At 40.4% G+C, this 68,750-nt stretch overlaps 1 protein-coding gene and 1 long non-coding RNA gene across 4 annotated transcripts in view; one reads left to right on the plus strand and one right to left on the minus strand.

Annotated features, from left to right (window-relative positions):
* Positions 1-32,397: 32,397 nt before the first annotated feature.
* Positions 32,398-60,512, plus strand: LOC111259384 (uncharacterized). The gene is made up of 4 exons (XR_002679612.2): positions 32,398-32,623; positions 57,875-58,016; positions 59,036-59,156; positions 59,715-60,512. It is a non-coding gene; the product is annotated as an uncharacterized LOC111259384 (long non-coding RNA).
* A 2,757-nt stretch (positions 60,513-63,269) lies between these two features.
* LOC111259386 (uncharacterized) overlaps positions 63,270-68,750 on the minus strand; it is a 38,511-nt gene continuing 33,030 nt past the window's right edge. For all 3 annotated transcript variants that reach the window (XM_022831351.2, XM_022831353.2, XM_022831354.2), the window contains exons 4-7: positions 66,019-66,146; positions 65,613-65,856; positions 64,743-64,936; positions 63,270-64,540 (exon numbers count right to left, since the gene is read on the minus strand). In XM_022831351.2, coding sequence (XP_022687086.1) covers positions 64,782-64,936; positions 65,613-65,856; positions 66,019-66,146 — 527 coding nt within the window. In that variant the 3' untranslated portion in view covers positions 63,270-64,540; positions 64,743-64,781. The remainder of the gene's footprint in view (positions 64,541-64,742; positions 64,937-65,612; positions 65,857-66,018; positions 66,147-68,750) is intronic.

The following is a 68,750-nucleotide window of genomic DNA, read 5'->3' on the forward strand; positions in this document are numbered from 1 at the left end:
AAAGACTACTGCCTCATATCTGTTGCGTTAACTCATTCAGCCCTTTTTTGCCTAGTTGTGTTCGTGTCTCTCCAAAAGTAACACTGTCAACAGATCGCCATCTTTCATTTCTCTTGGCAGGCTACGCAGCGAAACAGACACCTACTTCGGTAGAAAATCTCTGAAGCTGCGAGACGACTGCCGAAACGACCAGGATGTCAACGGACACTTGAGAGAAGGAAAACGCTCGTTTTCAGAAGCAGCTACAATGGCTGCCTTGACGATTCACACTTTGAAAAGCCCTACAGAAAGAGAAATATATTGTCGCGATAGTGCACTGGCAGCCGGTTTGCTCGACATCGCGACGTATGATATGGTCTAGATTCGAATCTGGAGATAGGCACACTAATTCCTCAGTAAAAACCCGTACAGCTCATGTTATATCGTCCTAATTTATACTTAGCTTCTATTTTGATATATCTTTGAAATAGTGCAATGGTACCGGTACGCATCGCCGAAGAAAGATAGCTGAAAATCAGCTGTGCGGGACTTTTTTACACCTTTCAGAACGTATATTACACGCTTGAAGATACAGATAAGGGTCTAGATACAGGTTTTAGTCCGGCATGCCATAGGCAGAGTGCGATCTTCATCTGTGACAAACTGGATGACTGCCCTTTGCTCTTTAGAATTAATTGGATAGTCGTCTTTTTTGCTAAAATGTCACACGGTTGTCAGAGTCGAAGCGTCAGCATTCGTACCAGCACCGCTTGAGAGCCAGTAGCGGAGGCGGCAGCGGTTGATTGCAGTTGAATCAAAAAACCTATGCGTTGGCACGCTTAAAGTTAGATAAGGTAGCCGAGCCAAGGCCAAACAATTTTGAAAAGTGCCGCGGCCAGCGGGCCGGGCTCACCAGGTCAAGAAGCAAATAGGCACGACTAGCGGTATATAGTTGACATTGCTTTGAATAGCGAACTGGCTGACTGACTGGAAACTGCTAGACTGACACGCAAGCCGCCGTCGGTCGGAAAGTCGCTTCTTGCATTTGCTGCTGCTACTGTTCCTACGGTAAGTCTGTTAGTATTTGGCCGTAGTCTCATGAGTTACCCTTTCTGCCTTTCTTTTCGCTCGCCCGCTGCTACCTTCCCCAGAAAGCCATGAGAACTTATCTTGATGACACTGTCCTTCCTATCAAGGATTAAAAGCTCACCACTGAGATGATCTCGAAAGGAGGACTCCGGAAAATGGGACAAGGCAAAACGTAGGGATACTAAAGGGCGCCCAGTGATGGGGAAACGTAGCGGGATATTTCGCTTAGGCACCGATCCTTGGACCGGATCGAAGGCGGCTAGGAAACAGCGTCAAATGCGGTACCCTTCTCTTTCATGAACCCTTTCTCCTTCCGATATCATCCTCTTGTGTTCCTACCTAGATAATGGCATGGGTTAACTAAAAACGGGGAAGGGAGCAGGCGGCAGTTCCTTTGCTTTTGTTTCTCCTAATTGGCTGTGAGAGGGGTGTACTGGGTGTGTGAGCATGGTGGTCATGTATGGATTTATGGAAGTAAAAGTAATCCGAGCTTGATGGCTGCAAGAAGCTCGCTTGCCCGTCGAGGGCAGGCCTATCCGACAGGAGCAAACGAGCAGGGGCAAATCTCTTTCACGCGCCCAGCGGTCTGCTTGCAACATTCATATCTATGAGTCGAAAAACGAAGCGAAAGCTATAGCCTTGGGTCGGACGAAATACGAACGAGGCACTCAAGAGAAAAGACTAGCGCTTGCGATCTTCACACGACGCATACTTAGTGCATCACTAGCCAAAATCTAATAGAGTGAGAACCACCGCGTCGCAGTTAGGCTCTCGCGTATTACAGAGAAAAAAATAAATTACAACCAAATAGATTGACTAAATGCACTAGTCGGGATGCCAGTATTAACAGTAGATAGGTTAGTGTTATTAAGTACGGCAAACGCCAACACCTGTCGGGATATAATTGGCTGACAATAACAATCGAATTTTAATTGTTTGCCACATTTACCGTCATAATCCTCCTATGAGACCGTACCCTCGTAGAAACATTGTTGTGTAATACTAAGACACGTTTCCGCTAGATGACTAAAGTGCTGTTCCTACACAGGAAAAAATAACTCGGAAACCGGGCTATAACAGCCCATTTAGACAAGCAAATTTGGTAATGTTACTTCGAAAATTTGGTCGGGTATAGGTTTAACAACTCGAGCAAATATAAATAGATGTGAATTTGATTGCGAAGTTCAATCGCTTTTTTGTGTGTAGGTTTGTGTACAGTCAAACATCTCCGTCGAGAAAATATATATAATTACAAACACTAAATATAAAAAAACGTATATACCAGCATAACGTCCCTAAGATCCACGGGGTAGTATCAGAGCGAAGTCGACCAAAAGCGTGAGAGGACATTTATGAAACTGACGGTAGAGCAATGGCTTGCGTGGAATCGTGTGCAGCAATCCGCTACATTTACATGCTACTTACTGCGAAACTGACTCATCACATAAATCAGGTGGCAAAACCTGTGTCCCGCAGTAACAGTTTGACTGGTTCGTATACTATGGCACCTGTTTCAAAAAAGTCAGGATCCACATCTGCCACATTATTTTACAAGCGGGTTATTACGATGACATAATCTCTGATTTAGTTCTTCTAAAAAATGCTGTATCGTATACTAGGTAAATCAATCAATCTGGCGCAGCGATGTGCAGTCTTTGACCTCATCTGTAAAAGCTTGGATATTTCAGAACTCGAAAAGTGTCGCTGCCGCTGACCTTCTACTGGGCTGTAATATTACTCCCATATAAGCGAAAGAACTTACGAAGGTGAGGTTTTGCTTCCTAACCACAGTGTATCTACGGCTTACTTCAACTGAACTTCATTGGTTACGTTCTTCGCGAATTCACTTCCAGTCGAGGCAAAGCTATAGCAAATTTAATCAGCACTAATGGAACAGTGCATCAAGTTGCGACTGTCAACTCTTAATCATCGGTGGTAGATCACTAATTGCTGCGGAGGAACGAATTGGGCTAGGACTGTACCCCATGCAACTTTTGCCGACAGATTGGAAGACTTCAGCGCTGGAACATTAGCGTGAATAGTCATCTGGCTACGGGATTCAAGGCCCTATACAAACTCAGACTCAGAATGGCATTTATAAGCTCCTGTCTGTATGCTCCGTTTGAGTTTTTCATTAAGGGTGTACGTCTCTTGATTTCGTATTGACCAATACAGCGAAGGGGAACCGCTTTCAAAATGTTGCGTCAATGCTAACAGTTTAAGCTGGCACGCGTCCCTTTATGCCGTAGCTGCCACTGCGTCTCTGACATGCTTGGATCTTCGAATGATTTGTTTAGTTGTATGCCCAGAGCACACTGGAGCCAGCTTTTCGTAGATGTCTTGATTATTGAGAAATGGGCTATATATTGCGATACGGTATAATAACGTTCATTCATATAGAATGTATGCTGTCAAAGCACCCATTCTATACCCCGTTCGCAAAAGAGCACCTTTTGAACCTAAAAATGCCGTAACTTGTACGCTGTATGAACTAATGGAAATCTATGGACAACGGCGCTGAAGTCGTGCCTAAACGACGGAGCTCACCAGAGCTTGGAGCGTAATCATCGATATTGACCTCATGCTAAATAAGGAAGCTGAGTTGTTAAATAAAGGGAAGCATCTAGATTTCGGGAAGTGAGATTTAGAAGCACGCATTTAACAAAAATAGGTTTCGTTTGGACGAATGTGTAAAAATTGAATTTTACTTTGTTGTCATTCTTGGTATTGTTTGCGGCAGACGCGCGGGTGGCTGACTAAATGAGACGACAGCCAAATACGGGGCAGCTGCGTTGTTAATTTGCAGTATTGAAGATCGTGGAGGAGTCCTGCAAGGTCATTGAATAATACATATTTGTTGACTTATTCTTGCGTTCACACCATCTGCAAATAGCGTGAATGTTCATCAGTATGATGTTCAGAGAAGGTATTACTTTTTTTGACCAGGAGCGCCTTACCTCATCCGCTGGCCCTAAAAGACAGACGTTCTACAACTAAATCGCTTTGTCCATGTGGATCTGTTGGAGAACGCTATAAAACCTTTCTAACTTAAACGATGTAGTGACCCCTGTTTTTATCAATATTGGTACATTAACGTTCTTAAATTCTTCTTTTTGTATTGCTTGCGCTTCAGGCGTACTTTAAGTTAGACTGATGAGCTTTACCTTTACGAAAGGAACAATGCGGCGAATGATAACAAGATGGCCTTTCTGGCAATAAAACCCTTGTAGTTATACCGCATCCCGTGTAGGCCTTTGCCTTGCGCGAAGGTGAGGAGCAAATAGGCAAGGTCAGCTTTCTCTTGGCGAGCCTTTAGAGTATCATTTATCTTCTAGCGCTATTCGTTAAACAACGGCGAAGAGATAATGCCCTGCGGGTTGTCAGCCCGTGCTCATTTCATATCCGCCTAGAAATCAAATAACGATCTGAAAAACCTTCTCTCGACCTTCTCGAACACTCAGCACATTCTCTAGATAGATTCTCCGCGTAGATAAAACTACCAGATGGTTTAATGACTACACAGATGAGATTCTAGATATCTGACCTCGAGTAGGTACCAGGTGTCATAGAAGTTTTATGTAGCGATGGTGATCTGAGTACAACTCTTAGAGTATAGATAGGTTTGTTGCGTATTCCGCTAGAACGCGGAAAAGATGCTCTAACATTGTCTGTCTTTTGCATTTACTGATCCGGCATAGCTAGATAAGACGCACGTTCCTTTCTCAAAGAATCTACTTGCTTTTCAGGGTTTAGAAAACTAAAAGAGGAGGAACACCATATGGTTGAAGGGCTCCTTTTTGAGTGGAAATGATAAAAGATGTAGTATCTGTTGTCAGAGTGAACTAGATATGGTATGGCCGATGGCGATTCACCATCCGAATGAATTGGACAGCTCCGAGTACCAGACTTCTAAGTCTAAGAGTAAGGACTTCTACCTAACTTCAAGGAACATATTTAAAGCGTGAGTTCCACCTACGACAAATTGATTTTTTTTTTCACTTCGCATTTTTCCGAGCTGTTCTAATAATTCATATAATCTGGTTACGTTCGAAAGAAGTTTTGTTAGACCACTGAGAATTTTCTTCACGGATATGAACCCTATTTAGCAGAAAGGCAGTTAACGTGAGAAGCGCGCGTATCGATAAGATGACCCGACGTAGCGAAGTCGTTGTAGAACATGTCTTGCGTATCGTTTAATGGCTGTAATAAATCGAATTGCTTTTTTTATTATTTATGGCCGCCATTTGCGAACAGACATTGGTGCAGTCATCTTATATTAGATTTAAAAGGCTAGCTAGCCGCTTCGCCGTACCTATTACTGGCCAATAAAAAGGCGTAATCATTTGTTAAGAAAGTTTGTTGGTATGTGTTTTTAGGTCCTTACTACCAAATACGATATATAAAAAAGACGAGAAAAATAAAGACACAATTGAATATGTCGCACATTTCGACGCTGTTTTCCTTTTTGTCCTTGCTGCCTTTACTCAAAAACTCATATGTTTGATAAATACCTAACATGTACTGCTCCAAAAGTTTGAAAACTAAATAAGCCATACCACTAATATAAAGCTATCATACCTCGCTTATCTACCCATATTAGGCGATACTTAGATTTGGCATGGTATAACAAGAAGAGACAATTAAAGTTTAACCTTAACGAGTGAAATGGCCACGATGATGAACAGAACAAAATGCACCACGACAAGCAAAAGTTATTGATGTAAGGCATAGAAGTTAGGTTTATTATTGGGGTCTTTTTTTGATGCAGTTGGGAAATCTCTTTAGAGACTGTATAACGCATCCACCTGTGGGGCTATTATTAAATCCCCCCCCACCTCAACTAGGAGAGGTTATTAAGGGTCCGTCAGGCAAAGAGCAGCTATTCACTCGTTAGACTTAAACGATGAGTTATACGATTGTTTTGAAACCTGGAAGGGGACTTTATCGTTCGAAGATAAGGGAAGAACAGCGGATGGCATCAATGTACCGCTGCCGTTAGAAGAAACTCAATGGCATCGAAAAACGTAGCACTTATGTCAATGCTCAATCAATTTAGAGTGAGTGTTAGACCAAGCAAACACAGGACGGCGCGAAAATGCGTTGATGATGCGTTACAAACTCGATCGTTGTGGGGACCATCGGACCGATACGCAGAAAGATTGAGCAGTTGTAGGTGATACGGCTAGAGGTACCGATGGGGGATCTACCACTTCTGTTTTGAGTTTTACGTCCGGTATCGCCGTTAGTCATTCTGTCAAATGGCTGGCTCCCAGTACGAAACAAACCGTGTTTGAACCTAGATCACGACATGTCCCCGAGATAAGCAGGCAAATACGTCACCTATTTAGCTATCACGGAACGAAGGATGGAAGATTTGTGTGATCGAAAGTGTCTTCGACAACTGGGAGGGTTGACATGAAACCCAGAAACAACAATTCGCAAATAATCAAAACGACCAAGAACGGAAACGAGACAGTTGGACAGAAGGTTAGAGACACGCTTACACGCCTTACTACTGTTGTTATAACGAACTACGACAGTTATAGAAACATATCAGCTATATAACTGCCTTCTGTAAGAATTGAAATCTTCACAACCGATTGCCCCAAATTTTTCACGTCTTACTTTTTAATTAGGACCAATTTTAGTAAGTCGTTGGTAGAAACCTTAATGATAGTAAAAATGATAATAATATAAATTACGTTACAATTATTAGTACAAAATTAGGCAGAAACAAGTCTGATCGAGGTACGTTAAACCTACATTATATACTATACTTAGCATTGCTATGACCGCTTTGTAGTTCATCATCAGCTCTAAGAATTTAGCGATCCTTCGTCTAGGGATTTTGGGGTATCACGTTAATTGACATGGGGCGACGGGTTAACGGTACCACAATGACAGTATAAGAATAATATATTTAGGTCAGAGTTATGGGACACCTACTTTAAGGCTACAGATTCATTAGGAGTAAATATAGGGTGGTTAAGAAATTGAAGCAAAGTGCTCGCATTTCTAACAAAGGCTAGAGCTGCAATGAGAGAACTGAAATAAAGTTTAGTTGATATAATAAGAAAACGGCAGTGGCGCAATAGAACGACGAAGCAATTGCAAAAGTTAGAATAAAGAACTCGACGTCTGACCCAGCGGGTTTGGACTGGCATTGAGAAAAGTACCTGGTTAGCCGTGGATAATGTGTTGTGTTTTCGAGAAGAATAAATCTCAATATTTTTAGGAAAAGGAGAGCGGAAGTTCCCTCGATGTTAGCGGTTAAAGCACTACTTAGTTCTAATATTGTAGATTACTTCATATTAGGTAAGGCGCAATATAAAGCGTACAAGATCTAACCCAAAAAATCCGTTTATACCTGACGATCATGAGGCCGTCGTAACACGTGCGCTACTGCAATAAATACACGATTCTTTTAGCTCAATAATGACATACAACAATGGCTAGATTTTTAAAATCAAGGGCCGACAAATTAAGAGAATGGACTCGTTCATGTAAAAAAATAAATGATAGAGTTACCGAATTTTTCCTTGTGCTAAAAGTAATAGTGTACCTAAACCTTATCCTAGAAACCTAAAGATTATCTCGCTATTGCAGGCTTTGTGGTAATATTATATGTTGAAATTGACTTCGGCCGATTCGTGCGGAAACCACGCGCAGGTTTGTCTAAATGTTCTCTATTTTAGTGAATTATAAACGCAGACCATAGAGAAGCATTCAGAGAACTCAGAAGATATGTCTGCATAAATGAAAAATATTCTGAACGAAAGGTTCAGATGATGATGATGATAGACGTAAATAAACATTTTTATGACTCAACAAATGAGCTAAGGCTAATGATAATGTTTGCAATCTTTCTATGAATATTTAGGATAACACTTGCTATATTCTATACTCGTTTTAAAGACAATGAACACATCATAAGATTTAGTCCAAAACACACTAGTTAAAAGATATAAAAACGACTCAAGGAACTTAAAGCAAAAACTAAAGTAAACATTTTGAAAAACGAGCGTTTGAAGGCTAGCATACGCCAGTCTACACCTAACATGGACACGATTGAACTGTTCAAAACTTTTAACTAGACAACTTTTGTGAGTCCTTTTAATGATGAAAACGTCGATCATTTATGAAGTCCTCACACGTGAGTTAGCGTTGACATTGGTTGGCCCAAGTAGTTCCTTAAACATTTATTTTTCACTAATTTTACTTTATATAGAAAACAATGCATATGTTTACCGATATTTGTAAATTTAAACGAGGGTACCCGTTTTACTCCCAAAGGACCCGGTGATATTGAATACGCATTAGACAACAGGACCTTCGAATTTGCTGTGTGGCGATTTAGCGAAGCGCATCTACAAAGCTACTGGTTTCCTCGGCTTCTACTGCGAGCCAAACAGAAAGATGCATTTGACCGCTATGCACACGCGTGTACAAAGAAGTGCTATGGGTGACTTAAGCACAACGTACATACACTTACTATTATGCTAGAATTAAATGATTGCTTATCTGTTTAGTCGGACTTCATTCACAGGTCGAACTTAGCAAGCGAAATATAATAAATACGCGAACACATTGGCTATTATTACCACAGATGAATTAAGTGTTCACGCGGTCATATCGTTCAGTGCTGAAGTTCGTGTTTCTCGAAGGTGAGCGCACTGCTAGAATCTGCCGAGTACTGGTAGACGATCATATTCGCTGTTACTACCAGTTGGACAGCGTCCCAGAAGGAACCGATCAATGTCGTCAGGTATCTTAAATTTCCGAAGAGTCTTATGTACATCGCGCAGTGTGGTTACGCGACGACAATGCACCACCTTATCGCCAAGCTTGATCTACAACCTGGACCGACACAAGCAAATCGGCTTCCTTGTTTCTCGATGAATGGAGGCATAGCGTACCGTCAATTTTTCTAAATAAGCCCGACATTAATACAAATCGCTAGTGCTGAGAAGCAGTAGATTACTTGTTTTACCCCGTAAACAATAACGAGCATAACAGATGGCGTTGTTCGACCTTCTATGATTTCGACGCTGAATAACCTTCAACATTTCAGGTCCACAAAATAGCCCAGTCTGGTGAATTCATCTTCACTCCAAATAAACATCGTATTACAAAGCTAAAAGGATCGATTTCTACTTCTATGAACAGTTTAAATCAGAATCCCTATATGCGAATGCAAGTTGATCCGGTGTGCGAAAGAGTTTATTGAAACTAGAAGTAAAGACCACAACATCGGTAAAATGTCAAAAGCCAGACTTCGATTCTATCTTATTAATCACCAAATAAAAAGTTGCCGATCGCGTCAGATATGTGATTCCATTAGACGGGAAATTGTTAGTTAAATTTCTAGATTTGATCCAAACGCATAAAATTGTTGGTGATACCGTATTGCGGGACGTCATCTATTAGTTACGACGACAAGTCATCAACATCTATTTTTGGGTTTAACCTCGCAACGTTCGCTTGATTTTTTTTCCCTGATATACAATCATTCCTGTTTCCTATGTCAAGAAACTCGTATCGGAGAATGAAAACTACTGAAAAATACAAACAGCAACCTTAATAGAAAATAAGTTTCCGTGTCACCCCTACAAAATGATTTAACCAGCTCACGTCTGCTTTTCTCAATTTGATCGTATTCTATTATTAATCTCTATTACGACATCGAAATTTAACACCATTGAATGTATGCCATATATGAATAGGTTTGTTAAAAGGGCGGCAACGTCATCAGCTTTCTCGCCGTTGATCTCGATGAAAAATTTTCGTTTTTTATCCATGTATCCTCCTCTGTTCGAAGAACAGTAACTGTAGAAGCAGTGTTTGCATTATGTTAGTAACTGTTCTTGGCGGGTCATCATGTTGCTCTATAACTACGAAATCAAAGCGACGACGGAGCTCGGCATGGCGTCTCGGTCCTCTCTGCACCACCACGCCCAGGCCGAGGCCGAGGCCTCATCACTGCCCCCATGCTCAGCACCATTATTGCTCCTGAATATCAGTCTTTTCCTACTGCCCCTGCAATCACTGCGCTTTCTTATAGCTACGTCGTTCTTTCTTATACTGCCAATCTTTCTACTCTTTCGTGTGTCCTGGGACTGAACTCGTGCTCGCCCCTTCCTTGGTCTGGCGAACTCCTTCCGTCTATCGAACGGAATTAAGTTGCTCTTCTTTGCTCGGCGTGTTTCATGCTATGGACGATACGACATTGGGGAGAATGAGGGAGAAAAGGCAAAGAAGATGATAAGCAAAAGACGCAACGAAGCAGACGCATTGTTAGCAGTGGCGGCAGTTTCAGCAAGAGTAGCAACGGCAAAAAGAGATTTAAGATGATCCTCGCGATTGTGTGAGGCTAAATTATCGGGAAACATGAAGAGGCCTATGGTATCCATGGGATGGCTGTCGAGTGGGGCAGCACCGGCAAAGCTCAGCGTTCGAGCGCGAAAAGGGCAACGTAGACACAAACGGGGTACCAACTGCCTCGGTGACAGCGATCGACGATCGTAGTGGAGAAGCATTCAACTGGAGTGTGTTCTAATCATAATGAAGCAGGCAAAAGCGACAGCGGACTAGAAGACGCGCGGGCGACTAAGCGCTACGGCTCGACAATAGAGCGGTCCAGGGAGTGTCCAAAGTATCAGAAAGGGGGCGAATGAAGCCATTGGTTCACCCTTCCTTCGCCGCGCAACGTATTTATATACAGACGAAATCACGTAGACGAGCTGACGTTATCTGGTTTTAAGGATCTGTAGATGCATACATTCAGTCATACCATCATGTTAGTTCTGATCTTCCAGTTGATGGCTGGTGTACGGCTAAATCATTCACAACAAGACAGCGAGCCGTTATTGTCAGTTAGCGTGCTATCTGAAAAACATCACAGTGATGAAATAAGGTTCGAGTGTGCCGGACGTGCGAAGCGAATGAGACGTGCCGTACATGTGTTTACATAATCAACGGGTCCATATATGTAGCGGCACACTCACTAGCTAGCGTACTATATATATATATATATATATATATATATATATATATAGCCTAGAAGAACACGCTCGATGAAGTGCTTTCCAGTGATGTGGCACATCGCTTAATCAAAGCTTTTGTAAAAACATATGCGAAAAAGGCAAAAACTGTAAAACAAAAAAAGACGGTAAAAATGGTACCAAAATCACAGTAACTGCTACATATAGATGTCATTCAGTTTATATTCAGTTTAACGTATACTTATAAAGTGGAGAATCTTTATACATATGTGCACTTAATGGAAAAATAAATTACGGAATTCTCTTTTGCAATCAAGGTGAATAAGCGTCTATATACACTCATTTGATATTACAACGATAACATAATCATGATATTATCGGGACGCGCGTGTAGCATGCCACATTAAGAAGCTAGGGCCTTAAAGATAATTCAACAAATGTTTGGAAATGTGTCCCTCATTATTTACCCGGCATACATCTATTTACACAGACCTTGCAGTCGGCCCACCGTATCGTCGGTTCCTGTCGCGGCTATTTACAGTAACCAAGGCAGATCTAAAACATGAGGCGTCGTGTAAACAGTTTATTTGTTAATGATTTTTTAGCCTATTCGCACGTTTATATAAATAGCAGAAGCTTTAATGCAAGACATCTCAGGCAAGACACAGAAAAAGTGTCGTCTTACTTAATTTGCAAGAAGACAGTAGAACTCCTTGCCGCTTGAAACGTTCCTCTTCGAGACAGGGGATCCATTTGTGCGATCCGAGGTTGCCTGACGGCATGCCCTTCTAAACCCATCACAGCTCCCCTGAGCGTTTGAGTAAAAATCACGCGAATTTTACTTAATTAGCATAGGAACGCTACTGTTTCGGAACTTTTCGAATTTTTCGTCAGCCAGTTCCTACCGCTTTTAGTAGGCCAACATAGAATGCGATTATTCCATTGTTGATGGTACGAACTTTGATACTGAAATAGGACTGCCGTCTACACGCATACTCGGGCGGAAAGACGCGATTAATGTGTAGTCAGCTGAAATAGTCAAAAATATAATTTAAACAAATTTATTTAACTTTATTACTCAAAGTAAGCAAATATACGCTCCGCTCAAGTCTCAATCACACGTTTCAGCTATGATGATTATGCAAGAACTAGCTCAATCTGTATCGAGCTTCGATAGTAATGCACAGCTTGAACTCAAATAAATTCCAAAACTTTGACAGGAATTTCAAAACAGATTTAATACACAAACTAATTAAAGCCTTTTTAGGGTGACGGCATTTCAAAAAGCAGTAATATAACATAAATCCCAGTTACTGATAGGTGCTGTTACAAAATTATCTTTTGCGGAAAAATTGCGGAAATCGGCGGTACTGGGGTGACGGCGTTTGTGCCTGTTTGAGTTTAAGGTACCTTGGGTGAATCTTGGATTGGGATCTTGAGGTAGACTACTTTTTTCCTCGTCGAGGTCGGCTTCGAATGCAATGCTAACAAAATCCCGGACGCAGCCTTGAAATATTTATTATTTTTTTTTAGATTTCTCTCAATCCTCTCAAAGCATTACTTTCCTTACGAATTCCGTTCTTAGATATTTTAGGTTACTTTCTTTTGAGAGAGATGCAGGGTTTTAGAGAGAAATAGATTTTCACATTATGGCACAGCTTCACACTACAGGTTTTATAGAAACATTGTCTATACTGTACAATAGATGTGGGTCTTTCTAATTCTTGGCGCGAGCCACATGCGTGAGTCATTTTGGCAATTTCGGTATAATTGTAATGCTATAGAGCATTACATGAGAGATAAGTTTCTATCAAATAGGGTTCATAAAATGCGATCTGCCGTCAGTGCGTATTACGCACTATGTGTAACTGAAAAAAGAACGTGTTAGGGGTAATACGAAGCTGCCTCGCGCGTTTAACCCAATGCAATCTGTAGTTGAAATGTTTGTCAAATAATGCGCGCAAGATCATGCGTATCACAAAGAAGACGCGTGGCTTTGTCAGGAACTGTTTTGATAATAGGAACTGACAGACAAACTGTTTATTAGAATGGAAGCAACATACGTATATTTGACGTAAAGTCGACGCGCGCGCCCAAAAATACTGAAATCAAAATATTATACTATTCACAAACACAGAGACTAAAATTTCCTATCATACGATACCGAAACGTTGTCAATACTATAGATATCCATCTATTACATTGTAAACCTGTGCCACTTCCGTAAAATATTAAGACTCCTCCTATTATACTAGACACGTTGCTTAGACTTAAGAATTGTTCGCTCAGGTACCACAAGAACGGAAAGGTAAATCCCATATTTCAATTCGCAGGTGGTCTTGAGCGATTAAAACGATACGCTACGCGTGCAGAGTAGTCTCACTAGATATTTCTTCGAACACCTCTAGACATTGCTCGAATACCTTATAGCTTTCAGAGCGTTGCTAGTAGTAAATGAAGACCGTAATACCTAAAATCATGCGCGAATACAGGCACCTAATCGATGATGATCTTCCATCAGAAAACTGAAACCGCTCGTTACTCAGCACGGTGCACTGATTAATTACAACCGGCTGTCTCTCTCGATATTGGCATCATGTCGTCTCCAGCGCTGACAAATGTCAGCCATCCTCGATTAAAACTTGCATTAAAATTAGAGGAAATCTATATGATGCCAGCCGCTTTGGAACCCCACGCCAATGTGTGCAGCACCGAACAGGACTACGTAGATGTGGGAAATCGAAGGCGGAGAAGACTGGTCTGCGCTTCCTTTTTTTTTCTTTTTACTTAGACTGGAATTGCCTGCTTAATCACGCGAAACATCCCTGTGAAATTTAATGCCCCCTAGATAGGTGCCCCTTCGAATGGGCTGCAGGGGTGCCGTGCTCTGCTAGATATAGGCCGAACTTGTAGTAAAAAACGGGTTTCTTAAAGAATTTTGCCGCTCTCCTAGGAATCGGATGAACCACTAGCATGGAACAAAGAAACTAGAACACATTTGCTCATTCAGTTAGGGATCCATATTACCAGCGCTATTTGGAGGGGGCCGACTTACCAATCATGCTGTTAGAATGCCGCGTTTAAGCTGCCTGGTTATAGAAGTAAGCTGTCTACAACAGGAAACAGTTTGCTAATAGATGGTAGGGACAACGTTTGTTGCCAATGCTTCAATTTTCATTTTGTCTCTGTCACTAGTTTTTTGGCCGCGCTTTCCTAATTTTCCCGGTGATACATACTGATACAGTAGACACGGGTTCTACCTTTCCGTGAAAACCGAAGCTAACTTATGGCCCCCCTTTCGTAAGATAAAAAACCCGATGAAAGGTGCTTAGTAAATAATTTCGGCTCTACTACTTAATTAGAATTCGACGTATCTTATTAACCCCGTCGTGTTCCATCATGCTCTTATTACGTCGGGTGTGATACGCCAATCTCTACATAGGCAATCAGCACTTTAGCGTTCGAAAAAGGGTGAACGAAGGGATTTGGTTAACTAAAGGCTGATTTTTACGCCTTATTTCTAAGCAAATTATGTGAGCGTTACCTGATTGTTTGTCAGTACGAATTTGCGGAGTCCGCCATCGTTCTCAGTATACTTCCCACGTTGAAGTTGGCCCCGAGCGGACCTTAGCAAGTTACGTGCAGTTGAAACTTCCTCTTCAACCTATAGGTTTGACGCAATCTTATGTGGCCGTTCCTAACCGGACCTATCAAAAAGCAAATAATCAAGCCGTACTGGCGGCAATGTTCCGGACCCGGGCCGCGTAAACATAGCTAAATAGAAATTCATAGACAATGTGTCGACAATGTTTTTGTTGTTATCGGATATAGGTCTTTCGCAATGATGGCAATCATGGCCGCTCACTGTCCGGTACTGAATTTCAAATTTTTCGTGTTTAGCCTATAGTCATTTTTGCAGAAGCATGTGTATCGTCGTAATGTATAAACTGCAGTTCCTACCAGTTTTCTAATTAGTTCACTGGTAAAGTTTGCGCTGCGATGGAAGAGGCTTGAAATACCACAGAACAGATTATCAGCGAGCTGCAACGGCACTTATCGTTAGTCCGCCGTCTATTAGATTTTAGTCTCACATGAAGACTCATTGTCTTTTTAAGCCATTAGCAATAGACGGGTAATGCTATTTAGACATTCTGAACCGGCGGAAGCGCTGGTTTCGAAATAACTCTCGAGTGCTTGGCACACGAAAATGATTGAACCACTATTTTTTGCCACTTCTTATTCCCAATAGCGTAAAGAATTAACATTTGTATGATGATATCATATTTACAACGCTCTCCCGCTAGAACCGAACGATAACCCTAATCATGGATGCATTCAAAAATTAATTCTACGGCGGCTAGTCTCTAGATACCGTAAAGGATAGGCTAATAGGAGGCATGACATGGGCAAGGGTAAGCAACTATGTATCGACTGATACCCCCCAAAATCTGATCATTTACCATTATATTATCTACTATACTATAATACTAATAGTATTAGTACGATGAGAAAATACATAAGGTGCGCTCTTCGGTTTTGAATTTTCATGCGATTTATTTTATACGCCGCAGTTTTCCACGAACTTAAAGATTACGGTTTTGACCTCTATAATATTAATACAGCATCGCTTAACTTACCGCGTTTATTCATGTCTATATATAATTTATTTGTCCGCATATAGCGGCTTCCAATGTGACGTATGTATCGCAGACTTTTTTTAACTGTTGTTCAGGGATTTGGAATACAATTGAAGATTTGGATAGTAATATATTGTTTTGTAGTCGTTTTTCCCTTGTAAATGAATCTGAAACTCGCGATTTGCTTGTGCCTTACTTGACACCTTATAATCCTTCCCCGAAATAATCTCAATAGCTTTTCATTGTGTCCTTCAGACGGTGTCTACGTAGCTGAAGGTCATACCTTGTGTAAAATACAAATTACCTATAGTTACTCATACCTCGACGTGGACTGCCGCTGGTACGAGAATCATTAGGTGGTCTTGCTAAAGTCTTAACACAGTTCTTTTCGAACGACTTAAATATCTTATATACTTGTCTATCAGACAACTTCGTCTGAAAAATTTACAACGGAGGAGAACGAATCGAGAACATCGACTGGCTATAATGCGGTATCAAGTAATTATAGACAGGGCAGCTTACGTTTGAGCGAAACAACTATACCGTTAAAACCGATGGCCATTTAGCATACAGAAAAATTGCTTTACCTGTATATTTTTGTGCCAATTTTACTATGTATATGTTAGTACTATATATTTTGTGATATAAGTATTGTCGCATAAGGTTTGTCTTGACTGACAACCCAATTCGTTTGTAAATCACACAAGTACGGTGATCAGTTACTGGCCTATTCGAGGCACTTTAGCGCGGCGAACTCGTTGGCGCTACCTTCAAAACATGATAAACAAATTAGACGACTCAACTAGATTCACGTGTATCGTCTAGATGTCGATCGAAAACCTACTTAAAGCACGCAAGTCCCAGAAACACAGTTAACACACACGTCTATAAATATCGGCCAGTGTTTGTCTGGGGCAAAAGCCGATTCGAACCCGGAAAGGAAAATATTATTGTTATTAGTGATGCAAGAACAGTGATTGGTCCTTCATATTTCGTTTTTATTCTTAAGCCTTTTTAAGGGCTATACTTGCTGGTTGACAGTTCCATCTGGCAGACGCTTATGTGATGTTTAGGTGTTTTGAAGTTGTACATAGGTTCATATTTGTCATTCGGCGTCGTGTAATGAGCTCCACGGTTTTTTAATAAATATAAGGACGAGCATTGGGGTCTAGCATTAAGCACAGTCGAATATCCGAAAACAATTGCTAAATTGATTCTAAAGTTTGTTAGTACTGATGAGAAAGTCAAGGTACCCGAGCTTATTTGAACGCCGATCGCGCAGAAGTATACACAGCAATCGGTGAACGGGATGGTCGTAAAATAGAATGGAGGACCGATCGTATGGGCGATATTGTAGCAGAAAGTGGTTGCCCTCGTATAACGAGAGAATACATTGCCACAAGTGAATGCACGAAAACACCAGTTTGACTGAAACTGCCCCTTGGGGAGCTCCTCGGCGAAATGGTTCTCACTGATCAGATGGATAACAAGTCGGGAATCCGTCTCATTAGAAATTCTAAGTTTCATAAAAGGACAAAGCATATAGAAGGGCAATAGCATTACATTAGGGGACGGTTTGGAGTAGGAGACGCAAACTTCAAATACGTACTCAATGGAGGACAATTGGCAGACTTGTTCACTAAGCCAAGATTTGTTTATGATAGTGTTTCCGTATACTGAGGAACAGGATCTGCGTAATAGAAGTCGGTGATAGATTTAGGGCGCTGGTGGGGGGAAGCTTTGATCTGGTCACGGATAACGGCAGCGATTGTTGTTGCGATGGCGCATCGTGTTTGGAATCAATAAAAAGCCCACCGACACTAAAGATTAGGTCCTGTCTGGCAATTCGCTATGCGTTCCCACAGCTGATCATCATGGGCTCTAGGGCACCACATTATTTTGATTATGACCGTTATTGCTACCCGTCATTCGTTGTCTATAGCTGCCATATCGCTAAAATAGTTGATGGCTCTCTGAGATCGTGCGATCGTTGTATGAAACTAACGACGTGTAGGGAGGCACGCCTTTGGTCTGAATACCTCGTATACTAAGATAAGGACATTGGAGCGACTGCTAGTTCTGACCTGACTTGCCTGACAGGCCAGTAGATATGGAGCTGTTCGCTGGCGTCGTTGTCATAACGGTGATTCTGTTCATGAGCTGTTGCTTTTAGCTGAAGCAGATCCCTGATATATCGGAAGATTCGAGGGGACTTGAAAGACGTATCTAGCGATACGTACATACCGGATCTGATCGATGGCTAACAGTTAGCCACTGCGGTCAGATTAGGGAGGGATCTACTAGATGTTATGGTGAATTCGGACCCGGTCTAATAAACCGGTTGTGATTCGCGAAGCCTGGAAACAACAAGATTGTACCATGGAGAGAGCGGTCAGGTGGCGGAATCGAACTCGGTCCTCTTTCACACTTGCGTGCGGAAAAGGACAGTACTCTGCTTCCAGGCCAAGAGCATGCAATTCATACTGGAACTGGTAGACGCAGTTTGTATTCCGTTTTCTGTTGGGCGCGTTAAGTAAACTAATACGCTAGGTTGAACCGTAGTTTACTTACAATAGTTAAAAAAACCCGATCTTCGATTCCTTCTGATAGTGCATTAGCAAGACAAATACCTATCTGTCCTGTGTTGAAATCGAAATAGTAGCACGATTGTTGGGTATCTCTGGTCCGTGCGTGCCCGCATATTAGAGCTTGATACGCGGAATACAATCAACCTATAACACGCTTTGTATGAGAGTTTGTCAGCATTTGCGCTTTATATTTTCACTGCGGCGAAACCATTATATCGTGAGATGTTAGCACATATAGTCAGGAATTGACTTTATATGAAACGAAACTCTTCCGACAGTGATGACAATGGAATAAGAGCTCTTCGAATATCCCAACTATCCTAGAGCATACATAACTCGCATCAAAATCCTAATAAAGCCAATAATGACAAAACCTAGCAGTGTTATTTTTGTTACTGGCTACAGTCTATATTTGAATATATACATAGAACTGAAATGATTTTTTAAAGCCTGACCACTCGTTATAAGAAAAGTTCTCTTCTTTTTGCCAGATATTACTTTTCTGGAGTTTAAGTTAAGTTGAAGCACAAAAAGTCGGGCAATTAGACTCATAAACATTAGAGATTTTTATGCGGCACATATGAGAAACGGAACTGCAGTTGAGAAACTAAATTGCGACCCGATAGGAAAACGAAGGACGGCAAGGACCGAATTACTCTGTGAACCAATATAACATTCTGCCAATGCGTCCACTAAAAATTCACTTTGAAACATAATGCACTGAAATAACCGTATGGTAATGACTGTTGCGGCGATGAAACATCCCCTCTCGTTTTCTACTTAGATTTAATGTCTGAATATTGTAACATAACGCATTTTTCCACTTTGGGGTTTGGAAAGGGTTTCGCGTACTTTGTTTAATGCTGGCACGCTCTATAGAAGATGTTTAATTGTTTACTACTTTGAGTTTGTTTTACACTGGCTGGCCTATATACCTATACTGTCCTATAGCTACGCTACTTCTAGATACTCGAACAATAAAATCACGCCTTGATTGGTAAGGTTCGAGTGAAAATAACGAAGTAATAGCCGAATTCTTACTCGTGCGTTGCACCATTTTGATAGCGTTTTTACGCATGAGCTACCGCTACCGGCCAGGCACAAACTGGTTTATTGATTCTGTTCCAGACATCGTATGACACTCGAATGAATGTCAATCTCCTCTAACGCGTCTGTGTCAAACTCGAAACGCTCAAACAGAGATCACTGATTAAAATTGTAGAGCTGATAGTGAAAGCCTCACGTTTCTGCGCCAATACGGTTTGCTAATACAGATAGCACATAGCTTCTATTGATATGTTGGTTTTCTATTTGTGTTATATGGTAGGTTTCAGCATCTGTACGAGTTGGACAAAAGCATATGTAGGCGTCAAGCGAAACGTACCACATAGTTTAAAAGGTCGATCCGATTTCCGCTGAGCTAAGAGTCAATAGGTTGTCGCTTGCTATTAACGTAAAACATTTAAATGTGCGTTGAGTAAAACTGACTGAAGAAGCTGTCGTACGAAAACAAACTTATCGTTTTGACATGCTTGTCGCATAGCCAATTTACTGTAAAGTTATTGATTTACTTCAATAACTTGATTCACCCTCTTTGTCGACCTTCTCACAGTTAAGTAACGTTTAGAATATATATGGATCATTAATCACTGATAACTTTTGTCACCAATAGAGCGAATTGAAGAGTTTCGAGTCTTTGCTATCGAGTCAGCTGAAGCAAAGGATAAGGCCCTTTCTCACTGCTTTCGAGCTATGAACAAGCTGAAACAACGGCATGATGAAAACAGACGTGTCGCAAGGACCTATGCCCGTAGAAATGCTGCAACCATGAATGAGGCCACCTTTAAAAACATCCAAAGACTGTGTGGGATCCTAGATTCAAGTAGTGTTCATATTTATATCGCTATTAGTATTGGCGACACATGGCAGGTTATAGATTCTGAAAATACCTACATAGCACATTTGTCAATCACTAAAACTTCTTGTCGATAGGATAACTGCACAGCTGGTGCATATTAGTGTATAACTGAGAACCATTTATATGTTCGACATCGTATTCCATAATATCTCTTCACGGTCCTTCCAGGTGTCGGTTACTTTTTCAAGCTAGTCTGTCATACAAAGGTGAAAGGACTAATTGTCTATCTAGCCACTTGTAATCACAGTGAGGAGAGACTACAAAAACACTGGGCGTTTTAAGTATCGTAGTGAGCGCCCGCCAAGATTGCAATCGCGTATATTGCAGCTGCCAGCTCCGGCTTGTGGCTAAGCAGCATATCTTCAAGCAGACAAAAGGAGAGGATGTTTCCAATATGCTCACGTCTCGCCGAATGCTTGTATTTGACAAGGTAGTTAGCGTCCACATGTTGTCATCACCCTTACAGACGCCTACATAGGATCTTCTCGCTGATTTAAAGTTGTCAGTGAGATCTCGTAGTGCTTGTTCACAAGTGATGCGCGTAGCCATCTTGCTGTTCGTTGTGCTTCACTGTCCTCTGCCATATTGCTTGTAAGCTCTCTTCATCAGGACGGGGTTCGAAAGGTTTCAGCGTTTCGAAAAGAAGCCGGATATCGTTGTAATGTAGGAGGAGACTGAACAGAAGAATAAAGTTGATAAGGTCATGAAGAGTCACGGAAATCATCGGCGAACGGGTGGTCCGTCGGGCTGATCCCATATAAACACGGACGGGATAGGATTATCGCGGTTTACCAGTTCCACTGTTAATCTGTCGCGCTTATATTTGTGCATTGATGTTGTTCCCCTCTATTCTATAGCGGTATAATGGAAAGGCCGTGCGAACAGATACATGTTAGTCTTGGGGCTTTTGCATATTACTCTGGCAATTCGCTAGAATTATTATAGACTTATCGTGTCGTATATTCTTCGATTAAGAATTGTTCAACTTTCCCTGCATTGCATGTAAACAGAATGAAAACGTCCAGTTAAAGTTCCTTTGGGAAAAGGAGTACGCTCACATGCAACAATACGGTATCTGCAAGTATTACTTATTGGAATGTGTATAAAAATGCGTTCATTATCCCATCTGATTATGTCGACTGACAATACTAATTCATGGTTACGTAAACGGCCGTAAATATTAACGTTGATCTGTTCGTATCATTGAGCTATGCATGTCGCTTTTTTGGCGAACGTAGTATATAGTTGTAGGCTTATATAGGTGTGTAGCAATTGAAGTTGAGCCTTTTAGACGTGCTAGTTTACGCGGTTATAGTCGAATACATAAGCAATTTTGGTTTTTCTCCTGAAGATTGCGATGGCTGTGAAGTCCACGCCTTATCGAACCAGGTGTGAGCACAACGATGTAGAACTAAGAACAGTCGTCTTTGAACAAAGCCAAATGTAATCGTTCGACATGCGTATCCGCTTTGCGTAATGTTCCGTGCCTTAACGAGGTAGTCGTCGTTGATGTACGTTATTTTATGCATGGTTTTGTTTTTGTCTTACACTCGTTGCCATAGTAGCGGTGACCAAATTAGTTAGGGATCGTTGACACACCCGTTATCGATATTCTAGCTATGGTAAGAAGTGTTTCGCGCTTCACCCTCGATATTTTATAAAGTGGCCGATCCGATCTGTTTTTTTGTTAGACTTCTTATCCTGCGTTACTTAGTTTATTGTGTTGATCCTTCGAAATAATCATGTCATTTCACCTACATTTGCTAGTATTGTTTTTTTCAGCTATTTCTACGATTCTCAGTGAGGTTGTACCCGGACTCGTGTACATCGTATGCTTTGCAGGTCAGGTGAAACGCAAGATGTTGGGCACACAATATCTAGATGCCCTGCGCTAAATTAGAAAAAAATACGATCTTTGTAGACGAAATTGGCAGGAGGAAACAGATGTTATGAGTGACATGTTAACGTCAGAAAAGGAACGGCACAAAGGATCAACTTTCTTCGACGGAATAATGAGGAAGCTAAGGAAGATAGAAGACAAAAGGAAACGAAAGCTGGCGCAGGATCTGGCAGTTTTTTACGTGGTGGGAGAACAACAAATGTTCAAAGAAAAACAGTTCCCAGTACAAGTCCCTTAAGTGGTAGTAAGCCATACAAGGAGCGTTGCCGGGTTTTACAAGGATTTAAATGGAAAATTGTGGTTCTAGTAAATAATTCCCCAGATATTCCAAATTCGGTGATCTCCTGTTAGACGGATGATAGAAAAACAACCTAACACTTAGGCCTCTATCATATCTCACTATCTCATTGACACGTTGTCTCGAGGAGTTCGTACAGCGCTGAAAATATTTGATTTACGCTTTGCTAAAAAAGCTGCTTAGCTATTCTAATTTTATCTTAATATGCCTGACTTTGAACTTCCCGTGGGAACTCTCAGGGCAGTTCGTATGATTTAATCTTTAGATTTTCGTGATAATGAAGAGTATTCATTCAGGTATACTTATTACGTTTCCATCGGCGTCGGTTATTTTTAAAATGCAGAATTTTTATTTGAAAAATAGCTCCATCGATGTCTAAAGCGTTTGTAGATGTCTCCCATTTCTTGCATTTTTTTAGACACAAGAGCTTCTTTCAAGAGATTTTTAGTTAAATAAGATTTGTAGTGTGTTGGTCTTATCAGCTTTGGTCGTTTTCTCAACTGGTTAATATCACTTGCGCATAGAATCTTGTACTGCTTGAGTGTTCTGTTTTTTAGTCAATCATCTAATTTTGGAAATCCTAATGGTAGGTGAGCTCTCTTGGTCTTTGTTGCTTGGTCCCTTATTCAACTTGTTCGTGTTTCGTTTCATAAACGCCGCCAATGATTTTTAGTCTCGATTATGAGTTCGCTCGAGCTCATACTGATCTGAGAGCCTGACAAGATATCCGATGAATGCATATGATCCGGCTAAAGTACTTTGTCCTGTGTAGATATGTCATAGTACCCAGCCTGATGAATTTTTGCGCACAAGTAGGTAGGACATTGCTCACGTACTTGATATTTTCTCCGTTGAAGAACTTGATGAATTTTTGGTTATTAATGTAACGGAGGGCCTGGTATTGCAAGCTTACAGTAGGAGCTTTCATAGTTGTGAAGGTGTTGCATTGGATGGCTTCGTTGTCGATATTGACAAACCGAAGTTTAAAAATGTTTCCATGCGGTTAATTGTACGAAGCTCGATGTCTAGTTTGAGTGAAAGTACTTTCGTCTACCACGATCTACCAACTTCGGCCTATAAATTGTGCAGATGATAAGAAGTTGCAACACATGGAATGCACATAGAACGCTTTCTCTACCTCTCAACACACTGCGCCATACAGGGTTAATTAGATCCGAAAGCTTAGAGTCTTCGTTTCCCTTCCAGTTGCATCGGGAGCAGTTTAATGAACTACCTATAACTCGAGAAAGTGCTGGTAATAAGACAAACGGCTGCGGTGTCCTTTACCCGGCACTTTCCGACTTTCTATGAAATGTACCTTTGTCCTATGACTTACAGGAGTTTCTCCATTGTTGGACCGACTTCTTTTCGGAGGCATCGCTTTCGCCCATATGCCGCTTGCATTGTTCTACAATCTTGCTGTTTGTTGGTCCTCATTTTAGGGTTCGATCATTTGAATCAAGATCATAATTTGTGCTCACGATTGCCTGCATAAGCATGATAGTCACCTACTGTCACTGGTTTTTGAATTCTAGTCTATTTTTCGACGTCTATTTTTTAATAACTTGTGTTTTCTTATCCCGATATTGCTAGGTGATGATTAGAAACAGTTATCCTAGAAGGCTCGAAGTAACTGAAGCAGCTAATCGGGCATGATAACATTGTCGATAATCACCCTACTTACACAGCGGTTCAGGGTGCTATCATATCTATTAAGATTTTTATTGCAAATTTCCTTGAATTATATTTTAAGCTTATCCACTGATTGAATAAATAGTTTTTTTTTTTTTTATTTCTTCATCCTTGTATGCCAATTGCTGAGACGTTCCTCACGTAAGCAAGGTGATAGCAGAATTCTGGGCTCAACATCCTCAGATACTCTGTGAATAGTCTGCATTTCAACAAGTTTGCAATGATCCTGCTGTGCTGAGATGTTCACTTTATTGAAATAACAATTTTTCTTCTCGTTTACCAATTTATCTAGCAGTCGGACATCTTTTTTTTTTTTTATTTGTATTTCTGACAAATGTTATTTTTCTTTGTGCTTTGTGATTAGCTTTGTGGCTACCTTCCTGGGTCGGGTGCATCTTAGCAGGATCTACTTCTATAGAAGTTGGGATCATTATAAGGTCGAACTCTTCGTTTGACTTGATGAAGCCCATTTCCTTACTTCCACAACTGTCGCTTTTCACTTCTGACGGATATTTGTTGACCGTGTTGATTTGACGGGCCTGTTGACTTTTGGGAGCTGGCATTGCTTCTTACCGGTCATCCAGTTAGTTCACTGCATCACCTTTCACAAATTGTTACGAATCGCTATCTCGTCTCGCTTGATTCTTCCTTTCCCTGCTAAGCTCACGCTCAGGACTGTGGCCTACTATCCTATACTATCTAATCGACTATACAATCTTCAATCGTCTCAAAAAGGTTAACGGATCGAAAGCTTACTATACGTTTAAAAACGTATAATGAGCTGAGTATGTTGAGATTCAGCGTCTATATGAAGGACGATCCTGATAGTAACTAGCGTCTGTACATATTCGTACTTTACGTGTAGTACTACTAAGCCGTTAGGCGTGATTACGGGACCTATGATGGAGCAGCGGGTAATGTGTTTGCCTACTAAACTTAAAGACATGTAGGTCTAAATTCAAATCCAGGAGTAGACACGTTTTGTTTCGTTTCGTTCTGAGAACCGATCATCTAAAGCTTCCTCCGTTAGAACTACTATAAGGTCTTGAAATGCGCCAGGATTTATCGCCAGCTTCATAATCAAGTAATGCTTCCGCCTTATTTTACTGTATGACAAATATGTCACGGCTTGCTTAAGCATGTTCATCGGCGCTTATAGGCGTATAAGTGAGTTAAACGCCCGTACGTCGACAGTGTTGTTTGGAGTATGAATATAAGTAAGCTTTTTTGCATTGGCTGTTCAATAATTAAATTGCCGGGATTTCTCGTTGACTGCCCACCCTTTCAGCATGTGGCCCTTTCACAGAAAGGCGCATGGTAGGATTAAGTAACAAAGTTTGAAAGTCCTGTTTCGCGGAATCTGCTAAATCCCCTAGTGGCGTAAACTGGAACGATCTTATCAATGTGATCATAACTGGAGTAATAACTAGTGCTATGCCTAACTTGAATCGCAAAATATACGATCGCGCTAATATAAGAGAGAGTTATAACTTAATTTTATGTGGCGGAGGCCGAATCATAACAGTTCTCTAAAAACTATTATAAACTATGATACAATAGAGAACGATATATATATTGGCTTCGTTCCGACCATGAATAGACCAAAGTACCTGAATTTACGTTAATAGGGTTTACCGTCTAGCCGTTTCGTTATCCGAAATATGTAATGAAGTTAATGTAACTATTGTAAAAGCAACGAATGGGGCCGTTGCTCCCTTTGAGCTGCCAGTGACAGCTTGCCGTACTAACGACGGCACAAACGTATAACCCGTAGTCTATTCGTACTCCAGTTGTTACGTCTACGCATTGTGATTTAAGAAAATGGCACGAGGATGTAGATGAAATAGGGAAAGCATCGCTCGTTAACGGACTATTTGTGTTAGATGCAATAGTTGCATTCGTTTTCAGCTTTACTTAGCCTTAATCGATTGGATATAAAGACACAATCTCATATTTTACCCTTTTGACTCAATGCCAATGTATAATACAATAACCAAAGAAAAATTTTCTGTTAAGTGCATAACGGTTGTCGTTACCGCAACAATTAAAGATGCACCTTATTAACATATAGCTACCAAACGTTCCTTAGATAACATGTGCCTAACAAACCCGTAACGATTCAAAGCGATCATCACACTCGTATGTCAGACAGACCTAAGGGTGGGCGATACAATTTTATAAATTGTATTCACCTACAAAGATGTAGCAAAACTCAACATTCGGATATATATATATCCCTTTATGTGAACGCCAGTATATCATAACATAGGGGCATATAGATCCAAGTGGTTCTTCTTCACCTTACGACGATACGTACCGGGCTTAAAGACAGATGTTTCATATCAGTCCGTTTACGTTTTCCAACTCCGCATCGGGATTCGAACTTTGGCTGGACATATATGTGTGATGTCCCAACAAAAAGCGGCCAAATTACACAATCCCGCTTAAGCATCGGCCCATTACACAGTGCTGCATGTTAAATCACTACGAAGATGTATTTGTTGCAATACTACAACTGGATAAGACAAATACACTATGTTTGCGTGGGGGCGCCGAAAGGAGGAAAGCTACACGTTTACCGCTCGGCTGTAGATAGCCGAAATCCAAGAAGTTCGCTGAAGTTACTCAGGTGAAGGACTACGCTTTTTCACAATTGCTCTGCTGGAATTGTAACAGTGAAATATGGAAAGAGGTTGTGTATTTTTCGTTCCTGACGAAGTGAGCCCCTGAGAACATTCTAAACACTGCGAGTCAGGGAGAATATATGACCTCAATGTTTCGATAAATTACAATCGATGACAAATAATCCCACAAACGGAGTAACCTGGAAGACGGCCGAGAAAAGATGTAGATATTTTTTTATTTAATATGCTTTTATGGTGTGCAGCCAAGATCGAAGGATGACAATATCGCTATTTGGCTACCACTATTAAGAATTTAAACAGTAAAACTTCAAGTTACTTAAATATCTTTAATAGATTTTCGATCTATAAATACTTTCGAATGTATAACAATACGTTGATAGCACTATATACGTTCGTAGTTGACAGCAAACAATGAACTATCTGCCGAGATATTTCCATTTGCTCAAACCTCATTATTGATAACATAGAATTAAAGATTTCCCGTCTGTAAAGAGCTTTGAAAAATTCAGGCAAACTCTGCCCGGATTAATGTCTTGCGCTTTACAGTAGTGTCGCTGACTGCTGTCAAAAACACTAACAAAGATTACGGATTTTCTAATAGTGCTCTATTCGTCCTACACCGTTTCGCTCCAATCCACTAATCAGCACGCATCGAAAAGCTTTCTCATTTACTCTTATAAATTTTCAATTTAAAAATTGATTTCTAAAAATTTCATAGCTTGACTTATACACACCAGCAATTCGGATATGTATTTAATACTAATAATATTAATAAACGTACACACGCAGATTTCCTCTCGTTTATTGCTGTCAGCCTTCGTTCGTGTCTGCTTACTGCGGCCATTTTAAATTCACGTCACCTCTCCATTATTCCGTTCAGTTGATGTATCGCGAACGCTTGTTACGGCTAGCTCTGGGCAGCTGTGCCAAATGTGTACACATCAGCCATACTTTTATGTTTGCACGCGCATGCATGGTCACGCTCGTTCAAGTTCAGGACCATTTCATGGACTGTTCCGCTTGGCCAAATGGCCCTCCTTTCTGGGAATACAATCACTGACGGCCACCAGCATAGATCAATTAACTGTAAGCCCCTAGAAGAAGGCTAAACGCTTTCCACAAAAAAATGCTAGTTCTGGAGATATTGCCAATAAGGTAACAGAGTGTATGATTGTAAGTGAAGAATCAACTCCATTAGACCTTAACCTTTCCTCTCGAAGGTTGAATGATATAAACGCCGCAAACAGAATCGCAAATACGGACTGAGTTTAGCATTTGTGCCTACTGTTTAATTACTAATTAGTTTAGTTCTGCGGGCAAACGTTTGGCCGAAAATGATTCTGTAGCCCTAGTGGCAATGTGTACTGTGATTTTTAATAGTTCAAGTCATAACAGCTTTTGCAGCGTACTATCAGATTTATTGCTATCTATCGGCTATATAAATATGTTCTGAAAATTCTGCCGGTACTTTTTTTTACGACCTTTTTGTTCATTCTATATGTGTTTGTGTATTTCTGTCAACCGAACGATGACGGCCCGCTAAAATCATACCAAAAAAGCACCAATAAATATATAGTTTTATTATTGGTTGTTACAAAGTCTCGAGTTCATTCAAATTGTAACGCAGATAATGTTTTTTTTTTTTTATCATATGTGCTAGCGATTGATTAGAGTGGGTTTCGAAAAAGGCGGTAACAGCTACCGGTTCAGCCGGTAAGCTAAGCAGTTCAGCCGATGAATCGGCGGCGAAGGCCCAGCACTGATAATGGAAACAGCACGCACGTTAACTTGTTTGTGAATGGAAAAGATTTCTTGTAGCAATTATGGCTGACTATGCTCGTAGCTTTCTGGGTGAAGCCGAGTCAATAAATCAATCTCGCTGTAAATGTGAGCTATATCGAATTGGAAAATTATATACAGTACCATGGCGTCGCCAGCTGCGAGCTGACAGTCCCGCCAGTGATTCTCCCTGGAACGACAGAGCAAGTGGAATAGGAACATTTACTGTGACACACTAGCTCGTGTGTGCAAAAGGCTGAGTCTTCACCCGTTGCGAGATTACCCGTCCCTGAAGCGCAGGTCATACGAAGCTGCTTTACCTATATCTTGACGCACTGATTTATTAATTTTTAACTTTTATATTACTGACCAGCTGAAACAATCCATCCAAATACGAACATGCAGCTCTAAGCGTTATTCGAATATTCTATTAATCAACTAATATAATTAATTTTATTAACTGTTATCAAGTAACTGTGGGAACTCTATTAAGTTCACAGTAAAATGCTATTATCGGGCAAACTCAATTGTAGAAGGAGCCGTATAACTAGTTCCTGGAAAAATTCCCATCTGACCAACATGGCCCCGGGGAAATTGCACGGCAATAAGCGTCTGTCTGCGCTCGTTCGCCGGTGCGGAGGCATTCATTTCTGTATGCCGTATTTCGATGTATCGCGAAGTGATAACAGGCAAAACTTCTAACAAGTACATGGGTAAATTCCGAGCGGCTAGCAGAAAGCTCAGCCTATCTCATTTGTGTTCGTTTGATTTGCGCACCTCGATGTGAAGCCCGATGAGTGCCGACCTCGATTTAGAACATGTGTACTACGGATGACCAAGATCATGAATTTTGCATTATATTGATATATACACAAGTTATGATTACGACTTTTTTTTTTATCGGAAATTTTACCTTTTCTGAATAGAAAATGAAATTCGGTGGCAGATCTGCGCAAAGAACTCCAGAGCGCAGTATGAAACGCTTGATAGCTCTGTTGTATTTTAATGTTTTACTCTTGAATAAAGTCATCATTCAATATTGGATAAATAGAATAGTTACTAGCTATTATTAGGGAAGAAACATCGTTTATTCGGTACTAACGTGGGACGTTAAGTGGGTAAGTAAAATACGCACTTCCACTGCTTTTAGTGTGGTCTTTTACATTATCTGTGTGCCAAATGTCCTATAATAGATAATAAACAGTCATTTGTGCCTAATATAATTTTTCACACTACAACTATAATCTTCGTGTCTCTCTTTCAACGCCTTTGCTAGCGGTTCGAAGGATTATACATACAGCGGTCTTCACACGAAGCCCATACAGCTGCTGCAACGAATGAGAAAATCTTTCAGTAGTAAAGCTGCGAGGTCACTTTTGAAAAGACTGAACTTAATCCGGAATACTCTCTCACGGTTGCGGACGTTTGTAAATGAAGCAGTCATAAAAACATTGTGTTGCAGCACGAAAGCCGGGCCATCTTTGAAAATGTGTAGCAAGTCATACATGTAGCTATATGGCCAAGCACACAAATTGGATGAAATATATTGCGTGAATATTGCAGGGTATTTCATTTGTTGCTGGAATTTTAACAGCTTGCAGTAAACGGATCATCTCACGTATGAATATAAAAAAGTTACGATATCTTCATGACAAGTTAGTAAAGCTGAAAAGCAACAATCGATGGCTGTACGTTATGTATGCTCACCTGTGTTTAATGTAACAACGAAAACACAATAGATCCAAGGCACAAACGAGATAATCCTATGAGTAACACACAACATTATAAACAACAAAATAAATTAAAAAACTTATATATATATATATATATATACGTATATAGAAAACAGAAGGAAATCTATTTACGTTCAGCGTCAGTTACAACTAATAGATTCGACGGCATTGTGAATGGACCATGTAAACAATGGTTTCATCTGTATAGCGGACTAATTTATCTGCAGCGATATTTACAGAAAGAAACGTGGTTGACTAAAAATGCACACCTGCATGTTTGTGTGTTGGAGCTTGTGATAAACTGCATCGGTACGTATGCGCACAGAATCAATCTTTTGACAATAACAAAGATCAAATTTTGCCTTTACTGCGTATCTAATCAACAGTCTGTTGAATAGTCAGTCGACGGTTAGAAAACCAGCTCTCATTCATTTAACTTATCCAATTGATTGATCGCGTAGAACTTTGCCGTATACCGTATGGCAAACAGCAAAAATATGGGTCTATATCAGCAGCTAACGAGATAAGAACAGTAACAACACAACAGTGTTGACTGCAGAAGTCCAAATTCAATTCAGTGCAAAGAATAGAATTGCTACCCAACAAATGAGGGCAAGTTCTTCATTATTAACTAGGTCGTTTTTGCCTTAGTAGCAAATGATACAGAGCGAAAAAGACAAAATAGACACATTTTGTTTACTTCTGCATAATCGGTCTGGCAGAATACAGGCTACCATGCTCGTCGGCTCGAACCAGCGAAATATAGCCCTAATGCTCATCTCTGCCAATTGTCATAAACAGTGCATAGCAATCTCTATGAGAAGATCTACGTTGTGATAAATAGCACGGATTGCGCAATTGGGTGACCAGTAACTAGAATCAGGGTTGATTTCTCGGTGCACCTTTGTCGTTCTTTCCGCTAACTGAATTATTCGGGTTTACCAAGTGTAACAGCATTCGCTGCTAGAGTAAGCCACAGACATTTTTTCAGTCTCAAAGACATCGGGGTTCGGGGGGGTGTCGTAATCGAAACAATGTCCAGGAGCTTGAGGTAAATTGCGATTACTAACGAAAGCACGAGATAGTTCGAATGGAACGGTGGGTCTGGTTTAATTATTAGAGGAAGCTTGCGCAATATTAGTAATAATAGCGCAGTCAGACAATCTATTTTTTTTAAATGTACTTTCAAGATTAGTGTCATCATAAGATTGTAAGTGAGAGGCATATCGCATACTTAAACCTGACGCGATTTTTTGGGTTCGCAGCACTCTGAAAGCTCGACGGGTAACGAAGCACCAATTAGTCGACTGGGAATTGTTACGAATAATTTTCGAAATACGGCATGTGTGTTCGGTCGTTAGCAGTACCCGTACGGAAAGTACGTTGCAATTTAATTGGAATTGTGCAATGACCCGTCCATCGTAAGCAGACATTCGGTGGAAATTCTAGATTCGTTTCAGGCGCCAAAAGCATCTGTACATATAGATAGATGGTTTAGCCGCCCAAATTTCAAAATCGACGATGTTCTCAATACAGCGCTTGCAGGTAGCACGATCCTCCACGTAAATTTTCGATTGCCTGTATCAGTAATTAGCTTAAGCGTGTCGAATTTTCGATTTTCTATCGATGTATGCAGCCACAACCTTAAGAGTCAATATATTGTCCGCTGTCAAGTCGATATGCACTGTCGTTGTATGACAATTTGCCTCTGCGACATGATATTACGATAGCAGCAGGTTAGTAATTTCTTAATAATAGGAAGACCTAATCTTTAGGTGCGCTGCTTCTATTAGGAATCTGTCACCTCAAGGACAACGTTTTCGGTCAATGTTCCGACCGGCAGGACCTGCGGAACTTTCTTTCTCGACTTCACTTGTATCTCTCGCAGGCCACTTTTCGTCAATTATTCGACAGCATGCGCCCATTAAAAGTTGTTAAGCAGTTTTGTATTGCTGTTCCTTACTGCCGCCATGGCCATTACCGCTATTGCTGCACTGCTCTCAATTGCGACACGGCATTGCCACGGGTTTTCTATTACCAGGTCTCTCTTTACGTGACTCTACTGCGGCTAACGTACTCGTCGACCAGCCTTTCGCTGTCAGTCACCGGACCGTCTGGCTAGAAGCGAAATCGCTGAATACAAAGCGTCGTGTTAATATTTGCAGACTCGTCGGATCGTGTACATACATTCAAACGTAACAGGCAGTAATACCGATGCAACAAGGTTTTGTGGCTGTGTTTGTGAGTATGCGCCCTTTGTGCGCCCTGTACGAGGGCATGCGTTTTCGCTCCCGACCGGAGAAAAATACCAAGGCCCCTGGTAGTTAAGCTCCACCAGCTTCTACGGCGAGAGCTTGCCAAGCGGTAACAGTACTATTAATTATAGAATATTATGTACGAATATGATAGTGCGAAGTCTCTCGATTACTTTACACACTTACGCAGCTTTCGACGGATTGTTTGCCACAGGGGCCATACATTAATCTATTATCCGTAGTGGTAAAAAAACGATAGGCTAGCAGCTTTTCTAGGATAAAAATGCATTCTCATGATGGCTGAGGCAAGAGGTTCGTGTTCGGGACGTGAGCCACAATCAGCATCGAAGATTACGAGCTGCATCTTTAAACTTTTTCGGATTCTTACGCATTTTTACAAGTGTCGGCCTGCTATAAAGCCACATGTTTCAGTACGCTGGATCTTCTGTCTGTAAAATTTTACCGAAATATTAGTTCGAGTTCGCAGCTATACCTAGACGATAGTCTAACAATTATACCTGCGCAAATAATCGCTTGCAAACAATCAAAATGTTTGTTATTTGAATTAAAAGAAAGAAAAAGCTAAATCAAAAGCTCTTGCATTCAAATTACGAGTGCACCTGAAGATAAGGTAGGTGAGTAGTTTGATATGGAATTAAAATTATGGAAAAGGATGTTAACGTGGAAAACGATTTATGCTCTTGGTTAATTTACTAAAAATTGGGTCTTAAGGAAAATCACACTTGAATAATATTCTTTTGTTGAATTCATTGTGAATATTCGTTGTGGGTGTCATACCGCAGTTAGACTTAAAATAACTTTACTAGATATTAGCGTTTGGTACCTGTAACTAAATGTTTTACAAGTTAAACCAGCTGATCGTTCTTACTTTTCGATATTCGGACAGCAGTACTGTTGTCTATCTAGTATCATTAGTAAATGTTAGAAGAATAATTCGTTGTCTGCTTCATGTATTATAGCGACAACGACCTTAATATGGTATCGGCAGCAGCTAGGCACATCGATAGGTAAATACTGGATTGTGCCAAATGGGTCAACGGTTACCAAATCTTGGTGTTCCCTAGATCTCGGACCCATAGAATTCTACTCGTGAGCTAGCTAAATGGTATCTAACACCATAGCAGTAGTTTCATGCGTCTGATAACGTATTAGTTAGAGAATGATTTGATTATTACGACGTATACCACTCTCGAAAGTATTCGATCACTCTGCTAATTGAAAGTAAATAACAATAATGATTTAAAAAAAAGACCGCAAAGATTGCTTTTAAAACAGAATTACTTATGCACAGATCAAAGTGCCGTAAACACGTATTCCGGTGAGGACGTTCTACACTATGCTAACGGACCTTGCGCGTTGCCAGCTGCTTAAGATAAACCTATTATTAGAAAACCTATCTTTTAGTTTTCCAAGTTACTCGTCTTCGAAATTCGAGCTGATCCGTTTCCTCATTAATTCGTCCACGTCTTATTTATTTTAGATCGCTCTTAACCGATTATAGCGTCGAAAGAGTTTTTTATATTTGGTCTAAAAAATTGCGTTGTTAATACGTTTCGAAGCTCCGGTCAGTTTTCTGTCTTGTTCCCGGCATTTTTGGGTTGTTTATTACGCTGAGCGAGTAAGACTAGCGTGCGACACCCAGTTAGTCTGCTTGTATGTTTACGCAGTATTTTACGAGTGTTTTAAGTGAATTTACGGGTTGACGATTTGTAATTTTATCATGCTTCAAATATTCTCATGAATATTGCAACATTTCGTTTTCAATCTTTAATATAGTAATAATAATAATAACATGTGTTCAGTATTGTTATTTAATGCACTTAATTTAATTAATTTAATGCAATGGTCGTTTACTGGCAGAATATGCTTTTGGTTTTGTCTCGGTTTTTATTTTTCGTTTGAGCATACATACGACTTTGTCTGAAGCGACAGAGTGGCCAAAGTATACGCTGACACAAATAACAGACCGAATACATGCCAGCTTTTATCTAGTAGTATTGAACTGTATTAAAGGTGAACCTAAACGTGAATGTGTCTACTTCTGGAATAGGATATATTAGGAAAATACATAGTAGATAAGAAACTGAATCCGACTTCTCTTTTAGAGCTACAAAACTATGTCTCTATTCTACCGAGTTGGCCTCGGTCGAGATCTTTCAAGTTACTTCATATTTGTTAATACTGGAACGCTCATACTGCCATGATTTGGAGAATTTGCGGTGCGCTCCACATTAAAGTTATTATGCCTCTCGTTTATTCACGTCGAACTTATTGAATTGCTTGAATATATTTTTGCAGAGACTGAAATCTTAATTTTGATACCAGTCGTTGAAAGCTGACTACTTCTTGCAATAGGAGTCCTATTTTTTTGTCTGCCGGTCGAGCAGAATAATGAGTATGGCAAACTGTAAAGGCTGCCTCTTGTCAACGTAGATTGCAATCAAACAATCGCGCCGATGAAAGCTAAAGGGTTTGAAAACTAACTATATAAGTGGGCTTCTCTCGTGTAGCTCCTGCTGCAGACTAACTTCATTTGCTTCAAATCGTGAGCTTGACAAACGTTCATTCGTGCGGCTACGATATGCTAAGCGTCCTCCCGTCAAACAGTCATAGGACAAGAATCATTTCCTGTGCCCACCTGTACGCTGCTGCCGCCCGGCCCACTGATTTCCAATATATAATAAATTGGACTTTTCGCATACAATCGCCGTTTATCGATAAGCAGTGTCAACGTTCGCAGTCACCGAACAGCACAAAAAATGTCTTTTCTTCTCTCTCTTTTGAAGTTTTCGGTATTATTCTTTGAGTTAAGCTGATGCAGTTACACGCGGTTCGCCTGTGACAGAGATAACCGTGTAAAAAATCACACACATGATACCGAAAAGGTTTACAGGGCTGTTTTCACATTAGTCGAGAAGAGCCGAGTATCGCCATTCGAGAGTAGTCACTGATTCAAACGAGCGGCCCTGCCTTTCGTAAGTAGATAGCGAGCACTTGCCGCTTCAGTTTGTTCTCAGACACAATGCGGTTTAGCGCTCGGCCTGGCAGTTTATACAGTAAAGTCCCCATTGAGCTGTATATCTTCACGATGGGGCGCACACTTCTTCAGTAGCTGCGTGGACGGCGCTAGCGTAGATTGTTACTGTCAGGGCAGGGACACAACTTTCCACCTCCCTAGGGCACAATACCTTTTCCAACGGTGTGGACACTGGGCGCAAATCCCCTACCCACAAAACGGAGGTTCATTTCGTTCAATAGTGGAAGTGGCGTCCCATTTCAGCGGCTTTTTCTTCCACTTCCCTTTTCGTTTTGTGCAAGTGAATAAAATTACTCTGTGAACCGGCGATTCTGCATGACTCATTGTGACATTGTCTCAAGAGGACGATGCGCGGGCAAAAGCTTTCAAATGTTACTACCACTGCTACTTGTACTGTTGCTTAAATTACAAAAAGTTACACACAAAGGCGACGTACAACGTTCCGGTCAGCTTTTTCTTTTTGGAAAACATTTGGCTTACTACCCCCAAGCTCTTTTTAAAAAATCTAAGTGGTAATGAGAACGTACAAGGCCTACGGGCAGTTTCATTAGGATCAAATTCAACATCATCACCGTTGCTTGTATGCCTTAATCTGGCGCCAAATATTGTTCTTTCTAATACGTTGTTATTTTTGTTATTATTTTTAATAATACTAGTATAATTATAACATCTTCATGACCCAGACATGCTCTGTAAATTTGTTGTTAGCTTTTGAAAAAACAGTTGACTTTATGCTTTTGTGGTTATTTTTTTGACGGTGCTATTCCAATAGATTCAGTCCATTTTGTAGATCATCGAAGCTGCTAATGATATTGGCAAACACTCGCGTTCAATAAGTCGGGTTAAAGGCTCCCGTCTATAAGGGACGTTCGTTAACAGCGTGAGAAGCTTGATGAATGTTTTAAATGCTTTATATCTAGTGGGAAGCAAAGCCGACGCTGTTTTGGGTACACCAGGTTCGTACTTCGACTCCGTTTACAGATAAACATTTGTAAAAACACAGAACGACGAGCGTAAATCCTCTTTGCGAAAAGGCTATTTGTCTATTCAATTAATAATTCTAATTAGATTAATAATAACATGCTTTTTTTTCGTTTATTCGAGGGGCACTTTTAATGGAAATTCTTCGCTAATGGAATAAGTTACCTAAAACATACCTACTTCAAGAAGGTCACTTCTGCAAACAAAAATAACTATAATATTTTTCGTAACATATGTCTATGCGAGTATTTGAGTAAACATTTGGAAGTTACATGAACTTATTTATCTCAACCCTATTATTAATAAAATAATAGAATATGCTGACGGAACCAGTCTACAACCAAGAAGTGTAAAACATTTTTCTCAAATCTACCATACGTATCCTGCGGAATAAATCGACATCGTACGACTACCTACAATATTAAATACAGAGATTTCGGCCTAAAAAATGTCGGACTCATTTAGCAATACCCAATCAGGCAGTTACGGCTGAATGATTTACACAAAATCACGCAATGCAGCCTAATTGACACATGCCGAGTACAAAAAACAACATAGCCAGCTTTAAATATAAATCATACTCATAATATTCGCTAATCATTTACTTGAGATTCCTTAGGTGATCTCGCTTCACGTGATCACAGTATATCTATAGTAAGTTAGAGAAAACTAACTGGATACTGGAATCTTAAGTAAATCGTACATGCTTTTAATGACTAACAGATCCTCCATGTACCCCTCATTTACGTCGTGTTTAGAGAGATGAGAAATGCTTGCCTAAGAATAAAATGTCTTGGGGTGCAACCAGGAAAATCTGATTTCTTCTGGGTTCACTTTCTCTGTTAATCCTGGATTTCGTCATTTTTTTTTGGCCGTGCAATCCGTTCAGTTCAGCTCAGGTAATGACGTCCCAATATATTCCACGGACCGATACACCGTATGTTAATACACTTGTCCTGGTCATAGATTTTAGGTTCTCTTATAGTTGTATGCCTTCCCTATATAATGTCAGTCACGCACAACACTTGTCATCACTTGTATACCAATAATAGGCGTAACTGCCAATCTTAGGTCACGTATTTACTGCCACTTGTACAATCACCAGCCACGAGGTCCATGAAAATCCGTCTGGATAATAGGGAGCTCACGTATAAACTGCACCATGTCGGGCTAGCGCTGTTTACGGCTAAGTTATCATGCCGTTACACATACAATCATTGAAAGTTAGACATTTTCTGATACTTGCAAGAAGTCAGTTGGTCGTCAGCTTTCTGTACATTCGGTAATAACCGAAGAACGCATATTGAGCCATTGTCACTTATGTATGCTTATCGGTATGTGTTTTCATGATGAGGCGTGTGATTAAACATAGAAAGCTTGAAAAATTATTTTTTTATAAATCGAAGCAGAAATATGCCCTAATATCTAAAATACCATGTGAGAAATGTTCTGTATAATTTTTCTAATTAATTCTATAATGCGTTCTCACAAATGCAAGTTGTATCGCCTTCGTAGGTAGCAATTTTTCTTATTACTTGATATCTAATAGGGGCATTTCACTCAACGGTGGAAAGTTCACGTGGCCCAGTATCGCACTTAAATACGACGCCTATTATAGCGGCTAAGTCCAACTACCAGCCTTGCGTTTTTTCAGCTCTGCACTGAACATAAGGCGAAATGATATTACAGACGATTCGTAGACAATCATAGAACGTAAACAATCGATATGACGATTCCCTCGGCAGACGTCGCTCATATCGATTGTTTACGTCCTACTATGCGTCTGTACCCTTTTTATCATCGACAGCAGCCGAGGCTTCGTGTGCAGTACGCACCGCTTTTATCACAACGCCGCCAAATAGCCAGCAGTAGTCATTATCGCTGAAAATCCAGATTTCGAGCGTCTAGATAAATCCATATTTTGCAAACTTGCGACTGCCGATGTGGTTCGGATGGCGGCGGCGGCGGCGATCGCTGCGGTGTGAGAACGTGGCTACGCTAAATGTGTGCAGAACGAATAAACTCTTCGCACATATTCAAACATTTTGATGTCCGAAATTGTTCCAGCTGCTAAAATGATTTTGGAAGATCATGAATAAGCAAGAGACGGCAAACTTAATGTTCTATTTCGGTATTATTAGTCGGTTAGTAAATGACTTGGGGAGGCTGGTGAGGTAGGATAGACATTCTGGTATACTCTAAATGAGCAACAATTAAGCAAACGACTTTCGTATAATGCACATTGGCCTTATAGTGATTACTGGGTCGTTTAACTGTAGGACCCCTTGGAATTGCTACGATGTGGTACTCGAAACACGCTCTAGTAAAAGATGAGCCCGTTTACGTCAAAATTCGTTTTACAAACAATGTACCTATGTATATGACGGTAAAACTTGTGGTTTGTGTAAGATAAGGATGCTGTGTGGACAAGGTTTCGTTTTTAAAACGATTTAATTATACCAAATTTGATTCGTGCTCATTTGACGTAACAAAAATGTGATTTATTATTTACAAAAAAAAATCCAGTTATGGCCAGTCAAGTAGCCGTTCGTGACTTCCATCTCAGCGATAGAAAGATATCAATACGTGCGTAACTACTGCCACTAGCTTGTATGTTCAAACTTGAGTTCCAAAGCTCAAGAGGAAGTAGGCCGATATGATGGAGAAGTTTTGCGTAAAGTGAAAGGCTGAATAATGGTTTTACTTGAAGTTCTTCAAATTGGCAAAAAGAAACAAGGTTAGTTACGCCGGCAAAGGAAGAGAAGCCATAAAAATACTTCTCAAAGCTCGAAATATCCTGCAATTAATCACAAAGATCCTCAACGAAAATGCCTGCGATTGAAACGTGATGGTGCAGTCTAGCATCCCGACACCGTGTGCTCTCTTAACGGAAGCATTTTTGCTCAGACAGACCCAATGTACATTTAGTTCTTGAGCCAGAAATCAGAAACAGGCTACGATTATTTTTATGTATGGTCATGGTAGAACTAAGAAACTCCCTTGAGCTCGATATCCTGCCCGGATTTGACGGATTGAGTAGGGTATCGGATTTGTGACTTGTTAGAACCAGCCGTCGCTTTTTAGTTTAGACAGACAATTTTGTCCACATATTAATCGGCAGAGCAAATAAGAGGCGACGTGTTAGAGGAGTACAGGTATCTAGCTAAGACGCGATACAAGACGACCTCGGAAGCCCCCAACACTACTGTCTATGACGTCTAAGGCTTGCACTCAATCGGTGAAGAGCGTCCAAGTCATTGAATGCTTAATAGATATTGATGCTTACCCATAATAGCATACAGTATGATTATGCTCAAACAAGCAGTTAAAGAATAGCGCTCACTATTACTAGGACAAGGTTGGCCTATCAACTGGAAAGCATAGCGAATCTACCACAGAAACGAGGATTGTAGGCGCTTTCGGTAGCAATTTTATTTTTTCCGATCAAAGTGTAGGGTGGTGAAAAGGTCACAAGGGGGCGATGTCTATATTTATAATACAATCAGGATTACGTCTGGTTTTCGTTCATCCGATATCTTCCGGCCTTTGTGGGACAGACTATTCTGCTAGCCATCGATCCTGCTTTATAGTTCGTCACTCAACTCTGCTCCATCGTACAGCGTAGTTGTCCACGCACAATATGTTCATGGTTTTTCTCGTAAGCCGACCGGGTGATTTTTTTCTGTGCTACTAGTGATCCCACCACACCTATGAACGCCGACTGCAAAGAGAAAATGGATATATCTACCATTGCCCCCACTCTATTGTGCAACCAGCAAGTCACTTCTGAATAAACTGTTCATAGTACGCAATTGAATACATTATGGATGCAATTTCCTTGCTTATCTTGTCCGTTCTTCAGTTTTTCATAATAGAGATTTACAGCGAGTGGAAGGGGCAGTACAGGACTGTAAGGTCTCTCGCTCTTTTTATCTGACGACGCATTAACACTGTAATCTGTCATCTCGTCCCATATAATGTACCGTTGAGTAGCTTGCGACTCCAGTAATATTCTCTCTGGACTGCTGTAGAATATGCACAGGCGAATTGAATTCTGTGAGGCCTACATAAAACAATATGAGTGAATGGCTGCCTCCTGAATTCCGTGTGACCAAAGAAGGTTCGCTGAGCCAGAGTGTCTGAAGGCGGTTAGGTCTAGCCCGGGACAGCCTGAATTCTTTTGCAGGAAATTTACCCTCTATAATATGGCAGATCTCAGGAATCCAATTTATAGAGGAATTGCCAGTTTTGAACGCCTTATCACAAACAGCTTTAGCTCCCAATTTTATCACGTTAGGGCAAACGTCATGCCTTAACATCTAGAACGTAGTACGCTGAATCTGTTCGGCATAGCCGCGCCTCAGACGTCCAAGGTTCAAGTCCTCAAAAACACTTACCCATTGGCACTAGTAGGAAGCAAGTATTTAGTTGCGCTCTGTGGTAATCACCTTGCTGTCTCAGATTATTGTGCTCACCCAACCACCGCTGTAGCATTAAAAATAGTGGCAGTGCCTAGAAATTTATCTCAGCGGGTGAAATGGAGTATGCATCTCCGCTACATTACATACCATGCTTCCTGAATATCCTCTCTATCACGATTTTATTACTCCCTAAGAATCCTCTAGATCGAAACCTTGTCCCGGTTGGTGAGCCGTCTCGAGCCTGCCTCTGGAACCATGTATGCTGACAGGCTGAATCGCTGCCATTCTCTTTTACAAGTCGCCGGGGCGCTTCTTTAACCTCGATGTCATTCTATCTGAACCGAGTCTACAGCGCTTTCGCAATCGACAATGGCGTACATTTCAAAGAAAGGCAATTTTCCGCTACACCTTTACACCTACTCGTCTTTCTTCACTGCGTCCTTCGCCGTCAATCCCATACCTGAAAAATGCTTTCCTCAAATTACCATTGTTAGCCTTATGTATAGCCTAAGATCGACACTAACACGTTGCTCGATTCAAACATCGTCCGATTTTTGGCGGTAGCTGCTCCACTATTGCTGTTCAGGCTTCATTTTTAATCTCTCTGCATGCCCCATATACTTTAATTGAATGCGTTGATTTTTTTCAACGATAATTTACCAGTACTACACACAGCGGTTAACTAAGACTAAATACATATTCCAGCCCCGTTAAGTTGTCGTGCATATCTCAACGGACACAGGTTTGCTTGACTGTTACGTTGCTACTAACGTTCTGGACCTGCACTGAATCTTCATGTCATTCGTAGAGGTGCGCATACATACGCACGTATTAACGGTATGCGTTGCGTATCATACCACTAATACTATCACCAAGCAGATGAAATATAAGAAATCGGACAACACTTCAGTCGACAGACATTTGGGCTTAAGGGTAATATAACAAAAGAGAAGCGAATTCAATAAAAAGTTTTTCTCAAAGAAAGCTGTTAATAGCCAGCATAGGAATAGGAAGCAACGGCGGAGAAAGGCGTGTTAGGATGTCGGAGTAAAAGGTCTCGGATCAACGTATTATTACCTCCGTACTGCCACTGCGAAAATTGGTCTCGTATCATCTGATCTCCGTCACGGATATGAATAAGAAGATGCTTTTGTCGCATAAACGGTAGACGATGTCGTCCGTAGCGGTAGCGGTAGAGACAACAGCTGTATTGCTTTTTGCCCCGTAGACGCTTCTTCTGCGTCTCGGTCACGCTAGCGACTGGGACATCAAAAAAAAGGTGAAAGTATATTTAGTAGATGTATAACACGTTTGTCGGTTATTTTGGTCTATATTATACTGCGTTGATCTAGTAGGTGCCACGAAGTAGTGCTTCGTGAGAACCGATGCATCCAATAGATAGAGGTGCAAAATATCCCATACAACTGTTCAAAGCTAATGGAACCACATTTTTATATATACAAGTTAACCGAAAATAGAGCTGACGCTGGCTCCTGTGGTTTACGTCGCTATGCTACGAGGTAGCAACGAGCTTGCGCTACGATTATATAGTACGTATATTAAATAGTATTTTCATCATTTATCTATACGACGTGCGATCATATCGATTTAACTCACACAAGCGGGTGTGCGTGGGTTTGGGAGGAAAATATTTTTATCTAATACATTTGCTTCGTAATACGCAGCATTTAGCTCATCAAACGTGTGGTCTTAGAAGCTTCTTTTTCAGAGCCTCTAAACGAAGACACTCAAGGGAATACTCCAAATATTATATAGGACATGCTATATATGTACGAGAAATGGTAGTTTACAATAAACTGTACTCGCGCTATGATATGAGATTTTAGACCTGAAGTAGAAAACGGACAGGATTATCATAGGACAAAGTTCGATCATTGTCTTCTCGTCCGTTTGCACTGCAATTGAGAGGACAATACCCTTTGACTTCCTTTAGACTTTTATCAACGATACCTTTTTGGTCGACTGAGACATTCGTCTTTCATGCTTTACGTGCGGTACCTAAGCTACTAAGCATTACTTCAGTGGCATCAAATATTGAAAACACGCTTCTTTCCCCTGGTTGATTCCTTTTCCCATGAAATTAAACAGTAATTAGTTTTCTTAATTGACGTGGATTAACAAACACGGTCACCCGAATAAGTTGGATCATGTTATGTCTCTTCGAGGTCGGGGCCTGGCAATTCAGGTTGCAGTCTTCTTTGTAGCTGCACCTTCAAATCTTTCTTTAAAACGAAGAAGTCTGCAGTTTAACTTTTTTCCATGCTACCGACTTGTGCTCTGTTTCAATTTTGTGTTTTGATTTCCAAGAAAAGTAAGTGGAGGCTATTCTTTTTTTTGACTTCCATAGTATGTTTTACGCTAAACTCCACCGGATTTTGTTGATTTACAAGTTAGACATCCTTATCGTTTATCAAGGCTCGCAACAACCAGTTTTAATTATTTCGGTAAAAGTGGCGATCAACTTAACGAGACGCGGGAAGGCCATCTGTAGGATCTGATGAAAGCCTGTCGGCTAACAAACAGATGACGCTGTTGCGCAAGTAAAAGAAATTGAGCCGATTTGCTCGTATTCAGTTTGCCTTCGTAGCTCTTTTCGAAGGGCTCGGGTAGTAGACACGACCAATAATGAAGACGCACGATGTGATAATTCAAATTCTCTATCTATACTGTTGCAAACTTTCAAAACCAATGTTTTTTTTTTAAAACTAATAGTAGACGATTCTTGATAAGGAGGTTTCAGATCGATACACACTTGTCATATTTAATCTATGTCCATTCTGTGTAGACACTAACCCTTTTTCTGCCTCTTATTATTGCGTCAAAATTTAAATAAAGTAAAAAAAAATAGGTATACAGGCTCGCATATGTTAAGAATAAATATTTCAGCTAAAACTTCATACATTTGATTATGTTGTACGCATTTAGATAACATAATTGCAAATTTTACTGATCGGGTCCCAGTTCTGGTCATTGAAGTCATGCGACACTCGTAGATTTTTACATTTAGCTTGTTTCCATAGCTAAGTGTATGATAAAAAAAATACCTAGCATGTCAGTTTCCGATTCTCACTAGGCAAAGTATTCCATATGGCCGATGATTACCGTCCCATAAAGGTTATACACGAGAATACCCCGATCCATTCAGTTTTGCTTATAAACATATCGCCGAGAATCGAGCCTACTGTTTACTCCTAGTTGCCTAACGCATAGTTGAAATTGAGGCCGCACGAGAACGGTATTACTTCTAGTAGTCAGGAAGCTAAGCGTGTTAGTAGACAGCGCTGGCAACGCCTTATACTGCAGTCGGTAGTAACGGTTGGAAAGGGTAAAATCAAGAAAAGATGAGGGGATCTGCGTCCGAATGGATTGCTCAAGTAAGCCAACCAGACCGAGGTCCTGTAATCCAGTTGTGAGCAACGAACGGACAGCCTGAGGAAAGGAGAAGAACTCTGAAAGCAGATTTGATGTTACGGAAAAGTCTCCTGCACCGCTGGTCACTGAAGCGAATATAGAAGGCTATTATGAAATTTTGATGGACTGCCGGCTTCAGGCGTATACTCGGAAAATGGTGGCCTGGGTGACCCTTAAAGAGCACTGATTCCTGTTGGAAAAAGCGACAAAAGGCGATGAACCCAATGTAAAAATTGGAACAGTGCTTTTTTAGGACATGTAAAGGTTAGTACTAGCATTATAATGCAACGTGCTTCCACGTATCATATGTAAATCTTTTATATGGAATCTGCCATATCAACTAATCGACTTCAAGCTTGACTAAAAATAACAACGAGGCCGCAAAACGCATCAGCAAAAAAGGCAAGGAACAAAAAATAAGAAATGCTGCAATTTCTTCAAGAATTAATGTTCGCAAGCCCAAATGCGCCTACACTTCATCGTGTATTTGTGCTAGTAAAGCTCGTTATAAAATCCTGCATTTTCTATTTGTTTCTATCGAAGTGAAATGATATTGCCGAATAATGCCCTATTGTCTGGTGTGAATGTCTGATCATCACAGATGATATCGGCAGCGCCTTGCTGTTCTTCTGCATTTGATTCGGGAGATGCAGGTTTCAATCCGAAATCGAGGGCATTTACTTATAGCGCTAAGATAGAATCGTTTCTGTTTGTCGGAATAATCCCGGTCGAAAGATGTCTTAATTAAAATTTAAGTTCCAGATTAGAATTGACCATGTGGGAACGATTATTTACATACTTGCCGCTTGAGCTTGTACATTCTGGGTATGAACGTACAATTGATATGGTGAGCTGTTAAGCTTACACGATTATAAGTGATCGGAAATGTCGATTGATAGTGTTTTTTAAGAATGACTTTTGTGTTTTGGGTTATTGGGCACGTATGTTTTATATTTAATACTCAGTTCCTTAAAAGCAGTAAACGATATAATTTACAACAGGAAAAGAGCTGTTTTTACTTGATTTGTATAACAGTATAAGATACCGGCAATAACATTAATTTTGTATAAAAGTTAATTAAGCTATTCTACTGACAAGTCATCTTTTTTTCATCAAAGGAAAGTATTACTTGACACCTTCCAAATTAACTTCGAGCCATTCACAGTGAAGTACCCCAATATTCTATCGTTGCTCAACTATGACAGAGATAAACTGTGCGTACATCACATGATCATTTTCTGTCAACTTTGATTTTGCTAAGCTACACAACGTTCCATCAAACGGAAAATCCAGTTGTGCAAAAAAGTCGGCATGAGGCTTTACGGGTTTTCGTTAGAAAATGAAAATATTACCCCAGTCGAGGACGTTTATCAGTTGGTATTTGTCGTGTCGCGCAATTTTCACGGCTATAAATAGTTTTAGAAAGACTTACGTGTAAGTTACTTTTTCCTTTTCTAAATACTATCACTCGCATTCAGACAAAATAGAAATGAGATTATTGCTGCACGGAAATTAAAATTCATTTTAGGCTGCCATTCCATCCAATGGTATTTGAATGGGGTTATATGGCCAATGGCCGTTGTACGCCAGAATGTTCAAGGGATGAACATACGTCATAACAAGGGCGCTCAGTAGCTAATAGTAGTAAATTAGATATACTATGAATAAAGGACCTTTTTGGCACTTGTCAGTAACAATTGACGTCACGCCGAGTTGGACCGTTTGTCTGTTTCGAGCTCTACGTTTGGACGTGCGTCAGTATTTTCCGAGACTTGACACTTCCAGTGTGGTGACACTGGAACAACATGCATGATATAAGTAATGATTTCTCGAAAATCATTACATAGGCATGTTTCGCACCGGACCACTACGGGCATAGTAAGTACAGAGTAGGCGTTGCCGTCATAGCGTAGTAGGTAACGTATTCGCCTGCTGATTCGAACCCGAGCGTAGATGTACTTCGTTCCGTGACGGAAGCCAGCCGTCTGATGAGGTGCCTAACGGCAATACTGGACGTAAAACTCGAAACAGAAAGACTTAGCGAATGCTATTAGTGGAAACGGTGACTATTAGAAACGAGCAACAACAAACAGTTAAATCAAAGATAATAACAGTAATAATAATGTAATTTGAAAAAGAAAACACTTTTTTTGGAAACTTGAAAACATCTTAGGAGCAATCAAGCAGTTGGCCCAATAATGGTTGAGTGTATTTAGGGTATCGAGGTGATGATCTCGCAGCTAGAAAAATGTTTTAGCTAACCTATTCATATAACAGGGTAAATAATAAGGATAACTTTTAAAGAATACGCGTTCAGGTCAACAGCGTATATTGAATAATTGTAAGGTTTTCCTTTGGACTGAATTAGAAACTGTTTGATTGAATTATATCAGTTATATCAAATTATGTCTGACGATCTAGAAATAGGCAAAAACATGAGCTGAAGGACGAGTGCGACTAGAGTATTTTATTCAGAACTGATACTTAGTAATTTGTCCTACATAAGAGGCAGAAAGATAATTACGTATATTATATAGTAGACGACAGATACGATTAAATTAAGTGGCATAACTGAAGTGTTGCTGTTTGAGTATATATTATTAAATTACACGCTACTTGGACACAATGTGTAGGCTAATTGCAAAAAATACGATAATTCTGATCCGTCGTCATTAGCGGTTGATGTAGCGATCAAACTTCGACACTGTCCACATGTATACGCTGTCCTTCGTCACGGTAAGTTCGGGTCGATGGCGAAGATTATGTCAGTAGAGAGAGCGAGAGAGATCTAAGTAACTTAATTACGCCTTTGTGCTCTATTTCAGATTGTGTTCGATATTTTTTGCCTATCTGCAGCGCACAAAGAATGCCCAATTCATACTCGCGCTAGTTGTTTTGTTGAACACTTATTTAGTGACGCCGCTGTCGGGACCGTGGTGACTTTTAACCTAATTGCCCTCTATCCTACATAGTCAGCGTTTTGAGTATTCCCAAACAGGATTTATTTCTCCGCGACTAGCATCAAAATGTATATTATCATCTAGAGTCAATAATGAATAAACTGCTGAAGTTACTAATGATACTAGCATGCTCATTTACAGAACCCAATGTTGGTTCTCGGACGTTTAACATGGATACGCCTATGTCAAGTATTAACTACGCCTATATGTATATATGGGCGTATTCTTGACATAGGCTAATTTACGTACAGTCGAACAAAGTAATTGATATTTGAAAACCCGTAACAACATTCGCGGAGGTACCCAATTTCATTATAGGTGGCGCTCGTGTAGTACTAATAAGTAAAGGTGCAGGATGGTCCAAGTGAATAGATGGAGAAGAATTAAGAACTAGTCGACAGTGGTATTCGTAGAAAAAAGTCCAGCCAACACGGTAGACTCAGGCTCGAAAAAGGAGGAGCTTCGTTCAGCTGGTACCCAGCCGTCTGTAGCCAATATTACTTGAACAATAGTACACCTACATTTATGAGGAAGCTTAGTTACTTCTAGACATCGGTGCTGCTCTTATGTGTAGCTTGAACGTTAGGTAGGTGCCTATATTGTGCGATCACTCTTGCTATGTTATTCACCTAAGGGATGAATGAGAAAAACGACGGTCTGGATGGACCGGGAGTCAATCATCTTGGTCAGGACCGCACGTGTGGAAGCAAGTTAAACGATATTGATGCCATCTAGAATTTGCGACCCAGTCACCAGGCTTGTTAATATGCCATATGAGTGAAAAATTGGGGGGGATTTGGAAAACCATGGCAACTAAAAAATAAGCCATTGAATATATGAACTACCCAAAAAAGAAAATATTGACAATAATTTAATACTAAAATTGAGCCTAGACACGTCAGTGATGTCTGGAAATGGGTTAAAGAGGCACCAGGCATTAAAATCAAAAACCCAATAGGTATGCCGAGCTTCAAAATAGGACAGCCGTTCAAACTGTTTTAAATGTTGCGCTTAGATGCCAGTCTACAGAAGGAATCAAGTCTAAACATCCAAATCATACAGAAGGTACGACAGACATCGATTGTCCACTTCCATCACGATTACCCTCCCCTTCAACCTAACGAAGTTGAACGCTACATTAAAGATAGAAAATTCACGAAGTGCGGCAGATCCTGGCGGCAATGTTTGCGCTGAGCAGCTAAACTCTCTAGGTGTTGAGGGCAAGGCCTGTGCTATCTCAGTGAGATGTAGCTGTCAAAGTAGCTTACAGGTGATTAAAAGTTAAGTTGGAGACGCACTAATTCTAAGAAAAATGTAGCCAAAAGGAAACCTTATCTCGTATAGGTTAATAATGGACTTAGTTATTTCGTTTTTTAACAAATACTGCTCAAATTAAGCGTAGATAAAAAGCGTTCTTTCTACAAGTTCCTTATCTCCTAACTATTTGAATTAAAGCTCCTTATAAACTATGGGGCAGTCCGTTCTGACACTGTTACATGCTGCTAAAAATGCGTTCATAATCGTGGATAATACCTCAAAAAGCCTGTTCTTGCCGCAGCCGATGATAGGCCCGTCTGGACAAACCGATGAACCTGATAGCTGCACTAGAAGTAATGCAACATGGTGTATGCACCCCCGGAACTCTTACTCTTCAACATCGGACGAAAGCAACATGGGTGTACAGAAGTCACTGACGCGTTAATTAAGCGGATAAAGCCAATTGAGGTTCTTGAAGTAACACCGAGGAAACATAAAATAGCCTAAGAAAATAAATACCATAGAATGGCATGCAATGATGGTAAAGAACATTCTCTAAAATTCATGTAGGTAAACGTGGCGAATCTCGTTAAAGGGCACAATCAAGCCAGTCAAGGTACTATTTTTTGACAAGCTTGGCTACGTTCTTATTTTCATGAGTAATTTATCAGTTTATTTATTTACGTTCGTGCAGTCGACTCAATGCATGCAACGTGCTTCAGATACTGATACGCAGACCGTAATCGCCGAGAGTGGATTCATGCCCCGCAGAAATACGACGCCAATTCCTCTTGAGATGCCTAATACGGAGACCGGCATTAGGTTATAGTGTTCTGCTTAGAGTTATTAAGCTAGAATCCCCGCTGCTGGGCCTACTCTGGCAGGAATGAGGTAGCTAACGGCATCGAGGCTCCGGAAAAGCATGTTGTCTACCTGTTTGCCCTAGAACACATACTAATTTCAAGTACCACTCCAGATATATCAGTAAAAAACCAATGATGTTCGGCAGGTAGCTTTAGCTGCGAACATTTACATGAGCTCACTAATCACAGATCTCACAACGGTCGTCTGCATTAATGGGTCTCATGAGAAGAATGGAGTAGAATACTACCTGCAGCTTCACTGGAAAAAAACTGTTATTTCCATAGAGCACTGTAAGAGATCAATATCAGTAGGGCTCGTTACAATTTTCGGGCTATGCTGCGTCTAAATCAAAGGTCAGAGGAACGACGACCCTGTAATCTTCAGCAAGACCAAAGTTGTCCTATAATCCTTGTCTGCCGTCCATTCCTCGAAAAACAATGTCTGCCTGATTCAATCAACTTCGAGATACTATAACCTGGTGAACTTTAAGGCCAATTTCTAATGGATACTTTCATACTTTGTACCTGTCTGGAAAACGAGATAACGGATATTTCCAAGAATGTTCCAACCGGGACTTAAACAGCGCCAGCAAGCATTTTAGATTATGTGAATAGTAATCGGAAAAATGGCGTAGTCTGCATGCAAGAGAAGCTGTTAGAGACAGAAAGAGGTCAAATTTTCTCAGAGGTGACTCAGATTCTGCTTCTCTAGGCCCTCACGCTTTGTAGGCATTAAAACAATAGCTGAGAGCATCTCTGTCCACGATGAGCCAAAGGCCTCAATGGCACCACGTCTACTGAGATCCCTGTGAAGACTTTCCGAGGTATGGTAATGAGACTCAGATTCAGGGAAAGCTGCAAGGAACTAAAAAGACAAAGAGGCAAATGAATATGAGGTGCGTTTAATGAAAACTAAAATGAACGAGCTTTACAGGTTTGTGCAAAAGGATCTGATTCTATTACTTATTTCGAGGGCTGGAATAGCGCCGTAGGCAACCTGTTGCATGATACAAATGCGATGTAATAATATAATGCACATACATAAATAAATAATTTACAGATCTAACGCAGTCTAACAGTGAATATGCTGATGACATCAAATACTAGATATATGACGAATATTTACTCAATGCAGCCTATTCTTTGTCTGGCGTGAAATCTTTTTTTTACATTTTTTTTAAACGATAAAACCTGAGTTGAACAAGAACCACTTTCTACAAGGAACGTGAAAACGTATGGCTTATAAAAACAAGCGTAAGGTCCGTGAACATGTTGTTGAGTAAGCTTTAATAATATGCATCGTGTACGTAGTGATACTGACACATTATCTTAATGCCAAAAGCTTTTGCTAAATACCAATTCGCTTCTAAAGAGGTATCTTCCTCACGGCAAGGTTCGTCATGAACTCTTCGAACCGAAAATAAATCAATATCAAGCTTCTATAAAAGCCTCTGTCAACAAAGGAACGAATGGTAAGTTCTAGTTATCAGAGGCTATAAGATGCAATTTCAATTTCCGGTAAGCATTATGTTCGTACATCTCTTCACGCCTCACTGATGCAAATTAGTCTCACACAAATCCAATATTTTTGCATCAAGTACCAGAGGCAAAAAGCAGGAACCGTCGATCACGTAACCTGTCATTAGTTAGCAGTGTGAACGATCTTAAATTACATGGATGCAATGACATTGTGTAAAGCGCCAGATTCACAAGCACGAGGCAACATGATCAATTCTCAGTTAAGATGCAATAGTTTTTTGTAATTCCCGAAAAATATCTGTAATATGCGTGTGTGAATACGATGTTTTTGTCAGGCTTAACAAATTTAGGATCGACTCTGATTCTATTACCCCCTGATAACAGCGGACCTCCCAGCGGCCATACATTATACAAAGCCTGCTTCATCATAAAGATACATTTGCATATACCTCAAAAGACTTAGGTATAAAATATGACTATCCCTAGTTGTACATAGTTCAAGACCATAACGATTCGAAGCTTCGTTTCGAGCCGTGTCGATTTATCTCAGAGCCGAGTAAGGTGCATAACTTGAATTAACCCTCAATAGATGATAGTGGGCCAAATCTCAAGGTCGTCATGCTTATCGATGTACGGGCCTCTGGTTACATAGAAAACCCTTTCTAAGGCTATAGGGCTTCACCCACCTCATACCATTTCATCTGGAACTGATTCAACCCAATAGCATCGCTTCCATATCGCCATTCAGAATATGACCACGTAAATGACTTCGGATAGTGCCTATTCACAATATGTATACGTTCCAGCACACAGTATATATATATATATATAAAATGTATCTGTAAATCGTGTAAAACTCATACGAGCTATATATATAGATGCTATGAGTTTCACTACTACTATAAGCACTGGCACTTGAAGTATTTGGTTCGCATCGCAATAAAAAAAAAAGTGATAAGCAGCATTCAGTCCAAAATGGTGTTTCGAAGTAAAAGACATCAGCAGCTCGAACGGCTCCCTTATAATCGACATTCACAGCGTCTATTACCTACATAGTCGCAACGTCTTCAGTCTAAACATTGACATAGGCGTTCATGGCAGATTCCAGCCAGCCACGGGTTGGCTATTTAGGCGTCCGGTGACACAAGGGTATAGTTCTCTCTTTCCATGGTCCTCATTCAGCCCACAATAAACCCTTTAGGTTTTCTACGGTGTCCTCTAAGATCAATCAGAGTGCCACGCTGTGCACGTTTGCCTAATCATATATAAGCGGGTGGTACGACCGCCTACAAAAGGCAAATCAAGATCACGCAGTGCATTCGAAATAGAAAACCCGCAATTGTGGCCCGCGACTACAGCGTCCTGAAACGCTATAATCGAATGTCTTGATAGGTAAATCAACTTACTGAGGGACCATGTCATTCTGGTGATACTGTTGCTAGGCAGCGTTAAGCGTTAGCATCTATTCATTGATTGTCAGTTGTGTGCTATCAAACAAGGGGTAGGCATCAGGAAAGAAGCCGAAAAAACTAAAGTTTAAAAAATTTATCTTTTAATGATTGCCGCTTAACAGTTACTGCTCAAACACATGTCGAGAATATAACTTAGTTAGAGATCTTTCTATTCGTCATGATGACGTGACGACGTTGTTCAAAATATTAATAAACAGATTTCGATTACGGATAGAAAAGGCTCACTCGCAAGTATCTGCTATGGTGGTGGGGGATGTAAACGGAATTTTCGACGGCGGTACCCATTAAGTCGGCGTCTCTGGCCTTAATTTGATACTACTTCACAATCTCAATTCCAAAGGTTACTAATTTGTGCGTTTATTTCCCCGTATGTGCACGGTGTCATTCGTTTGCCAAATTGCTATCTCTTAACGTGGTCGAATCTTAGCTATTTAAGAGCTCGCCAAAACTTGGTTTTGCATTAAGGTCACAGGTGTGTACCGCTATAGAGCTTATGCGGTTCCATCGGCAACCGCTAAAGCGGTATTTTTCCATCTAAAGATTTACAAATATTACGGAAGCCTTTGTTCTTCAAAGAGATATGAGCGATATATATGTGTGGGAATAGAGGACGAACGAAGAGAATGTAAGGGTTGCCATAACCTTAGAAAGTTGAGTATTATCGCAGTGTTCAACAAACGTCTAACTGACACCGGACGAGACACTATTGCGTTGTTAACAACAATGTCAAGAGTAAAAAAACGAGCACCGTGTAGAGCATGTCCTAACAAGGACGGTGTATGAAAGCACTTTGGTGAAAAGCTTTTCAATGGTTGTTCGGGCTATGTCGGACATGGCACTCATATGACATAAAAACCCTCACTAAAGTTTATGTAGAGATGCACTGTGGGCTATATGTCGCGCGTAACCGCGCGATCGGCCCGAATTCATATAAACGGCATTCTCTATAAATCTCTCTCTAAATCATATATATATATATATCATTTAAAGAGAAAGGCGGCAACGTACTGTGTCGCCGGTGGCCCCAACGACAGTATCAGATAGTGGCCAAGCCCTTTACCCCAGTCTTGATAGAAGTGTCGCCTCTTCTCGCGCGCGAAGAATAGGGTTAGGCAGGACTGAGGTGAATGTTGGAGCTCAATTCCACTCCCAGCTTGAGTCTCTCTCCTAGTTCCCCCACAGTTTAAACCTTTTACCAGTGGGATTGTTTTTTTCTTTTTCCTCTATTTATCTGCCGGTGTTGAAGATGGCCCTAGTAGCCCGCTACCTTTATTTTCACACGCTATTTTCGCTATTCGCTCGGTTATAAATGATATTTTGTTTACTGGCCAGTGCTGTTGCTGCTAGCTTCACCCCCCACGCAGTCGAACGTAGTCTTGCTGCGCTGCAAAGGCAGCAGTAGTACTGTGATTCCACATCTACATGGCCAATCCGTCCCGATTCGGCAGTTCCCCAAATGTCAAACTCGTGCCAGTTACCAAGCTAACATGGTGGCAAGACCCTGTCCACGTTGGAACGTGGAACGAAACGGGAGGGTATGGAGCAGACGCTTTTTGTGCGTTCGTGGTGACGCTTAAAGGATATCGGCAACGGCGGCCGATACCGAGCCGATTGTAACAACAGGCGAAGAAAAAAGACTGAAAATCCGTAGCGGAAGAGGAAAGCAGTGGGATGTCGGCAAGGCAGTAGCCTTGCAAGTGAAATGGAAAATTGAGCGGATGTTGGAAGCATAAATCGGATACAGCTTGGCAACAAGATGCACAGGGCAAGCGGCGCGAGGCAGCAGACCAACGAATGGCCAGTTGTTTTTTTTTTTCTTTTACACCTATTATCCCCTTTTCCTTTTCTATCTTTTTACCTTCTCGCTTCGTCGCCACAATGGATCGAATCCCGCCCATGCGTCGGCCGTACTGTATTCGAAGGTAATACGCGATGACGTGGCCAAACCAGACAATGCCACTAGCAAAAACACCAATAGCACTAGCTGCGGAGGCAGAGGAAACTGTCGAAAGCGAACGATAAACACTACGATCGCACGGCAGAGCGAACGCGGGGAATGCTCAGAGACTAGATGCCTAGAGCGAGCGGATAGAGGAGGGTGGAGAACGAACTGAATGTAACACAGAACGTAGATGAGATGAATTCAATGCAGGTCTTGACCTTTTCTTTCTCATGACGGCAAAACGAAAACGAAGGTAGCAGAAGTCGTAGATACCAAGAGATAGATTGGCGCACTCATCTAAACAGGTGCCACTGCTAGGGTGGCGTCCTAACGCGGAGCTTTCTGTTACTAGTGATACCGCATTTTTTCATCGAAGAATATTTCTTCTTCTTCGAGCCGATATTTACTTCACACGAAAAAAAAACCTCATTCATACCTGTTTTGACCCGGGGATTGCTTCATCATCGCCGATTTTCGATTGTACATGTTAACCGTTTGTAATATATCCACTTCTTTAAATAGTAGCTATAGGAAAAGCTGTAATAAACGGTTAATTTCAGCAACTGCACTCAGCTGCCTTTGCGTTTTCCGGCGCCCAAAACTGCATACGGGTATATAGCTAATATAATATTTGATTTCCTTTCTAACTTTTGCTTTACCATGACACAATACACGCGAATCTAAATATATGTACTGTATGCCTAGAGCTCTTAATATATATATATATATATATATATATTCACAATCCTCTATGTTTCGAGTTTTTTTTTTATCTTACAGGGACTCACAATCCACCTGATACCATCCGTGCCCATCTAGCACGTGTATGAATAACTAGAAAAACACCCATCTGCTCATAAAGACTTGCGGGCGTCTTATAGAAGTGTCTTATAAACACCACCTTTGCGTTACTATTATATCACAAAGATGCAAAATTAATACAAACTGCCTTCGGCTGCATGAGCAGACGTGAGGCTATAGTTTCTTCGATGTCTAGCTTCGTCTAGTTGTTTTTCGCCCTGGCGAATTACCGACTGATTTCCCAGTTCTCGTTCCAGTTCCAATGACAAGCCTTAGTTCCATGCAGCCACTGCTTGTTTCGGGTACGGCTACTTCTATTTTTTCTTGTTCTTTGAACGCTTTGCTGCTTTTTTCACATGGACTCTCCTAGTTCCTTGCTTCACTTCGTAGTGTTCATTTTCATCGTCTTCTATATAGATATATATTTTAAAAGAAATCTCGTTTGCCATTCATGTTTCCTATACTTCCCATTTCTTTTCGTGCATTCCGGCGTGTTCACCCGACTGGACGCTTTGAGGGTAGCCGCGGGTTCAAAGCGTTTTCGTCGTTCACAGCCAAACGCTCAAAGGCTTCCATCGATTACAACCGTATTCGACAGACTCATACGACCAGCTGTCATCCCGAGACTAGCCGACCTGATGACACAACACCAACCTTTATCTTCGTTTTGCTTTGAGTAGCCTTTTTTAGCCTCCGTAAATGCCCCTAGGCACGAACTGGCTGACGAATTAACAAACGAATATATGGGATTATGCGACCGCGTAGCTCTAAGGAATTAACTAGGAGGATCCACAGATTTGAAGATGTGTTAATGGACTATTCTTAGTTGCAGTACTGTTCTGCGAAGTGACGGATAGGTGGTGAGTGTTGAGGGTAATGAAAATATACTACTGCGGGAAATTTAGCTCAAACTAAAAGCTGCAATTCATGCAACTCTTAGAAAAATTAGCTACGACGGTTAAGGTGGTCATGGAGGAAAAGCGGCCAAGAGGCAAGTGAGGACATAGAGTACAAACTAAGCAGAAGAATAAAGGCGATAAATGAATATTAGCCATGTCCATGAATATTTTCCTTAACGTCTAAATGACAACTGTGGTTTATTTACTTAGGAAAAACTAGAAATGTTTATTCTCTGAAATGTGGTGCATTTTCTCCATGATTTAAATGTGACCGAATGTGTGAAGAACCACCGTGTCATCAAACTATGATCACGAAAAAATTTCCCAAAAACGAGGTGTGAAACAGGACAGGATTTGTAAAAATTTATACGAAAGTGGATAAAAACGTCTTTAGGCAAATAAAGGGCCCGCCTATGTGTTTTTTTTTGCACTAAAATAACAAACCTCATGACTGGAAATTGACATTTTACATCAACTGATACTCAACAGCATTTAATTGGTCAGATGATCGTCCTGACTTTGTTCAATTGGACTACCACTTATTTAAACCCACCTAACACAGTCCGGTAAGCAAGCGCTTCAAGGTGGACGCAGAGGCTCAAAGTCGTATCAATAAATGAAACCTATCTGTTAACTAAATAAGCAGAAGTGGAAAGCCATTATTGGCACTAAAGCTCTTAGTCTCTTCTAAAGGTTCGCAGTATTTGAAGTGAGCAGTACAATGAAAAATACTCACTCATACCACCAGCACTTATTAACATAAAAAAAACTTAAGGTGTGAGCTCAAAACCGTTTGGACCAATATCAGCCTTTAGCAACTGCATGTTCTGTTATATATTCGACTAGGTCGGATGTTCCCTTATGCTGGTGACGTCCGAAAAAGTTATATCTAAGAAATATTATTCAAACAGTTCAGAAGCCCGCCAACACGCTAGTATTTTTAGTCTACATTACCGAAAACAATATCGTAGGTTTGTTTCAGCAAACTCGAACAATCCTTTACTTAAAATGTTTCTTGAATTATATAATTTTCGAGAATAGAGTAATATAAAGATATCTCCGACTATTAGAAGGCATGCTATAAATATTCCCACAATGGCGTCCCTCTACTAAACTTAAACGGGTATGAATCTTTGGTTCGAGGCTTGGGGGTAGATGCGCACCCGTCCGCGGGGTAGATGAGCTATCTGATGCAATGCTGACACAGTTCCGATGTCAAATGGTAAATATTTCAGAAAACTGACAACCGATAACCGGAAAAATACGATGCGATGTCTTATACAGGAAATCTAAACGCTGTATTTTTCATGTCATCGATTAAATACGTGTTTCAATAGCACCCTACAAATCTTGTAGAGCTACTTGTGCAGTTGTCTCGACTAGCTAACATATGGTCTAAATTGCAAACATAAATGCACGTTAGTCGGTTAAATAGGTGCTCATCGAGAAGATCTTGGAAACTTTTCAAGGAACAGTGAGAGTGTGGGTGTGCTGAAGTTCGCCTAAGGAAATACGTTAAAGCAGGAATATTCGTAATCCGCCACTAACACCGTAAATAAATCTTCTAAATCCACTTGACATTAGTGAATATCTAATGACTTGAATGCACTGCAAAGTTTACCATAGGTACACGATATACACTTTGTTTTATTCGATGCAACTCCTGGACTAAATACGAGGTGCAGCATTGTACGTATGCCGTTGTTTCGGTGACTCTTCAGTGATGGCATCAGATGTTATGAAAATGTGTTAATGCACTAAGTTGTTAACTTCTTAATTTGTCCAAAAATTGTAGATGAACTCGTTGTACCTCTAACCATGGACCGAGGGAAGATTACCACATGACGTGATCGGCCAATCGGAAACAGCTGACAGAACGGGATATAACGCCATGCATCTGGTAGTAAACAACGCTAGTTCGATCAGCGAGGACTAAAGTAAGATTTAAATAAACACCGACATATTTAATATACTTACTGCCAACCTATAGACAGTAATTAGCGTCCAGCGGAGGCGTTCGGAAAATAGTTACGTCTGCCTCGTTCTTACTCAATCACCTTCCGGACTGATCGTAATTTGTGCGTGCACCGACGGTGAGTCTTTGTCAAGACCAAGCCAATTCTAACACGGACAAAGGCCGGCTGGAACACTTCATTTGCATATGGGCCGACATGAGCTTTAGAAGGACGTTTCCAGTATTTACTATTAGACAAGGTCGGTGAACTGTAGGTGTGTCTAAATCGGCATCCTCTCAACAGATAAAGACGACGTAAACCTTGAGTAAAAGAAACGTCTGGCGTTTTTATATATTCTTTAGCTGAACAATTGGCTTCTCTCGAGCCTAAATCTCGAAGGATCTTAAACAAACGTTGAGGGGAATTCAGGGAATCACTGAGAGTGGGAAAGAGGATGTTGTCTAATAGTTTGAGCTGTTACTGTATAAGTATAAGGTCAGTATCAGGACACCTCAGACGTACTGAATAGGCATAGTAAACAACTGCTAGCTGCTATTGGTCGTCTTGGGTGATCGGTGTTCTAGCGTTACAAGAGATTTTACGCATTTTTTTTTGTTTATCTGAACATCAAGTTTCAGAGGTCAAAACGTAAAATATAGCATAAGGTTTTAAACATATTTATACGAACTCTGGGAGAATAGTAAACGAGTGATACCATATTGAAAACGCTACAGAGATGCATATATGTACTTTGAAACAATTATAGTAAAAAATTCAATGAGAAAAACGAAATAAATTAAATTAGCATAAACATATGAATTGCAGAGATGATACATTAAATAATAGCGTTATTTTAATAAAATTAAACAATGAACGAAATAAGCTTGGCTTAGACACTCTTCTCGTAGAGCAAAAAGGGGGCTTCAAAATTTCGGTTTTCAAAACTCTCTTATTGACAAGTTATGTTTTTACACATTTTTCTTAACTTTGTTTTTCCTTAGGTAACCGGAAAGGACTGAATAAATAACATACGTCTATAAGAAGCTTCTCAGTACGTGACCACCTGTGCGTCGACATTACGTACATTCGTTTCGTAAACATGAAATTACATTCATATAAAGCGTACGTATTTATTGCCGACGTTTACCAGTCTAGTAATGTGCTCTAGTCGTACAAACTTATTGGAAAAGCTTAGGTCTCGTGTTTTTAGTTCAACAATCTTTTTCTACATCTTCCTCTATAATTAATTTTTTAAATTGGCCAATTTATTAATTGACCAACTTGATACGAACACTGGTTCCTTATGTGATTAGTTCCAATTATGTGGTGCCAATGGAAAGCACTGCTAGGATCATCCCAGTGCTCTGCCAAATGTCCATTTTTTTATTCAGATACAGGACGCAACAATCTATCTTATTTAAGGCCGCAACCACTGTAATGTCAGGTTTCTCGCCAGAGCTAGTCACTAGGCTTAAGGCCACAGGTACACAAGGACCAATGCAAATTTTGTGTTGTAGATACACGTTTACAGAAGAATATACTATATATATACAACTCTATGATATTTCTTTCTGGAACTAATAGATGGATCAAATTTAAAATGTATTTTGAAAACGCTATAGAATAAGTACGAAAACGATATCGCGTAGTTTCAAGTAAACTCACCTATGCTCTTCACAGCCGAAATGTTCAGAACGTTCATAGGACAACGTCCGGATTATCAAGAATATCAATGTACTTCATTAATCAAGAAGAGTACCGGAAGATTATAGCGAAACGTCTTTAAAATCTATAAGGCAATCCAATCGTAAGCTTAGCGTCATCAAATTAAGCGTATATAAAATTCAGGGATGCTGTAAATGGGGAAATTACATTTCAAGAGTGGTAAACATGTACGCGCTACAAGCAATGAACCTACTATTAACAAGAACAATCCAAATCGCATAATACTTGAAAAAATTCGAGGAAAATGTTTGGAACAATGAAACTGTTCTGAAATTAAGTGGCCGTAATTGAACTTACTGGATAACTGCATATCCGTATGAAACACCATATAAATTCACCAGTAATTTCAGTGAAATTCAGCTATTTTAAACAACTGGACCTCTTTTCTTTGACAACACAACGATTGCTGCCAAGTGCTCGAATTCCCTACAAAACCATAGTCGGGACGACTATAATAAAGATGGAAAACTTCACTTCTAACGAGACGGGGCACTCCATGCGATGCGAAGTTTTATCTTGACGAGAATTTCGCAAAAAGAGGCCCCATAGACTATTTGCGTTTGGACCTTAGGCCAATGGACTTTTTTTTAGGATCCCGATCAAAACCAACTCATCTTTAGTACGAAAAGTCTATAGAATTGACATATTACGAAATGAATGTCACATGGAAAATGAAATTCAAATCTAATTATATAACGCATACAACACTATTTTCACGTTATGTTTTCTGTTTGATACCTTGTCAACAAGCGAGGTCGGAATTATATACAATAAAGAGATAGTCCTCGATCTATTCATAATCTGATAACTATATATATATATATATGTACATATTCTTAGTTTTAGCTATATTTCGATATGAATTCAAATAGGACAAAAATAAAACAAGCTAATTAGAATGATATAGCGACCTAGTTATATGCTAGACAAATTGTCCTTTACCAGTTGCCTAATCAAATCATATTACAGAACGATACTAGACGATTAATCTATTTTATCTGATCTGATGATAGGCTGAATCGGACCATTGTAACTAGAGAGATCAGATACGAAACAAACATTTCCTAATTTATTTCTATACATTTCTATATAGCATGTGTCATAAAATGGGACAGAATGTGAGCCAAGGTATTTTCCGAATATGAAGCATTAAATCAGCCATAATATATTGAAAATCACGTGCGTCTATGATACATAATTGCCTGCTGTCCATTTCCATCTCATATTATGAAACTGTATATCTGCAAGTAAGTAGTGCATCTATACCATTATATAGTAGCTACTCTTAGTTTTTACTGCCTGGCGTTCCTCCTATTGCTTCATTAAGATTTTACCATATATCCAGGACATATAATATGATTATAGGTTCAGGTGGAACATTACTTTTGTTTTGACATTTTTTCTAAACAATTTGCAGGGAGGGATTATAATTATTCGTCAGGCTATATGCGGACGAGGTAAGGCTGCTGCATTGCCAACTAGCTATATTGACGGTACGCCATACAAATAGCAGGATTGGAAAAATGGAAATACTGTTGATGCTCGACTTTTCCTTTGTTGTCAAAAAGAAATTAAAGGCTACAAGCCTTTTTTTGTAGCATGAATCGGATAACCGGCACGGAAACATCCGGAAAGTAGCATAAAATAGGACAACCAATGTTCTTCCGCGCGTATTTTTCTAATAATTATGTATTGTGGGGGGGGGGGGGGGAAGATCACCAGTGCCTTCTTTTTTAGTATGATTACTGTGATACTCATGCTTCGGATGCAATCGACTGAATACTGATCGGTATCCCGTTAATCGAATTCCAATTCAATGTTTTTTGAAATCAGTGGTAGCGCATTCTACTTCACTGTGATAAGATAGGCTAAGTTCAGTTGCCATGAGCTTCTATATTTCAGACCATTTCAGCTTTTTCAGACGCGCCTGACAGGTCACTACCTTCGATAGAACAGTACAAGTCACCGGTGTGATAGGAAACCAGTCCGGCAGGCAGCATTTCCCGACACTATTAACTGTCCGTCTTATGGAACTATCGACGTTTCGCACAAGTGGTTTCTTCACAGCCATGCTTCCATCGATGCCGTCGATTCAATGCGGCACCTTTCCGGGTCATTGGCTCTTGTCAAATATGAGATTTGCTCTTGCGCGACACGGCAATTGGAACGAAGAAATGGACGGCTCGTTAGGGTATAGTTCTCTGCAGGAGAAGGCGGTCATGTGTTAAATGTTTGCTTAATGCGCGCCGACAGCAACGCTCAATGATTCCTGCTAAAGAATACTTATTCCAGTTCCGAAATCAAAAGCATGCTTTACAAGCACCTGCATTTGTTCTAGTGGGCTACATTATTTCATGATAGAAAAACGATGCGAGCAGTGAATTAATCTATTTTCATCATTCTTGCGATAAGCCTACGTCTACGGATTAAACTGATCCTTTTCCATACCATAGTTTTCCATTCAAAGTCGAAGCTTCAGAAGTTTGACTGCTACTATATTTTACATAAGCTAGTTTTAGATAGAGCGCAGGTTTCAAAGTTGACTCTAAACACGCTAAGAGCGATGAACTTTAATTCAGACTGGTAAATTATCCTTAGGGTATCATTAAAGGCGTTCAGGTAAAAGCATCGGGGCAAATTTTCTCTTCCTGGTACTTTTCACACTAAAATATCGTAAAGGAAACAAAATTACCTTATGAACGACATTAAATTAATCCAGCTAAATAGATGACCTGTTTCCGCCAATTACTGAATTTTAGGGTATTTTTTTATTACATTATTTTTTTTCAGCCAGTTTTATATAGATTTTCTTGTTGATCGAATAACTGGAACAGATGGGGACACAGTGCCCCTGGTGCAATTCATTTGTAATAACCTTATGGCTGTTTTTAGACTTCTGACGCAGCTGTCTATAACCATTGGTTGATTGATTTATTCTCGTTGGCGCTCGAAACCCACGGTTGTTCCCGTTTGCCGCCTTCTCACTTACCATAAACGTTGTGTTATTGTGCTAGTAAACAAAGTTTACTTTTATCTTGCAGCATAACGACGACGCACATTTTGAGCTGATAGCCCATTGTTATGGTGGCTTCGCTATGGGTTCGATTTCGTTGACCCAGAAGCTGAGCGCAATGGTGAAAACTATCCAGGAACGAAGCAATGACCATTTGCTGTTAGGAATATCTTCGGGAAACAGTTGTCGCTTACGAGAATATTAGATCGAACATAGTGTTATGTCCTATACTTTGACTTGCTAAGTAAAAGTTCCCATTTTCTGAATTAAATAACCTTGTCTTTTTTCCTAAGCATATCGTAAGCATGTATCAAGTTACTCCTATCTAATAACTTGTTTTTCTAGCCATTACTTATTATTAATATTATATACATTGTTTACTAGTTACGTTAGTAGATACCTGAGATTTTTGAGCTCCCGAGAGTATCTATAATGATCTGTCTAATGATATCTACTGCGCATCGCAACAGTACACATGAAACGTACATTTATATTGATGATCATCATTTATTTGATACTTTTTTTTTTACATACTGTTCCTCTTGTCGTTGACTAACGCTTATATATGTACAGTTATATCACAGATGTTGTATTTCATTGTTCAACTTAAATGTATTAGACGAATAGACACACGATCACTAATCGTCTACGGTATCAGGGACGGTATGGACGGCGCAAAAAGTTACCCACCGATCAACAGCCCGCAAAAAATCAAAGTTAAGATATATTATCACATAACGTAACGTTAGTTAATTCAACTAGAGTAGATATCCTCTTCAAGCACAGATTTAACATGGTAAATTCAGCATTTGCTTCTGTGCGGCAACGCTCTTTCTGCGCACGACATTTTTGCTGAAACAAAAGGCATTAAATACGATCGCGTTTTTACCTTATCAACCTTAGAAAATTTTAACAACAACCCACAGAGTCATATGCGAAGACGAACACATCCGGCAGGTAACAAAGCCTGCCAACGTCCTAATAGTATACATCGTTAAAAATTTAGTTGGTGCTTTTTGGCCTTCGTCTGAGATCGGATGTTCACTGGACCATCGTTTCTTGTAAAGAATTATATCGTTCCGGAGATGTACTAGCACTCGTCCATCTGAAGCTTATTTCTAAATCTGTCGTCCATATAGGCGAATATATTTGCAGTTATCCTTGCCGTCGTTCATATCTGTCCTGATATGCTAGTAATGTACAAAGACGACCCCATGAAAACAACCGGGGCATGCTAACTATCTCGTTTTTTGTTCATTTTCTCATAGATTCTTCCGTTTCCTTTCTCTCGATGATGTATTTAGGCATTGGTACCATACGTAAAATAGCAGTAGTAATGCTTCAAGCCTGTATAAATTAGTTTCCAATTAAATCAACCCACATTAGCAACATGTTCTAAAGGAGCTTTATTTTTAAATATCTATATAGATAAACATACAAATAACTGGCAGACCATTGCACCAGTGGTTCGTTTTTTCTACACAAAGTTCGGTCCATCGCGTTCCCGTCCTGAGAGTGGTAACTCGGTGCCCAAGGCGATTGTACACCCTGTTGCCTGAAGCTGGAGGGTGCAGCCCGCTGAACGCTGAACCTGCATTGTTTCAGCGCTTCGGGTGGCGTTGATATGATGGCTTTGCATGAAGTCCTCGGACTCTGAGGTAGGAATGGCTGTGAACAGTTTTGTGCACATCTTTGACTTCATTTTGCGTATCAAGCTGGAATTAGCGTCAGTTCTAGCTGTAGTTGATGAAGATAACTCGTTTGACGACTACATGAGTCAGACAGGAAAGCATCAAAAAAAGTATCACGATGCATTAGACTTCAAAGTAGCTATTTCTCGTTTAATGCATGCACAATAAGAGTTGCTCCCAATGACCCGCTATATCAGGTGATTCGCAGGTAGCTAGTTGAATGTAGATATTATATATGCGCTATATAACCGTATAGGAGTAATGGTAGAACGTACTCACCTGGAAATCCGATCGACATGACCGGAGATTAAGCTGCTGTCACGTGGTGCTCGCAACTACCAACAAAAAGAAAAGCTCGAGTGCAAGCAACGACAGGCTGGCGTGAATGGAAAGCGACCAGGGACGATCAGCCGGGCTACCAGTAGAACCAGCTGATGAGGCTTCGTGAGATTTGCGAGCCAAATGTTCCTCCGCTAAAACGCGAATAAAAAACAGAATAGTCATAAAAAAAAAAAGTGCTACTATTCTACCTACATTAACCCTGACTGCGCTAGATAGAGATAACTCTCATTCTTAAGACGTTAATCGAAGCAAAAACAAGTGAATTGGCATGGAAATATTGTAGAAGTGCATGCAGCTCTTCCTTGCGATGTCGTAGACTGATGCTACTAGAAATCTATCTTACGTCGCTTTTAGTAGACGCTTCTCTTTTCAATTGTCTGTTACGCTTGGCCTGCTAGAACCTGAAAATTCTTAATACCCTTAAAATAATTTGTTTCGCAAATTTTTTATGTTAAAAATTATCTTGCAAATTCTTAAAGGTCATTCTTAATAATAAACATGCAATTAGCGCCACAAACTTTACAAACCGCTCAGGTAAACAACATTTTGCTGCGCATGTATATATACACAAATTTGGAAATATAACATAGGTTATAGTGGGCGACTGTTTTGATCGCGTTTGTTCAAAAATTTAGGGTGTGAATTAATGGACACCAGACCTTAGATTACAGGTATTCTGGCACAGTTCTGTGTGACTTTCGTCAGCATCCTCTAACTGCAATATCTACCGAGTCTATTTTCTGCCCCTGTCTGTGCCTGAACCTATACAATTAAACTTGTTTTTTTACACCATTTCTGTTTACCTACCGTGGAGCACATGAACGTGCACGACAACCGCATTAGAATGTATCGGAGCGCATGTGTATCGACCCGAATGTTCGGCAGATGCTGCGGGTATAAGCAGCCGAGAGACCTGAGTCGAGACAGAACCTCGTTGCGGTACTCCGGAGGAATTCCAGGAACCTGCTGATGCAGACCAGCCACTCACCTCATTGGAGCTGGGAGTCGCTCGTTCTATTGTAATGTTTGCATGTCGCTCATAATTAATCACCTCAAGAACAGGCATCAGTAATAGACCAGCAAAAAAGATAAAACGGTGGAACTATTAGTAAAGCAAATATACATTAAGATATTGAATCACAGCAAAGCAAACATTTCTGAGATTCAAAGCTATCGTAGCATTTCCATAGGATTGATCTGTATGCCTATTCACCTTATCCTGATGGTACCAGAAGATATGCGTTAGCGGTTGAGGGCAATCGTGAATAATACACGTTAATTTTATAGTACTCCCACGATTAACGTAAAGCTCGGGAGATTCGACTATCGACGCGTGTGGGGCTGAAATTAAGCGAAAAATGGAAAAGATTAGGTCAAGAATATGTTTCGGTTTGATCTAGATTAGCTATAATAGGGACTATATCTATCAGCTTCCTTACGAACTTATTTTTCAAGTAGCCTGAAAATTAATAACAATATTTGTCATACACTCTAACGGTAAATCGAAGTCGAGCTGGGACTTGCAGATGTGATAACTTTCATTTTCTATTTCTGTAGCCTTACTTCCTCGACTGTACGGGTATGTGAAACGTTTACAAAATACATGAAACTATAGGACCTTTGTGGTCATGTTGTTACCTTGAAATTATCAATAAACGATACCAGTCATATGATCATGCGTAGAAGGAAATAGTGTATTAATGCAACTTTTATTGCAAGGTATAAAATATATTACTTATCCATCCAGTTTAAAATTATCACTTGGGTGTGTATTAAAATTAAAGCACTTTTACATTACAACTATTTTTTTCATCGCTCTTGTTTATTATTACCATCATTGTTACAAATAAAGAATAAGAAGGTTAAAGCAATGACCCAGAATTAGAATTGGATGTCATCGCACGGTTAGCCCTCGATTTTCCCAGCAGCTGCCGGCTTCGAGAAGCGTAGAAGTAAGGGGAATTTGTCCGCTGAAGAACCACTGGGCAGCTCATATAGCTATTTTAATGTAAGCGCAGGGGGTTCTCACTGTGAGGACTGCGCAGAAGATGAAAATATCGACGATTTTAATAATAATTGAAAAAACAACACGCAGAACCTGCTGGAGAATGGAAGACAGAAGAGAAGAGGAAAAAAACGGCCCTGCGTGCAGCAGAGGAAGTCGACGTTAATTTCATGAGAAGAGCTACTGAGTAACAAAGAGTAACCAGCCACAGAGGAACGAAGAACAAGTGCACAGTTTAAAAATACATCGGTATCAATAACAATTAGGTTCACCTGGGGTAAACAAGCAAGAAGAGCAGTAAGGCGTACTATCGCCCAAAGTGGACACAACGAAGGCCGCTACGGTGAAAACCGTTGAACCCACACGTGACGGAAATACGTACTTATAGATATGCGTAGTGATATATAACAAAAACACAAAAGAGACAACTACCACGTTCCTGGAAAGCATCAAAGTACAGATAGCACTGGGAGCAAAGCAACCTAAAAAGCACGCAAGCCATTAAAATCAGCATTAGAAACCTAGACGCAGCTATCAAGAAACGACACGACGCAAACGAAGCTTAGGTTGAACAGCAGACAGACTACCACAGTGGACATAGCGAACGAAAATAGACAGGGCAAATGGAGAACGGCAGTTTCTCTAGAGTAGAAATTGGAGAAGCTCCTTCGTCTAAAACCCGAACATAAACTAAGGATATGTGTCGTACTTTCTAAGTAAATGAGTCAGTGCTATTTTAATCAAAAGGTCGCCCTTTGGGGAGCAGACTTTCAAAGGAAAAACTAGAACGAATAAGGTGCTGCCAATATAAAACTATAGTCGGTAAGACTAAAGTCCGCCTTCGGAAAGGAAAGTGCTATTGTTGCAGGAGGTGCAAGGCAGGAAAGCTAAATTATTTTAGTAGCTGCGTGAAATTGCTCATTTACAGAAAATAGGTTAGGGAGGAGAGGGAGAGGTCAAGGAAACAAAAATTCACGCCCTGCTACAGTTAGCGGAAATATCGTAAGGGAAAATGACAAGGAAAAGAGAGCAATGACCCTTTACAAGCCTAGTCAGCATATGAGTTTCAGGCAACCAGAAAAATTACCTTAAATTCGTTCAAGTTGACAAGACAACAAGGGGCGGGAGCAGCTATAACACTGCCAAAGACTAGCCGTCATAGAACTATTTGTTAGGCCCAGAAATTGCAGTCTGGTGCAGGTCATCTTTCATCAGTCGCAATAAGCATATGACGGACAAGAAACCAAAGACAGAAACAGGGGTTAGGGATGTTACCTATTAGCGAGCCGAGCAGGAAGTGGATAAGTCGGAAATGAGGCCAGTACGGATGCAGTAACGACAATAATGACAAAGTACTCTGAAATGGGAGGATGTAAGGAGAAGAACAATAATACTGGTGTGTGAAGCTAATGTTGTGCACGGTAGCGACGCTTCAATGCTCCCGGGATCCCTCCCGGCCAGAAGTGAAAGTGTGGCTAACCGAGCAGCGTACAACCCTTTTCAACGACGATTTTTCAACGAACTTTGCAGAAAGTAACCAAACGTCTTACGCAGATCTCACATTTAGGAGCAATGGCACAATAAGAATGATTTAGAACACAATCGAATCTGGCAGTTTTATAGGGACACCCGAAGTCCAAAAATGGCGAAGCCAGTTGTAAACAGACAAGCCACCCGGACTTCATGCGTCCGATGGGCAGCATAGGCAACGAACCCTTCGTTACGTCTCAAGGGAGATCCAAACGGTAACCAGTAGATTTTCTAAAAAAAACATGCGAAACGGCAAGAATGTTAACCGAAACGGTGAACATTACCCTTCTCGACAGGCCGGAGGTCCTTAGACATAAGATGACAACACATGGTGTTAGAAAAAGTATACCGTCCAATCCGTATACTAGACATTATTGCAGAAGCTCCTAAAATCATATAAATAAGAAACA

The sequence above is a fragment of the Varroa jacobsoni genome, unplaced genomic scaffold (genome assembly GCF_002532875.2).
Source record: "Varroa jacobsoni isolate VJ856 unplaced genomic scaffold, vjacob_1.0 scaffold_327, whole genome shotgun sequence".
Lineage (NCBI taxonomy): Eukaryota > Metazoa > Arthropoda > Arachnida > Mesostigmata > Varroidae > Varroa > Varroa jacobsoni.